Source organism: Oryctolagus cuniculus, chromosome 8, assembly GCF_964237555.1.
Source record: "Oryctolagus cuniculus chromosome 8, mOryCun1.1, whole genome shotgun sequence".
In the NCBI taxonomy this organism is placed as follows: domain Eukaryota; kingdom Metazoa; phylum Chordata; class Mammalia; order Lagomorpha; family Leporidae; genus Oryctolagus; species Oryctolagus cuniculus.
The window spans coordinates 91428808-91491216 of NC_091439.1; the positions used below are offsets into that span (position 1 = coordinate 91428808).

The following is a 62409-nucleotide window of genomic DNA, read 5'->3' on the forward strand; positions in this document are numbered from 1 at the left end:
ACAAATTAGCCAATCCATGTCAACAGGGCCAAGGTTGAAAACCCCTGCATAATGGAATTCAGTTCTAGCTCAGGTTCTTAATTTTACCTCTGCAACTGAATTTCCTTGTCTCTGAAAACTGTCACCAGGAAGCAGGAATGGGGTTGAGGTGGTAACGGAGTTTGGTAGATTGTTCTGAAGCTCCCTTCATTTCTGAAACAATACTTCTCTTTCTCCTACTGGCTATCCATCAGTCACTCAGATCACTGCTAGAAACTCATCTCTCTCTGTCTCTCTCACACACATCTACATAGTACAGATGTATTTGAATTTTGTGTAGGCATACCATCAGTGAATACAGACTGTAATAAGAGGTGTTTGGAGAAGTGGGAAGAAAAATTATTAGATTTTATCAGAAACAACAAAATCTAGTTTTCAAAAACTATCACTTAATCTCGAAATACCATTCTTGAGCAGATTTTTAACAGGAGTCAAAACCTGATGGTAAGCATGTTGGATCAATCTAATCACCTGCCTAGCAGACATTCACTGAGTGTTGAGTCTAAGTCATAGTACAAATGGTAGAAAATCGGTACAGCAGCAGTAAGGACAGAGGCTTGGACATACACTATGGGATGTGACAAGGGTAGGACTGAAGAAAACGGAAAGGCATAATGGAGTGGAGGGGAACTGGGCTTATCAAACTTACCTAAGAAAGTGACACTTTTCTTCAGTCCTAATGGTAAGAAGAGCTTTCACCCACAGTGCAGAGTGATTTGGGGCATACACAGCAGAGGGTACAGTAGATTCAAACATGAAGCCTTATAGACTATTTAACTCCTAAATCTGCTTGCTCCTTTGTAAAATGGAAACAACAGTATGTTTTCTCACTAAAAATGTATTATTGTAAGAATCAAATGATACTTTTTTGTGAGAAAGCACTTTGATGATGATGACAATGATGATGACAGCCATGGTTTTGAAAGAGCATTTGTTACCACTTGTCAATCATTAAATCCCTTAACCTGACCTGATCAATGATTTGCATTTTACAAATGAGAAAATGAGGCTCAAGGAGGAACAGATCTTTCTGAAAGTATAAAATGAAAAAACTGTGGTGTGAAATCTATATCCTATGAACAATGTCTATAATTCAAAATTATAAAAGGTGACATAGGTAAAAATGCATTCATGTGTGTTATCAGTTACTTTCCCGCTTCAAATTTAAAGTCGGGGGTTTTGACGTAAGAAATTGAGGGTTCACTTTTTTCTGGACAAGTATAAATCATGCTGCATGTCATAAATAGTATCATGGTTATTTAAATCATGACTTCAACTTGGAATGCCATTGAACCTTTCTTTATCTGCTCTGTAACCCAACACCCAGTCTTACATAAACTGCATGGCCAGAGGACACTGAGTCTGCCTCACCACTTCCTTTTACCAAAGGTTTCTGAATTGCTATAGCAAGGCCAAGGCTACCAGGCTACTCCTCCCTGAGCACCTCTCATGTTACAGCTTTGGGCTGCCATCCCATTGTCTTCTAATGGAATGTCCCCAACAGTAGTTACAACTGTATTAATTAGACAGTTTGCGTAAACCTATATTCAGAGTGAAAATTGAGGGATGAGGAAACCACGTCTTAACTTACAATCTCTTCAAAGAGGATTTCTTACTTGACATTTGCATCTCATGGGTGACACTTGAGCAGGAAATAGAAGTTTCTTGTGCAAAAATGAACAGAAAATATTGAAATTCAGTTTTCACAAAGTGATTGTGTGAGTGTAATAGGCTTTATTTGCAACAAAAAAACCTATATCTACTGCTATAAGGAATGGGTGGCAGGCTCTGACTTGGTTTTTTATTGAAGCTATATTCAATTCATAATAATATAAAAAGGACACAAAGAATAAAAATTACATAAAGTGGGGGTCGGCGTTGTGGCATAGTAGGTAAAGCCACTGCCTGAGATTCTAGCACACCATATGGACACTGGTTGGAGCCCCAGCCTCACTTCTGATCCAGCTCACTGCTAATACTCCTAGGAAAGCAGTGGAAGATGGTCCAAGTGCTTGGGCCCCTGCACCTACTTGTCAGATGTGGATGAAGTTCTTGCTCCTGGTTTTGACCCAGCCCATCCCTGGCCATTGTGGCCATTGGGGAGTGAACCTGCAGATGGAAGAACCTTCTTTTTCTGTCTCTTCCTTTCAAATAAATAAATCAATCTTTTTTAAAAAAAATGACATAACGTATCCTGCTCCTTGGTTGCTTTACTTAACATACATCTTGGAAGATATGGAAATAAAGCTTTCAGTGAACTGACTTCAATGACTGCTTTGCAATAAAAGTTCTAGCCATTGATTGTGTCAATTAAAAATTATGAGTGGGCAGTAAAATTCAATATGTTTTAGCACAAGTTAAAAAGTAACATGTTGGGGCTGGCACTTTGGCATAGTGGGTAAACTGTTTGCCTGTGATGCCAACATCCCATATTGATGCCAGTTCAAGACCTGGCTACTCTACTTCTAATCCAGTTCCCTGCTAATAGCTTAGGAAAGCAGCAGAAGATGGCTCAAGTGCTTGGGCCCCTGTGCCCACATGGGAGCTCATGGATCCTGGCTTAAGTCTGGCCCAATCCTAGCTGTTGTGGCCATTTAGGGAGTGAACTAGCAGATGGAAGATTCTCTCCCTCTCCCTTTCTCTCTCTGTAACTCTTTCAAGTAAATAAATAAATAAATAAATCTAAAAAACATCACATGTTTTCTGTCTCTTATTTTGAAATGAATCAGAAAGCCCAATTCTGTACATATATGTACTGTCTTCATAATAAGTTCTAAGCCCTGGGAAAGTTTCAGAACATGCTGGAACTTCTGTAAGAACCTGTTGTCTTGTGCTCCTGCCAGCTCTGAGGTCCATTGGCACATTCTGTGTAGTGATAGGGTAGCCTTGCCGTTGACTATACTTAATTCCTTATGAGAGGGTGCTGGCAGGTGCTGTGGCTTAGCGGCTAAAGCCGCTGTCTGTAGTGCTGGCATCCCAAATGGGCGCAGGTTTGATTTCTAGCTGCTCCACTTCCAATCCAGCTCTCTGCTGTAGCCTGAAAAAGCAGTATAAAATGCCCCAAGTCCTCGAGCCCCTGCACCTGCATGGGAGACCTAGAAGATGCTCCTGGCTCCTGGCTTCAGATCAGCGCAGCTCCATCAGTTGCAGCCATCTGGGGAGTGAACCAATGGAAGGAAGACCTCTCTCTCTCTCTCTCTCTCTCTCTCTCTCTCTCTCTGCCGCTGCCTCTCTGTAACTCTGCCTTTCAAATAAAATAAATCTTAAAAAAAAATTCCTTATGAGAAATCTGACTCCCTTGAGCCTTCCTTTCTTCAAAACTGGGTTAATCCCACCTACTTCATGTTGTTAGGAGAAAATGAGGTAATGTGTGTAAGGCACTTAACAGACAATGTGGTTGGCATACAGTAGGCATCTGGTAATTGTTAATTCCCTACCAATTTCAGGATTTGGGTCCCAGAATAAAACCAGACACCTCAATTACCCAGGCTGCTCATGTGGCAAGACAATGCAAAGTGCAATTAGGGTTCTGGGGTCAAAATGCAGACAGGAGAGGCCAGTCATCATATTTTCTGCCAAGATGTGTCATCTCAGGTATACTAAGACTCAGGTAGCTCACAAACTCTCAGGTCAACAGCGATGATCGAGGGCAAGCCAATGGTCTCATTGAAATCTATACCTCTGCATTGTCAAGAAAGAATGTTTACTTTGTAGGGCTCTCTGTCCTTGTATGATGAACACGGATTATACTGTCTTGGAGATGGCATTCAAAAATATGTTCAAAACTCCATTTGGGTGTGAATGAAAAGGTTTCATTTCATTAGAGAGTTCCAAGCATAACTGCAGAGGTAGAGAGAAAAAAGTTCTCCTCTGAGAGAAACCATAAGATTAAAAAAGATAATTCAGCTCCAATATATATTATAGGTTACTGAGAAAAATGTTATCCAGTGTTGGTTGTCTCAATCTTTTTATTTAGGGTTCTTTAGGCTATAAGTATGAACTAACCCAGGTGTGAATTTGTAGCTTACAGCTTCAGGTCTACATGAACTGGGGCCAGTTCTCCAATCCATTAAACAAGAACATCAATATCCAATGTGTCTAAAATTTTGAAATAACTAAATGATTATGTGAGTGTATAACAATTTAAATCTGCATAAAGGTAGAGAGTTGAATCTTTATTTTATGAATTCTACAGAATAGCAATATTAAAATGAAAGCTGAATCTTAGATAAGTGTCTTTTTTTGAAAGGACAGAGTTTGGGGAAAGTATTTCTGAGTAATCTTCTATTAGGAGAAAATAAAGGTAACTTCAGAAGTAAGAAAGGACCTTGCCTTTCCCACCAGTGTTTTAGAGTCAAACTATAAGACCTGCATATCTAGGTAAAGCATAAAGATACAGAACTTCAAACAGGAACTTTCCTAGTGGCAGAGAAATATCTAAACAAACTGGGAAAACAGAAACTGGCCTAGCTCATTTGGAAATGGGCTTGGCGGCTGATGAAATAGGTGAACTATAATTAAGTAATGCAATAAAGGAGGTAAGCACTTTCATGACAACAAAAACACACAACACACATACTTAGTGGGTAGTAAGCAGGCTATTCATAGGTCCTTGCTGTCTCAAATTAGAATATTCAATGAGATGCCAAGAACAGAAAGTTGCATTGTTCAGACACAACCTTACAGGTGGAACAACAACAACAAAAAGTGCTAAGCCATTCTCTGACCTCTGGGTTAATTTCTAACTCTAGGAAGACTATCGCCTTTCTGATTCTTTCTTGTCACAGAAATCTGAAAACAAAGACAGCCAAGCTGCATTATTTACTGAGAATTTTCTAGCAGATCATTCTTAGATCAATTTTGGCAAAAACCACAGGTCCAGTTTCCATTTATAATCCTGAACTTGGACTTCTAAGTTGCAACTATGCATAGTATGCGTCTTATTATATCTCCCAACCCCTGAAATAAGGTGTGTCAAAGTCATAATTTAGCTGTCGTATTCTACAAAGGAAGAGTTAGTTATGGGAATCCACCTCCTTGCAACTCCAGGAAGAATGTGAGACTGGTAACTTTTATTTCCTTATTACAGTATTCATATATGAGTACAACTGCAAACTCCTCTGGAAGTTTAAGGAATTAGGGAAAAGTGATTTTTTTTTCAATCCTGAAAACATGTATCGGGATTTTTTTTTCTGCCTAAAAAAACCAAAATTCTCTCAAATAGGGAAACCCACAATAATACCTTCTTGCGAGTAGATGCAATTAGCAGCAAGTGCAAAGACCAGCCCGGCCTCTGGAAGCGCCTGCTGCTGGAAAAGCCGGAAGCGGTAGGTGTCCGGGCCGCGGGCGGTGGCAAGTGCCAGGACCTGTTCACATTCCCTCCACTCCAGCTACCCGAGAACAGCAGGACCTCCAGCCAACAAGACCCAGACTCACACCAGCGCCCCTAGGAAACTTAACCAGGCTAGCTTTTAGCAAACTGCGTGCAAGAGAGAGGGGGGCAGAGTATTTTTTTGTAAAACTATTCTTTATGCGGAGGTCCACCCCCTACTCCTTTCACCCTCCAACCAGAAGGAATAAAGGATGGTATATTAACAACAGTGCGTTCCAGGCCTTTACATTTCTAGAAACGGCAAGTTTTCAAAAGAAAAACCGAAAGCTTCTCACTTTTTAATCTTGTTTAATAAAGATTTCATGCATAAGATATACACAGCAGTAATAAATATTTCAATGAAAGGCATTTTTAGCCCCCATTTCCCCACACACCCCTGGGGAAAGGCACGATGGTGCCTTTACATGGAGTGCACTTGAACCCGCAGACACCTCCGTCCTTGTCGGATGACAAGTGCACAGGAACCGGGTGGGACGAGGGCTTACCCAGGCAGAGCAGCAGCTGCGGCACGAGGCCCGCGCGGCGCGTCTCCATCCTCGTCCCCGCGGCGAGCGCAGGCGGAGCGTACGGGCGCAGGGGCTGCACTGCGGGCGGCGGGACCGGGAGTGCTCGACGCGCTGCCGGGCTGTGGCTGGAGAGCCGCTGAGAGCTTGCAGGGGCCGCGCGTCAGCAGTGACCCTCGGACTGCGGGCCTCGCAGGCAAGTGTGCGCCACTGCCCGGCGCTTCGACCTTTATAAGACTAGGGAGGAGCCTGCGGAGGCCTGACTAGCGGGGTGAGGTGCAAAGTGCCCGGAGTTTCCTAATCTCGGCCCCCGGCGAGGACTCTCCATGTCATCCTCCCTCGGAGGAGCGCACCTGAGAGCAGTGGCTGGAGGATGAAAAAATGTCCTGCTGGCTGGCCGAGGACTCCTCCCCAAACTTTTCCACCTGGCTCTGGGACTCGCGCGGGAGGAGGTGGCGGGCGCCGACCAGATGAGTTGGTTTGCTTCTTGGGGTCACCTGCTGGGACAGAGTGGGCGGTCTTAGTTCCCTTTGCCGTGGGTGACAGGCAAAACTTGAATGAATGGAAGTCGGCCTTCCGGCCAGGGCTGGCGTTCCAGGAGCTGCTTTTGGAGAGTGGGGTGTGTGTGTGTGTGTGTGTGTGTCCTACTCGGTTCACTCCCTGTTTGGGAACATACTTAGTCTGCCCCTGGCCCTTGGGCTCCCCTCCTCCCATACAAAGGCGCCGCTGCCCAGGAATGCCTTTCACAGCCGTGCGTCCTTGCCAGCCCCTCTGCTTCCAACAGCGCTGCGACACATCTCACTGCAGAGGGGAGTCCGTAGGAAGAACGGCCCCAAGTCGCTGTTTTCTGCTTTATGCCGTCAACGCGCTGCTTATCCGTTAACTCACCCAAACCTTCTCATCCGCTCAAAATCTTTCCAGGACTTACCCTTGCCTTCCCGACGAGGCCTACGATGAATGTGAAGCCACTCAGTCTTTACTGTCACTGGGTTCCCGACAACCTGGTTCGCCCCTACCCGACTGGAGCACTCGCGGTGCCTTGGCTTATCCGCCGGCTCCAGCTCTTGCTGATGGAGTCACCCTTGGTGCGGATGGCCGCCTTTGACCATCAAATCTAGTGCAACGTTCATGGCTCTCCACAGAGGCTGCGATTTCTGAAATCTACAAAGATCCCTTTTTAGCGGATCTCTTACAGCTCTGACGGTTTCACTCCCTGGTAGCCTGATTCCAGATCTGGAACTTGGGGTCTGTTAAAAACAAAAACAAAAACAAAAACAAAAACAAACAAACAAAAAAAAACACTTTTGTATCTTTTTTTTTCCTATGTGTACGTCATCCTGTTCCAATCTGTAGGTACCCATACATTCTCTTTATTTTAAGTCAGTTTAGCAGTACACATATTTGAATAGAAAATGGAATTTGAGGGAGGCTTAACAGCCTCCTTACTTTTCTATTTCTACTTGTAATTGCTTTTTAAAATTACAATTTCCTTTTTCCTTGTTTGTTTTGGCTCCTTTCTCCCTCACTCCAAGGCCTCTTACTGTCTACTCCTTACTCTTACTCCTGCTGCGAACAAATACTTCGTGCTTCTTTGAGTGGTGAACATTTAGACTGCATGTGAATCCTTAGGTAAGGGATTTAATCTGCCTCAGTTTCCTCCTGTGTAAACTAGGGGTGATAGTTGTATCTAACTCACAGGAAGACAATGAAGGTGCTTTGCTGAGAGCCTTGCAGGGAGTTCCTGCTCACTACAAGTACCTCCTGGTGTATGGAAACACTGATGCTTGGGATGGCTTACTTGGTAGGTGGTCGGCATTCATGAGTTAAATGAATCACTGAACTGCAAACAGAGGTAGGCTGGTTCTTAAGTTAAGCTTCTGAATCTGACCAGAGAACCAGCACTATGGCTTCTCACTAACTTGCTGTTTTGTAAAAGAATAAATGGAACCGAGAAATACAATAATGGCAATGGATTATGGTATTGATAGTGATCACAGGTTAGGTCAATTAAAATTAGGAAAAAGGGCTGCTGGTTACAAAATGGCTTTTTCCTGCAGATTGGATGGGGGGGTGGGTAGCTCAAGTCTCTGAGGAATGAAAGCAGAATTAAGAAGAATGAGGTGTCAGCTGGGAGCATTTCCTGATTCACAGGTGACACCCTGAGATCCTTGTAAGAAGTGACCGGAAGGAGAAGGAATTGGCCTTGGTTACCATCTTCCTTTCATCAACTAGAGTGCTGTGCTTTATCAGCAAAAGAAGGAGCAAGATTGGGTGGGAGCAGGATGGGGAGAATGTGGCCATGCTGACACAAGTGGCAACAGTCAGCTCTATGGTATTGATGTATGGGGAGGAATTTTTCACTTTATAGCTGGTGCTTGCAAGCGAGATATCATCATCAAAATTTTCCACAGCAGCAAACTCTTCCATGGGCTGATTTTACCTGGTGTGAAGAAATCTCTTCTTTATTGGTTCTATGTTTACTCAATTTTTTACCCATTAGTTTTCAGGAATGACTCCACTGTGACACATCAGGGAAGATTCACCACTGCCTCCGCAAAATAGTTTTCGTCTTCTTTTTTTTTTTTTAATTGGGAACAATTTTCATTAATCGTTCATTTAAATATATAAACATAGTATAAAGTGCAATCATGACTCCTCTTAAAGGCACAAAGCACATTTGAAGATAGAACAGTTCTGGAAGAGACTAAGCAAGTCATAGCATTTTCCACTGGGCATTGACTTGAAGACATTAGATTAGCAATTCCTAATTTGAGAGATATTGAGATAATTTCTAAGGGGTTAGAAATCTGAGAAAATCTGTGGTCTAACTATACCGATTTATAAAGACATATATTTTTGGGAAGACATTGAGTATTGTGACTGGTAAAATGTACTCATTTTAAACTGATACAGAATTCATGGTTGCTTTGTGACATGTAGTTTTAAAATAATTAAAGCTTAAAGCTGATGCCTAACAAACAATAAGCAATATTGAGTGGGAAAGGCTATAAAAATAGCCTTTTACATGAAAAGAGGGTCCTTTTAGGTGGTGAGTTAGGAAATTCTGGATAGAGCAGGCCTTAAACTAGTAACAGCTGGAAACCCATTGTAGCCCACAGCCAGAATAAGTCCTGGACCCTAGCCAAAGAGCCATCATTTAGCATCAGACAAGGGCTTATAAAACCTTAAATTCTTCTCCTGTCTCTTGCTTCTTCCCTCAAGTTGGGGTTCCGATTGACTGCTAGTGCACTTGTTTATTACATAATGACTGCTTTTCAAATTGAAAAACTGAGCATAGGTCTTTCAGTGAATTCATTTTTACATAACACAAAATGTTTTAAATTGTTTTATGAGTCTACAGAAAGAACTACTGAAATAAATAGTATTGCTTGATTTATTGCAGTTAAGGCATTGAAAAACACAAGAAACAGTCCAAAATGAAATTGTGATGTTTAATATTCAAAATATGAGAACATGAACATACATTTTGTTCAATCAAAAGCTAATATTTGAAAAAAATTAACTAATTTCAAAGCAGATGTTAATTATATGAGACCTCTTTCGCAAGATCTATTTGAATGAAGCATACCTTTTATGGTAATTTTTAAATATGCATGTTAAATGTTTTATGAAGTGAAAATAAAGCAAAAATTCCATGCAAAAATCTGAGTTCCATATTTTGCTATAATCTTTTTTTTTATTTGACAGACAGTAAGAGAGAGAGACAAAGAGAAAGGTCTTCCTTCCATTGGTTCACCCCCCAATGGCTGCTTTGGCCAGAGCTATGCCAGAGCTATGCCGATCCGAAGCCAGGAGCCAGGCGCTTCTTCCTGGTCTCCCATGTGGGTGCAGAGGCCCAAGCACTTGAGCCATCCTCCACTGCCTTCCCGGGCCACAGCAGAGTGCTGGATTGGAAGAGGAGCAACTGGGACTAGAACCCGGTGCCCATATGGGATGCTGGTGCCGCAGGCAGAGGATTAACCAAGTGAGCCTCGGCACCGGCCCCTCGCTATAATCTTCATGGCATAGTGACTGTATTTCTTCTTGACTCAACCCAACAGACTACCTGCTCCTTAGGCAATTTTCTCATTTTTATACTAATTCAGTAACTATTGAATGTCTTGGTAATGACATTATTGTTTAGACTTAGGTAGATACAGTTATACAAGTATAACTGACACAAAGAATTTTTTAATGCATTTAGAGACAAAGTAGGGGAAAGAAAGGAGCACATGTTTCACTTAGTGATACTCTTATTAAGGAGACTTTATCCTACCTTTTTTAAAAAAGTGTTTTTTCTATAAACTGATCCATTTTTTAATTGGTTTAAGAATTCATAAAGAAAAATTCTCTTGTTCTCCTTTCAATATGTAATTTAAGAGAGAAGAAAATAAAAACTGAGAAAGTTTTAAAATTCACAGAAAAATATATTAGGGTTTCTCATGGAATAACTTGATAGTATGTGGTGCAGCAAATTAAGCTGCTACTTGGGATACCTGCATCTTACATCAAGTCCAGTTACTCCACACTTCCAATCCAGCTTTCTGCTAATGCACTTGGCAGGCAGCAGGTAATGGCCCAATTCTTGAGGTTACTGTCACCCACATGGGAGACTCAGATGGAGTTCCTGGCTTCTGGCTTCAGCTTGGCCTAGCCCTGGCTGTTGCAAGCATTTGGGGAGTGGACCAATGAATGGAAGATTGATCTCCCTCTCTCTCTTCCTCCTTCTCCTCCCTCCCTTTCAAATAAATATTTTTTTTAAAGTGGTTTCAACACATTTAAAACTTTGCATGCCATTTGAATGTTCAGTGGATGCAATGGATGGTTGATTAGCTGATTACATGCGTGGATTTATTAAAATATAGATTCTTCTACTTTTTATTTCATTTAGATTCAGAACTATAGTTGGAAAGGAACATGAAAGCAGTTGATATTGATTCTAAATCTAAAATACGACAAATGATCATAATAGAAAAAGAAACTAGTCTTCATACTTAATATTTTGACTTGGTAAGTCAATTAAACTATATGTGCTTCTTTTATTCCTCAAAATAATGCTATGAAATAAGCACTTGTGTATTTCTATTTTATAGATGATACAAAAGCAAAACAGATCAAGAACTGTGCCCATGCCTGTTAAGCTTATAAAAAACCAGGCAGTCTGATTGCAGTGTCTACATGCTATATTGCTTTGTACACGTTAAGCTGTAACATTTACAGTTCACTTTAAGTTCAGAGTGCGTAATATATTTGAGGGCAATATAAAAAGCTCATGGAATAAAATATAAACTTCTATTGGTGCAAAAAAATGGAAACCCATGAATAAGTTTGTATAATGTGAATTTTTCATGAACTTTTTCAAGACCCCTTGTACAATGTTCTCTTACACTTCTGTAAATATCAATGTCTCTCGAGATTTTTGGTATCAAATTATTTGCAAAGGGCAATAACATCCCTTTGCAGATAGTTTTAATGACCTTTCCTTAAGAAGAACTTTCTATGCTATTGTCTTCCTATAAAGGAGAAAATCAGTGAGCCAATCTTTCAACTTCCATCTTCAAAATGTTTGCAGATTATTGCTCCTTGTGCTTTTTGTGTTTTATTCTAAAAATGTCACATCAAAAATGCCATCCACGAATCTCATCAACAGAATTCTCTGGAAATTCACTCCAAAGTCACAAAATCAAAAGGAGCCAGATAGTGTTTGCTATTAGGAACCTAATTCTGAAGACACTGCTTAGGATTGCTGTGAGTTGTGCCCTAATAATAGAAGACTTGGTCACTTACACAAACCCACACAGCATGAATTACACATGCAGTGATGATGAATTAGGAATGCAGTTATACCTATTTAAAGCACTACTGTTTAATGTTTAGTTAATACCTACTTGCATTGCCTGCATTGACATTGCTACTCTTTAAGCACAATTTTACACTTAAAATGCTATCTTTTCATACAGCCATTTATTTTATGGCCATTTTACGTTTGTTCTTTAAGCAAACATTTCATCTCATTTAAACACAAAGCAGCCATTTAAATGAGCACATTTAATCAAAGAACTTTGCATTTTACTATTTAGACCATTTGCATGATTATTTCATGATTACATATGAATTTTTATGTATTATTTGAATTTTAAGTATTATTTGAAAGGCAAAGATGGAGAGAGATTTTCCATCTACTGGTCACTTTCCAAATGCTTGCAACAGCTGGGGCTGGGCCAGGCTGAAGCCAGGAGCTGGGAACTCAACCTACTTCTCCCTAGTGGGTGGCAAGAACCCAAGCACTTGAGCCATTTTCTGTTGCCTCCGGGGTCTGCACTAGCAAGAAGCTGGAGGAGCAAGGACTTAAAACCCAAATACTCCGATATAGGATGTGAGTGTCCCAAGCAGTGTCTTAACCACTGTGCCAATGGTTACCCCTGGATTTATATAACCTTACAAATATTTAATGTTACTATTCTTCTCAGATGTGGAAAAGTACAAAATATACAATCTACATATTTAAGCTTTAAACTTGCTTGTCTTTTAATCTTTTCAAAGCATCTCAGTTACTTTCTATTTCTAAGTATCAATAAACAGTATTTAGGATTGACTCATTTATATAGACCCTAGGGATAAAACTCCTGGAAGATCCAGTGGAGTGACACAAAAATTCCAGAATTTTTTTTGTTTTTTTTCACTATTTTGCAGTGTCACTAAGAGTCAAGTAAAACTGTTAATGCAGGGCAATAAACCCATACCTATTGAAGTCTTCATTACTGGTATTATGTATTTAATTTAAAATTTTCTCCTATTAAAATTACACACCAATAAAATTATATTCTGTCATATAATGCATCTTAGTCTGAGAGAAATTATTTGCATATATTGTCAATATTTTCTTGTATCCTGGTGGGACACTGGTTCTCACCTGGGCTGCATTTTAAAATCATTAGATAAGCTTCAGAAAAAATATTGATATCTGGTCCTTACTGATGCAGATTCATCTGATCTAAAAAGGGTCCCAAATACATTTATTATCATAAGTTGACAGCTTAATGTTTTAGCTAAAACAGAGAAACAGTATTGACCTACACATGTCATGTCCAAGTTTTAGTTCTGACTGCTGCATATCACGCAGGGCATTTAACCTTTATAGGTCAGACTCTCCTCAACCTTAAAATGCAGGTTTGAACTATGTGATCGTTAATAGCACAGCTTGTTCAATACCATATCAAGAAGATGGAAGCACGACTTTATTGTCTCTTGACCCATATGTGTCTTTAAGCATTGAGCAACATTGGACCAGTGTGTGAAGGTATTGGGTAAAATATACTTTAATGATAGTGCAGATAATGTCCTCAGGTTATGAAAAAGTAGTTCCTCACCTAAGTAGGCTGCCCCAGTTTTCTAAAATCTTGACTCCATCTGTCCCAGGATCTTCAGTGAGACTTTTTTTTCTTTTTCCTTTTTCATTCTTCCTTTTGCTTCAACTCATGAGTCATGAACTCTGTAAAAAACAATATAGGGATTTAGAAACTAGAAAATCCAGATTCTGTTGCAGATTAAGAGGACTGTCCTGTGTGACCAAAACCATATTTATGAAGAAAGTTTCACTTTTTCTGATGGGAAAATAAGTATATAAGTTAAATACTTAAAAATCAAAACAAAATAATCAAGTAAAAAAAATACTAAATTAGTTGCCCGAAGGCCTAGGTTTTCATCCTAGCTCCCCTCACTCATGAGTTTTTTGACTTTATGACCTTGTTTAAAATGCACTAGCCACATGTGTAAAACTTGGATATAATTGCTCCTGCCTTTTATGAGACTCAAATGAGATAATCTTTAATAAAATAGTGAGACAGAACTGGAAGATATGATTGTGGACATTAGTATATCTCAAGTGGTTATTTAGTGCTTAAGATATAAGAGTCAAAAAAGCTAAGACAAGTTTTCATGAAAGTGCTGGATTCCCAAACAAGAGGAGGTGTGTATTCCCAAGGAGAGCCATAAGCACCAGTAACAGGTGGAACAACGAGGTCAAGACAGCAGGAATGGAAGACGAGGTGGCACGATACCGAGATCTCTCTCAAGAATGGAGAGGACAGAGGTCAAACTTATAAGTCATTTTTGTCTTCTGGGCTCTATTTCAAGCCATTATGGCTCCTTAGACTGTAAATCCAGCCTCAGTATCTTTGAAATCCATTATCTCACCAATAGATCCAGGAATTCCCTGGAGCACCAATACTTTTCTTGCCCCCAAAGACTTCTCCCAAGACATAACAAGGTGTGAGAGGAAGTTAATTTCTACCTCATACCAGAGGAAATAGTACTTCACATAGATTCCTCTCAGTTCAGTGCAAATTGTAGCTTAAAAGTTGAGTGAGATACAGAATCTCACCAAAAGAAACCCTGAAGTTTATATGAAGTTCAAGTCAATTTCTTCTTCTTCTTTTTTTAAAGGTTTATTTTATAAGAGTCATAGAGTGAGGTAGAGACAGAGAGAGAGGTCTTCCATTTGCTGGTTCACTCTTCAGAGGGCCGCAACAGCCAGAGCTGCACTGATCCGAAACCAGGAGCCAGGAGCTTCTTCTGGGTCTCCCACGTGGGTGCAGGGGCCCAAGCACTTGGGCCATCTTCCACTGCTTTCCTAGGCCACAAAAGAGAGCTGGACCGAAAGAGGAGCAGCTGGGACTAGAACTGGCACCCATATGGGATGCCGACGTTTCAAGCCAGGGCTTTAACCTGCTGCGCCACAGCACCAGCTCAAGTCAATTTCCTAGAGGCCTCTGAGCTCTACTCACAGGGTATGTCTTTCAACCTGGAAAACCTATTGACCATATAGCTGTAAGATTCTAAAGAAGTGATTGGAAACTTCCTTCTCTCCATAGTTCCCTGTAGAGCCTGTCTCATTCTGGACATCGTGGATCCCAAGGATGAAGCCTTCTGCTCTGTGTCAGATACCATAGGTCCTCTTCCCTGTCTTTCAAGATGGCAATGAAAAGGCTTAGAAGCCAACACCAAGTAGAGGGAACCTGAAGCCAGGAAGGCTGATGCCAGTGGTAGGGTTGAAAGGGATGACCTTGAGGTCAAAATGCCTAAGAAGGGAAGCTTTACTGCAGCCAAAATCCTTTGTCAAGGGAACTGGCAGATATTCTCTATCTGCTATGTATTTCTGAAAGATCACATCCAAGAGGAGATAATCAGCCTCTGATTATCAGAGGTGTCACCACCAGTTGGTGGTGACAAAAAGGCTAATATAAGTGTCACAAAATGCCTATACATTCTCCCGTGAAGATATGCCTCAAAAGTTGTAGAGCCAGAGCAAGAAACACTTCAGTCAACGTGTGAGAAAAACGTAGGTCATCATCACTCCCAGCCCATTGTCATCATTTTTACTGGCTGCCGCCAAGGCAAGAGCATGACTTTCCTGCACTGGCTGAGCAGTGGCTTTCAACTACACAGAACACGCCACAGATTTGTCATTGCCACTTCTGTGAAAACTAATACCAACAATGTGAAGATGCCCGGACGTTTCACTGATGCTTCCTTCAAAAAGATGCACTGCAGAAGTTCACACACCAGGAAAGTGAGTTCTGTGACACAGAGAGAAATATGAGATTGCAGAGCAGTACAAGGTTGACCAGAAAGCTATAGACTTGCAAATTTCACCCAAAACAAAGCTTTTTCCACAGCTCCTGCACCATCATACTAAAAAAAAAAAAAAAAAAAAAGGTTTTTCCACGGTCCCAGGACCATACATGATCTGATTTTGCTCTAACAAATGGAATTTATCCTCACAAATTTATGTTCTAAATTTCTTACCAAGAACATGATTAAATAACAGAAAAATTAAAAAGATATGAAATATTCCAAAAGTTCATGGAAATAGCGTGCTATGAAAAAAACTATACATGGATTTCAAAAAGAAATTTTGTACTAGAATCAACTTATCTTTAAATTCAGTTTTTCCATAAACTTTTTGGCATACCCTTGTGTCTGTCGAACTAAGGTCTCTAGAACCTTAGAAATTCTTGACCTTCCAAAATCACTGTTCAATGAAAGCTATTCAAATGGGAACACTGAATCAAATCCAACAGTGGGAACAAATAGGAATGGCTTTTGACATTAGCAGATAAATTTGGGTTGAAACGTATTTCTATCCTTGTGATTTTTGAGTTTAATTTAGTTTTATGATAGTTTAGTTCCAGTTGATTGGCACTGTTGTATATTTCTAGCCCTGGTCGACTCTTAAATGAGTTTCAACTTAAATATCACTTCCTCCAGAAGTCTTCCCTGATCTTCCAGCCTGGTGAAGGTTCCTGAGTTATATATTTACATTACAAACTGAGCTTTTTCAGAAAGCTTACCACTTCTTCATACATTTGCTCCTTTGCTTCTCCTACTGAAAAGTAAACTCTAGGAAGAAGAAATCATTTCTCTCCTTATGAATCATATTTAACATGTTATCTGGCACATGAGAGGTACTCTATAAATGTTTGATCAATAAATTAATTGATTAGTATCTATTGGCCTGGAAAATTCCCAAACTCTCTAATTAATTATGTGTCATATAGTAAACATGTAAATAAAAATAATTTTGGAGACATTATTAAAGTACCATGTAGATAGTAAACTGCAAAACTTCTACTGCTTTTTGTTCTTAATTCAGAACATTTTAAGAAGAGGCTCTTAAATCATAGTGGCTTCTTTTAAAGATTTATTTATTTATTTGACAGGCAGAATTATAGACAGAGAGAGGGAGAGACAGAGAGAAAGGTCTTCCATCCACTGGTTCACTCCCCAAATGGCCCCAATGACTGGAATGAGGCCTGATCCAAAGCCAGGAGCCAGGAGCTTCTTCTGGGTATTTCATGCGAGTGCAGGGGCCCAAGGACTTGAGGCATCTTCTACTGCTTTCCCAGGCCACAGCAGAGAGCTGGATAGAAAGAGGAGCAGCTTGGACTAGACTTGGCACCCATATGGGATGCTGATGCCACAGGTGGAGGCTTAGCCCACAGTGAGTGGCTTCTTTTATACCCTCCATTTTTTTCGCTTGTTAGCTCATCTACTATGTTGTTTTTCATTACCATTTCTTAGAGAGATGACTTCCTTCTTTATTGAGTTGCTTCTTTCCTCTGCCCAAGTCTTGCCCAGTTATTTGCCCTTGAATCATTTCTGAGTCTCTTATTCCACTATTTTCTTCTTGTCTTCCTCCTACCCCATTTATAACTCCTCCAACCCCTCCCCAGCCAACAAAATTCTCCATTTTATAATCACCATTAACTAACAACCTCATCTTTGGTTCATTGTTAAATATCTCCAAATTGTTAACTGACATCCTCATTTCTATCATACATGTCTTTCATTGTGACTGTTATCCAAACACTGTCTTCAGAGATACTCTTCTGCAGTTTGTGTTTGGGTTTCTAATAACTATGGGGAAAGTACTTTGTCCATTCTCTTCTTATTGATTTCCTGATTTTTCTCCTTCTTTTTACTCTATCTTGGTGATATATCATTTCTACATGAGGAGTTTTCAAAAAGTTTATAGGAAATGTATAGTATGAAAAAACTATGCAATCCCATCAAGGTGGCATATACCAATGCCACCTCACTAGTCCCAGTGATCAATTTCTGTTCACAATTGATCATAATGATAGGACTAAGAACCAAAGGGATCACATAAACAAGAATAGTGTCTGCAAATACTAGCTGATAGAATAAAAAAGGGAGAGAACGATCCAACATGGGAAGTGAGATACACAGCAGACCCATAGAATGTCCTAAACAGCACTCTGGCCTCAGAATCAGCCCTTAAGGCATGCGGATCCAGCCGAAATGCCCATGAGACTATTTCAGGCATGGAAAGCTAAGACACTCTGGAAAAAAAAAAAAAAAAAAAAAAAACTAAATGAAAGATCTCCACGAGTGAGATCCCAGTGGAAAGAATGGGTCATCAAAGAAGGAGGTACCTTTCTCTGAAGGGAGGAGAGAACTTCCACTTTGACCATGGCCTTGTCTAAATATGATCAGAGTTGGTGAACTCAGGGGGCTTCCATAGCCTTGGCAGCTCATGACAAGAGCCTAGGGTGATTACTGAGGCCATAAACAAGAGTGTCCATTTGTTAAGTCAACAACAGGAGTCAATGTGCACTTACTCCTCATGTAGGATCTTTGTCCTTAGTGTGCTGTACATTGAGATTTAATGCTAGAACTAGTACTCAAACAGTATTTTACACTTTATGTTTCTGTGTGGGAGCAAACTGTTGAAATCTTTACTTGATGTATGCTAAACTGATCTTCTGTATATAAAGAGAATCGAAAATGAATCTTGATGTGAATGGAAGGGGAGAGGGAGTGGGAAAGGGGAGGGTTGCGGGTGGCAGGGATGTTATGGGGTGGGGGGAAGCCATTGTAATCCATAAGCTGTACTTTGGAAATTTATATTCATTAAATAAAAGTTAAAAAAAAAAACTATGCCTGGATTCCAAAAAAAATTTGCACCAAAATAAAGATCTTTTAATTCCCTTTTCCCATTTTTTGAAGTACCTTTTATTTTCACGTGCATATCCTAATTATATTTCAAATTTTATTTCCAAACCAATCTCCTTCAAGGTGTACTGGTGTCACAGTTGAGTGTGGTTTTTTCCATCTTCAAAATGTTCATTCCTTTTTAACATATTCATTTGTTTTGTGTTGAAAAAATTGAAAATAGTTATTTTTTGTATTGACACCTGTAAATAAGTAGTTTTTTGAGCTTCCTATATTTGAATATAGATCCTATTACTAAGTAATTATGTAAATTCAAGAAAACTTTCTCATATATAACATTAGATGATAAGAGAGGTGTTGTAAGGATTAAATAAAGTAATAAAGTTAAAAAAAATTTAGAACATGGCCTGGAACATATAAGTAGTGCAGTACTATCTGTTGTCCTTGTTAATGGCAATTTAAACATTGTATTCTTTTCAATGCCAGATTCTAATTTTTTTGAAACCAAACTATACCTTACTTGTGTTTGGATATCCAACTGTCTCTAATTTAGTTGTATCATAGGCACTATATACATAGTTGTTGAATGAATTTATTGATTACCAAAGCTGAATTTCATATTATAAATTATAGAAAGAGAAATAAATTACACTGGGTTGTCCTATATCTGGTAGTGATCAGACATTACAATGTTATTCATTATTGCAACTCTGATTCCTATTACATTAACAATGTGCATATTATCTCAACTAGCTCCTGGACCAGTTTTGTTAGAAGCCTATGATTCAAGTTTAGGGTCCATGGTAAGGAAGAATTGCCCATTAACCTGTCCACTGCACATTACTTCTCAGTAGTGGCTGGTTCTGCTCTCAAGTCACTATGTTGTATGATGCGTTTGGTGGAGACAACCGAAAGCCTGCTGGGCAGAAAAAAAGGACTTTACACAACCTCAAGAACATGCTGTTTGTTGAAGACTATATAACACCTTGAATCATGCTTAGAAAAAGTGGTCAAAGATGAGATGATTCATTTTGGGAAAACACCTTACAATTTAAGAAGCCAAGGGACTCCTCCTAGGAGCAACCCAGCAATTAGGAGCTCAACCAACACAACACCCTGCTGTCCCACATAAAAAAACACCTGATCGCATTTGGATGTTCATTTCTGAAAACTAATGCTAGAGTCATACTGAAACCTGAAAGATAAACACATCTGCAATGTTATTAAGATGAGAGACATCACCCAGTTCTATGGATTAACTAAGTTACTTACTAGTTCTACTTTTCACTGTTGAAATTCTTGCGCATGTACATCTTTGATTCAGGAGGGACTGGTGACAATGCTAGAAGTCATGAGACAGTCAAGTTATTCAATGATCTTAAGTTTGAAATTGAAACACTTTTTTGATAGATACAGAACAATGGCATTAAATTTAAAATTAATAAGATATAAATATAAGTTAAACAGCCCAAGATACCCAGGTATCTAGCTTCCAGCTACTACATTAGTTGACCTTTACATGTGTTCAATCATAACTTTTGTTACGAATTGGATTCCATTTGTTACTGTATTAGTTTTTTTTGTTAATATAATGAAATACTGGAGCTAAGCTACTTATGAAGGAAAGAGAAGCATATTGAGTTTACAGTTTGGAAGGCTGAAAGTTCAAAAGGAATAATGCAGGCTCCAGAGAAGGCCCAATGGCTGATAATGGAGCACACAGGCAAGGAGGACCACATAGCAAGCTGGGAACAGAGACAGTAAATGAGCCCAAACTCCCAGCCTTTTATAACAACCTTCTGGTGAGAGTTCAAGTGGACACATAAGAATGACCTTCTCAGAGCACATTCCTAGTACCTTCTACCAGGCCCCTCCTCTTAAAGATACCACCATCTCTCCAGTGCCACCTGGGAACCAAGCCCTTAGTGCATGGGTCTTTTGGAGGACATTCAACATTCAAACATACATTATTCATTATTCAACATTCAACATTCATTGAAGTTTGTTATTTCAAAATTATTTTAGCAAAAATGCTACAATTTCCATGAAATGTTTCTCAGCTTTATGAAGTAGTATAAGATCTTCCAGACTTTTCTTGATGGAGATCTAAAATCATTTTACATTATGACACAACATATTCAAGAATAGATAATCATAAATATGTGGACTAAATACCTTAAAAGAAATTATTAAGATGTACAATGATCTCTTTTATTTCATGTGAAAGGTAAAATGTCACCAAGATTCACTAAAATTAATTTATTAAAACACTAGTTGGTTAGGCTTTGGAGCTGTGATTTTCTTTGGGATCCTGGAGTCCCAGGAGCTATGTGAGGTCGGGTGGGTCCTCAGGGTCTCTAGTGGTCAGAGATAGGAGAGCAAATGTGTTCCTGAACAGATGGATGCCAGTCTCTCTCTTACACTTTGCTATTTTTTGTTGTGTAGCTAAGTCTTCCACATAACATTTTATTTAAAGAAGCATAGCATTGATTTTGACAGTTTCAAAATCACCTCTGTGTGTTATTTATTTTTGTGGCTAAATTCTATTATGACAGAAAATGTTATTTCTGAAATCACTAGCTAAATGATGCAGCAAATGATCTTTTTATTTCAAGCAATACTCTAGGCATAATGTTGAAACAAAATTAAAATATTTGGGCCCTTAGAATTTCTTATAGTGTAATTTTCCTTAAATCTTTTAACTGTGATGTCACCTTTTTGAAATTAATATTACAGGTTTATTTAAATTTGATTAGATGGTTTACATGGATTTCAACCACGAGTTCAATACCAAATTTCACTCAGAATTTGTTCAAACCTCAGTGCTATTTTTTGTGGTCATTATTTTTGTTTATAAATAAATCTATTCTTTAAAGATCAAGATGATTTATTTATTGCTTTACTCTTCATGAATTTTCAAATAAAGAATTAAAAATAATTTCACTTTAGTCAAAAGAAACATTAGTGTTTCTTTAGACTGTAAGGAACAGATTGTTCCTAAAATTATTGTGATTTTTCAAGGGCAAAGGTAGCATCCCACAGTTTCAAATTAATCAGAAAGAATTGAAAAAGGTTATTAGAAATTTCTAGCTTACATCAGTTTAGCACAGGTACACAGCTCCTGTTTTTAAAATGAGTCAAGATTGTGGTGAGGTGGGGAGGGGAGAAGAATAGGAAACAGGGGAAGGAAGAAAACGTGTATGTATCGAATGCCAATACTTTGTGAAACATTAAGCTAGGTGCGTTACACACACTCTTTATAATCCTCAAACAACCCATTCAGTTGGTCAAATAATCTCGAATTTACTGATGAGAATCTGAGTGTTAAATAACAAACAAGGTTAGGCAGAGATGGAGTTGATATTTGAAACTAGGGTTATTAGATTTCCAATTCTTAGCCTCTCTTGTTTTTCCTTGCTTCTCAAGACCGGTCTACTTCTGCCTGGTTCCCTGAAGTTACCCTTCTCATTCCTGCCCAACCACCAGGTTTTCTCACTGTTTATGGCCTGAAAATTCCATCGTGCCCTCCATCAATTCAGTCCTCCTATGCCCAATCCCCTGGAGGCTCTTCCTGTCATTTTGGGGCCCCTCTAACTCTTTATTCTCTTAGTAGGGTGCACCTGACATTTTCCTTAGCATCTTCTTGATCCCAGTTTGGCTTTAAATTTTGACGGCACAGACCCAGGCTATCTTAAGTTAATAAGACTCAGTTCAAAGCAGGACCAGAGCCCATCTTTGATAACTGATCCCAGAAGAGAATCCTCTCTTACCTTATGTTTAACCTCAGAATAAAGATTAATACACACAGATAATTCATCTCTCAGTAACCCATGCTTTGGTGAGAAGGCATATGGATTCAGGATTTGAGAATGCATCTGCATGATAAATAGAGGAGTTGGCTGAGAAGCCCATGGAAATGGACTACTTAAAGTAAGCAACTGTCCTCCCAAATGAATGTATCAGAGGCATGAAAAGCCAAGAGTCACCCTTTCCCTTCCCCAACAGTCTATTAAATAGAGAAGAGGGTCATCCAGAGGGGAGAATGAACAGTATTAGTGGAAATGAAAAAGAAAAAAGTGGTTGGAGTGAGAGGCTGTTGGTTCAGGGTCAACAGAACACTCAGAATTTTCCTAGATTATTGTTCAGAAGGATTCACCCTGCTATGTGTGAAAGGTAGGGATATCTCCATACATTTTTTTAAAGATTTATTTATTTATTTTAAAAGCAGAGTTACAGAGAGAGAGAGAGAAAGAGAGAGGTTTTCTATCTGCTGGTTCACCCCCCAAATGGGCACAATGGCTGGAATTGTGCCTCCTCTCCGAGGCCGGGAGCCCCGAGATTCTTCTAGGTCTCCCATATGGGTTCAGGGACCCAAGGATTTGGGCCATCTTCCACTGCTTTCCGAGGCCACAGCAGAGAGCTGGATCTGAAGTGGAGCAGCAGGAACTTGAACTGGTGCTCATATGGGATGCCAGCACTGCAGGCAGTGGCCTTACCCACAATGCCACTGTGCTGGTCCCTGTCCATACATCTTGATTCTTGTTTTGGCCATGGGATTTGGTTGGGGCCATGGGATGTAAGTAGATACCTTGTGAGCAGAGCACTGAGAAACATTCACCTTGGTAGGCTTGATTTATTGCTCTTCTGGCATCCCATGAAAACCAATGCCCAGGTGAAGGATGAGAGACATATTGAGTAGAGCTAAACCCCACCCAAAACCACTCTAGATCAGCCCCTGCCAGCCGAACTCCAGACTCTTGAGCAGGGCCATCGGAAAGCAGTAGAGCTTCCAAGCTTCCTCGGACACTGCGTTGTCTATATCTTACAAATTTTATTTTCATGTAGTTCAAAATATTTAATTTCACTTGAGACTTTATTGACTCAGGTATGCTTTAGAGGTAGTTCTTTAATTACCAAACATTTGGACATTTTCCAGCTGTCTTTGTTATTAATTTCAAGTTTAATCCTAATATTGAGTTCAAGTGCCCTGAAAGCATACTTTGTGTGATTTCTATTCTTTGACACTTGTTGATGTTTGTTAAATTGCTCAGAATGTGGTCTATCTTGATGTATGTTCTGTGAGAGCTCCAATACGTACATTGGATGTATTCTGTAGGTGCCAATTAAATAATGTTGACTGGTATGCTCTTCCGAAGATTTAGATTTTTAATGATTTTCTGTCTGCTTGATTTATTAACTACTTAGAGGTCCTGAAGTCTCCGGCTATGAGAGTGGCTTGTAAGTTTTTCCTTCCAATTCCATCAGTTTTGCCTCCTGTGCTTTACCTCTGTGCCTCTTGGTACACACACACACAGCATTGTTTTGTTTTCCTGAAGAACTGACTCCTTTATCCTCATCTAATGCCGTCTTTACCTCAGCAAGTTTCTTTGTTGTGGAATCTGCTCTGTCTGAAATCAATACAGTTTCTCTAGATTTCTTTACATTAATGTTAGTGTGCTCTATCTTTATCCCTTTACTTATTTTTTCCTGAATCTTTATGTTTTTTACTTATTTTTTTCCTGAATCTTTATGTTTAAAGTGCATTTCTTTCTTGTAGACAACATGGTTGGCTATTATTTTCTATCTACTCCAATAATCTCTTTAATTGCTGTAGTTAGACGGTTCTCATTTAAAGTGATTTTATGCAGTTAGATTAATATGTGATTACTTCAAAAAGGTCATAAAATCATACTACAAAATAACTCTGCTAACATTTCCAAAAATTTATCACAAAAGCAAATTTATCCTTTAATTCCATATCCCCATGAGCTGTTTGAAGTCCCCTCATGTTTACCATGCTTGTGACAATTTTCTATTCCTTACATTGATTCCCTGCTTCCTTTTGTTGTCTTCTACTCCTTTTCTTCCTTGCTTGGTATTCATTGAGCATTTTATGTAATTTCATCTCCCCTATAACTGTATCAATTAATGTACTTTTAAAAATTTTTCAATGGGGGCCGGCGCCATGGCTCACTGGCTAATCCTCTTCCTGTGGTGCCGGCACCTCGGGTTCTAGCTCCAGTTGGGGCACCGGATTCTGTCCCGGTTGCTCCTCTTCCAGTCCAACTCTCTGCTGTGGCCCAGGAAGGCAGTGTAGGATGCTCAAGTGTTTGGGCCCTACACCCGCATGGGAGACCAGGAAGAAGCACCTGGCTCCTGGCTTCAGATCGGCCCAGTGCACTGGTCGTAGCTGCCATTTGGGGGGTGAACCAACGGAAGGAAGACCTTTCTCTCTGTCTCTCTCTCTCACTGTCTAACTCTGCCTGTCAAAAAAATTAAAAAAAATTTTTTTTCAGTGGATGCTCTAGAGTTTTACATATACATTTTTGACTAATTCCAATCCATCTGCAAATAACATAATTGTACTTCACATATATGACAGGTATCTTGTCACAGAGTATTTCTAATTTCTCCCTCCCTTCCCAATGATGTTGTTGTCATTTTTCCTTTTATCCACATTATAATCACTCAACACATTATTATTACTGTTATTTTTTTAAAATCAATTGTGATTTTGATCAATTAGTAAGAAAAAGTAAATATCCTCTTTTATTTTCATTGATTTTTTTCCTCATGGCTCTTCATTTTCTCATGTAGAGCAGTGTTCCTGACCATCACTGTCCTTCTCCCTGAAGGTCCAACTTCAACATTTCTCACACTGGCAATGGCTTTCATTAGCTTTTGCTTGTCTGAGAAAGGCTTTATTTCTCCTTCATTTTGGAAGGGTAATATCAGTGGGTACAGGATTCTAAGTGTTTGGGTTTTTTTTCTTTCATCACTTTAATTATGTCACTCCACTCTACTGCTATTTGCATGATTTAGGAAATGAAGTTTTCTGTAATTCTTATCCATATTCTTCTACAAGTTTCTTTCTCTGTTTCTCACCTGGTTTCTTCCAAGATTTTCACTTTGCCATTGGTTTTCTGCAGTTTGAATATGATATGCCTAATTATAGTTTGTTTTATTACACTGTTACTTCAAATAGACCTCTGTTCTATGTATTCCTTTTGGTATTCTAGTTATGTGTGTTTACCCATTTTGAAAAATTTCTACTTCCATAGATGTTCTTTTCTGCTTTTTGGTGTACTTTTTGCTCATTGCAATTCAGTCTTGAGAAGTTTCTGTTGATTTATCTTCAAATCCATTGATTGATTCCTCAGCAGCATCCTATCTACTGTTTAGCTCATCAAAAGCATGCTAAGCATCTGCTACAGTGTTATGAATTCTGTTGATCCTTTTCAGCTTCTTCTTAGAATTATTATCTCTATGTTTAAAGTAAACATCTGGACGCTGGCATGGTGGCACAGTGGGTTAAGTCAGCTTTTGGGATGCTGGCATCCTCTATCAGAACACTTGTTCGAGTCTTGGCTACTCTGCTTCCAATTCAGCTTCTTGCTGATGTTCTTGGGAAGACTGCTGAAGATCACCCGAGTGCTTACCACCCAAGCCACCCACCTGAGAGACCAGGATAAATTTCCTGGCTCCTGACTCCAGGCTGGCTCAGTCCTGGCTCTTGGTACTATTTGGGGCGTGAAACAGAGGATGGAAGATCTATCTATCTATCTATCTATCTATCTATCTATCTATCTCTGTTTCTCCCTCTCTCATTGTCACTCTACCATTCAAATAAATAAATCTTTAAAAAATTAAAAATCTGTTATTGTGTGTTGTCTACTTTTTTCATTAGAGTCCTTAGCATATTAATAACAATTACATTTTTAAAGATGTATTTATATATTTGAAAGACAGAATTAGAGAGAGAGAGGGAGAGAAATATTGAGAGATATTGAGAGATATCTTCCATATACTGGTTCACTCCCTAGACACAATGGCCATGGTTGGGCCAGGTGGAAACTATGAACCAGGAGCTTCATCCGGGTCTCCCACATAGGTAGGAGGGGGCCAAACACTTTAGCCATCTTCTGTGGCACATCCCAGGCCATTAGCAGGGAGCTAGATCAGAAGTGGAGAAGCTGAGAAATGAAATGGTACCCATGTGGGATGACAGTATCACAAGAAGCAGCTTTACCCGCCGGCTCCAATCACAGTTAATTTTAATTGCGGGTCTGATAATTTCAATATCTCAGTTCTGAAGCTCATCTTGTCTTTTCATACAATGTTTTTTTTTTTTCTTTCCATTAAGTATACCTTGTAATTTTGTGTTGAAATCAGAGTGTGATGTATCAGGTAACAGAATTTGAGATAATTAGACTTTTAGTATAAAGTTTTATGTTAATCTATGACTTATAATATACAGGGGTCAGAAAAAGGCTCATGGAAAATGTATTATAAAAAAAACTATACATGGATTTCCAAAATTTTTTGCACAAAAATAAACTTACACTAACTTGTGTGAATAGGGTTTAGTTTAAAACACTAAGAAGGGTAAGACATCATTTTGAAAAGATCCCTTAGTAGAGTAACATAATTCAGCTGAAATTGAAGCAATAACAAACGTCAAATTGATGGTGAAGTTTATGTGGAAAAATGGTGAAATCATTGATCTATTATGAAAAATTTATGGAGACAATGCCCCAACGAGTTTCACAAGTACTGTTTACAAGAGTATAACTCATTTTAAGAGGTATTGAGTTTGGAGCCAGCACTGTGGTACAACGAATTAAACCACTGCCTGTAGTACCAGCATCCTATATGGGCACTGGCTCAAGTCCTGGCTACTCCACTTGCAATTCAGCTCCCTGCTAACATGCCTGGGAAAGCAGCACAAGATGGCCCAAGTCCCTGAGCCTCTGCACCCATGTGGGAGACCAGGATGAAGCTCCTGGCTCCTGGATCAGCCCTGGCCCTTGTGGCTATATGGGAAGTGAACTGATGGATGAAAGATCTCTCTCTCTCTCAATCTGTCTCTCCCTCTCTCTGTATCTCTGCCTTTCAAATAAAATAAATAAATCTTTATTTTAAAGATTTATGTTAAATAAATATTTTAAAGATTTATGTTAAATAAAACTTTAATAAAGAGATTTATTTATTTGTTATTTGAAAGGCAGAGTGACAAAGAGGAAGAGGCAGAAAGAGAGAAAGATAGAGGTCTTCCATCATCTGGTTCTCTCTGCAAATGGCTGCAACAGCCAGAGCTGTGCCAATCCAAAGCCAGGAAGCCAGGAGCTTCCTCCAGGTCTCCTACATGGGTGCAGGCCATCTTCTACTGCTTTCCTAGGCCATAGCAGAGAGCTGGATCAGAAGTGGAGCAGCCGAGACTCGAACCGGTGCTTATATGAGATGCTGGCACTGGAGGCAGCGGCTTTACCTACTACGCCACAGTGCCAGCACCATAAATAAATCTTTAAAAATAAGAAGTAATGAGGGGCCAGCGCCGCAGCTCACTAGGCTAATCCTCTGCCTTGCGGCGCCGGCACACCGAGTTCTAGTCCCGGTCGGGGCGCCAGATTCTGTCCCGGTTGCCCCTCTTCCAGGCCAGCTCTCTGCTGTGGCCAGGGAGTGCAGTGGAGGATGGCCCAAGTCCTTGGGCCCTGCACCCCATGGGAGACCAGGATAAGCACCTGGCTCCTGCCATCGGATCAGTGCAGTGCGCTGGCCGCAGCGCGCCGGCCGCGGCGGCCATTGGAGGGTGAACCAATGGCAAAAGGAAGACCTTTCTCTTTGTCTCTCTCTCTCACTGTCCACTCTACCTGTCAAAAAATAAAAATAAATAAATAAATAAATAAATAAGAAGTAATGAGATAGGGCATTGTGGCACAGAGGGTCAAACTGCCACTTGAGACTCCCACATCTCTGGGAGTGTCTGGGATTGAGTCCTGCCTATGACTCTGATCCAGCTCCCTGCCAATGCTCCTGAGAGACAGCAGGTGATGGCATAGGTGCTTGGTCCTCTGCCACTCGGATGGCAGTCCCTGGATCCTGGCTTTGACTTGGCCCCATCCCTGCTGTTGCAGGCATTTAAGAAGTGAACCAGTAGATGGAAGACCTATGCCTCTCTATAAAACTCTGCCTTCGAATAAATAAATAAATTTTTTTAATAAAATGATGATAAAGATTTAGGAATTGGCTGCTGGAATTGTACAGTAATATCAGAGAGCTGAGGGAAAAAATGTGCAGAGAAGTGCCTATAGGTTTACTGTTCATAACTGGAAACAAAGACAACACTGGACATATGATACATATGTGATAACTATTATTGTCATCAAGTAAGCATATGAGAGTATACACTACTGATGTCACAGGATCATAGAAATGTATTGGTAAAACAACTCATTGAGTTTTTTTTTTTTTTTTGTCTTGGGAAATTTTGAGGTGTTAATATTATCCCATTATTCCTGGTTTTGTCCTTGTTTATTTTTCAGTCATACAGTTCTGTCAGATAGTCAGAGCAAGCCATAGAGGCCTAGTCTAATCCTGAGTCATTCCCATTTGAAGTAAAGACCTAGAGGTATTGGATTAATGTTGGCAGTTGGTCTATTCCATGTGAGTCCCCAGTAGGCCTGGAAAGTTTACTGGAATTTCTGATTTATTGGCACTCACAGGAACTCATGGGAAAACCTGAGAACAGATTTAGATCAGTGTCTATACAGGATTTTTGGGCAGAGCAGAGAATCAGAAACAACCACAGGAAAAGGTATTGTGGCACAGTGGGTTAAGCTGCTAATTGGGAGCCCTGCATTCCATATCAGAGTGTCGGTTCAAGTCTTAGACACACTGAGCTTCCAATTCAGCGTCCTGCTACCGAGCCCAGGGAAAGAAATGGATGATGGCCTAGGCACTTGGGTTTCTGACACCAACTTGGGAGACCAAGCCTCACTCTTAGCTTTAGCCTTGACCAGCAGTGGTTGTTGTAGGTATTTGGGTAGTGAATCCAAGAATAGAAGATTTCTTGCTGACTCTCTGTCACTCTGCCTTTCAAATGAATGAATGGATAAATAAATAAATTAAATAAATACATCTTTTAAAAACAAGTGACCATAAATATGGGATGTGTTATATCAAAAGAAAATCTTCAGCTACCAGAGTGGTGAGCAGACTTTCTCTCTTGGCTGTGATAGGACAAAACATGATAATCTTAAGGGGTGGGGAGCTTCCAGTGCACACTTCAGCAGTTCAGAATGGAGATTCAATGGACACAAAGGATTGGTGTGAAGTATCATTCTCAAAGATTTAGGTGGTGCTGTGGGCTGGGAGAAAGAGAGACCGCTGCCTATGTTTCCAGTGGAATTTTGTCTAAAGAGTTGGGTAACTGCTTGGGATTTTGACTTTGCTATTGATGATTCTCACTATTGCTCAATTTCATTCTTTAATCCTAGCACTCACATTTATTAACTTGAGGTTATTTAAAAGGCTTGAGGCAGTTTTCTCTGTACGGTGGAGCTAACAGAAGATGCACCATTGAATAGTTCTGAGTTTGAAAAGATATTTTGTATTGAAAGTGCTGAAGGTGCTCATGAAACTAGGTATCGTTACCCATGAATACACACACACACACACACACTCACATGTGCATACACTCACTTGTCCATTTAGAAATAATATTTGTTCATGACGAAGATTGCAGATAAACTGTATATGATTCAATGTCAGAAAGGATCCCTTTATTTTATTACAAATTAAATAAAGTTTATTGTACATAAATTTCCTCATTTGTGAAGAGTGTTGCAACATTATAATGGCTTAAACAATATTTTCACATATGCGTGTTCATTGGATTATCAATATGTTACTCAATTATAAACATCAATACTTCAACATTTACAGTGGGCAGGACCTTTGAGTTTTTCATAAAAAAGCAGAGTAATAGGACCTGGTATTTTTTAAATGTCTAAACTTCTTTGAGAGGCTAGGTAATGAAAATAAGAGTATATTAAATTATATAAAATGAAACAGTTGCAATATGGGAATTAGTTTTACTTTAAATTATTTATAATGTGTGGCATATTCAACCACAAAGGACCAAAAAAAATAATCTAATGATTCCTCCTTCTAGTATTTATTTGTACGTAAGCATGCCATCTGTCTTCATTTTGGTTCCTAAATTGACGTCAATTGTATATTATAAAATGCTCCAAGATAAACTTTATAAGCCTGAGCGTAAGTTTTTCTTTAGAATTTTCTCAGAAAGCATAAACATTACAACATTTCTGGAACAGCTGCATATTCAAAGTCTTAGTTTGCTCAAGGACATAGCTAAGCTTTAAACAAAATTAAGTAAAGCCCCACGTAAAAGACTCTTAAAAACTACATGACAGTAGTAACATCTTAAACAATGTGAAATATTCAATAATCTATGCAATCTGTAATTATTTACAAAAGTACAAGTCAACAAATATTTGCTTCAAATACTCAAAATAGTATTCACTCAAGTCTTAGGCACAGTCCACATGAATTTATTGCTAGCATTAGAATATAGCAGATTTTACAAGCAATTGTTTGCACAGTAGCCCTTATATCTATGATGTTGCTTTCTGTGCTTTTGGTTACCTATGACCAACTGAAGTCTAAAAATGTTAAGTGGAAAATTCCAGAAATAAATAAACAATCATTGTTTTAAATTGCCTACCAGTCTGAGTAGCATGATTAAATCTCAAACAGTTCCACTCTCCCACACAGGACGTGAATCATCATTTCATCCGGAATATTCATGTTGTATATGCCACCTACCAATTAGTCTTGGTTATTTGATTGACTGGCTCAGTATCACAGTGCTTAAGTTCCAGTAATCCTTACATAGTGGCTTCACACTATCTCACAAGGCTCACATCACTTGCCTCCTTCATTTCATGACGTAAGCATTGTATCATCTCACATCATCACAAGAAGAGTGAGTAAAGAATGATAAGATATTTTGAAAGAAAGATCATATCTTTGCACATTTATTGTAGTGTCCTATTATAATTGTTCTATTTATTATTAATTATTGTTCATCTCGTAATGTGTCTCGTTTATAAACTAAAACTATATCACAGATATGTACAAGGATGTAAAGAATAAGGGGTACTTACAATGCTTGGATCTTCAGGCATCCACTGGGGATCTTCGAGGTATTCCTCACAGAGAAATGGAGACTGCTTTATAGGCACTGATTTTCATCCCTCTATCATTCTTAGTATTAAATTCATTGTGTTGATTCCATTGGCTTGAATGGGAATAACTGCAATTTCAAGACAAAAGGGATAGCATTTGAAAATGAATGGACAATGATTTATATTATGGAACAAATTGTGTCCCCTTCAAAATTCATATGTTGATGTCCTACCCCAAAGTAATGAAGAATGTGATTAAATTTGGAGATGAATTCTTTGGGTGATCAAGTTAAAAGTGAGGCCTTGGGTTCTTCTTACTGATCTGATTGGTCCATGTAAAAGGAAATTTGGGCACCCTGAGAGATACAAGGAGCATTAGCAGGCACAGAATAAAAGAAATGGGAGCCGGCGCCGCAGCTCACTAGGCTAATCCTCCACCTGCGGTGTCGGCACCCTGGGTTCTAGTCCCAGTCAGGGTGCGGGATTCTGTCCCAGTTGCTCCTCTTCCAGTCCAGCTCTCTGCTGTGGCCCGGGAAGGCAATGGAGGATGGCCCAAGTGCTTGGGCCCTGCACCTGCATGGGAGACCAGGAGGAAGCACCTGGCTCCTGGCTTCGGATCAGCGGGGTGCACCGGCCGTAGCAGCCATTTGGGGGGTGAACCAACGGAAGGAAGACCTTTCTCTCTCTCTCTCTCACTGTCAAACTCTGCCTGTCAAAAAAAAAAACAAAAAAACAAAAAAACAAAAAACAAACAAAAAAAAAAAACATGGGAAGAAGGTGCTGTCTGCCAGTCTGGGAGACAAGCCTCACAAGAAACCAGCCCTACTGTCACCTTGGTTTGGACTTCCAGCCTCCAGGATTGCAAGAAAATAAATTCCTGTTGTTTAAACCCCAGTCTGTGGTATTTTGCTGTGGCAGCTCTCACAAATCACTGTAGATATAATTCTTGCAAACCCCTATGAAGAACATATGACTATTACTCATTTTTTAATATATAACTATTTTATAGAAAAGAAAACAACTAAAGCACAATGAGCCAGGGATTGAACCCAGGAGTTAAGAATCAGAGACTTTGGGCTGGTGTTGTGGCATAGTGGGCTCAGTTCCAGCTGCTCAGTTCCACTGCTCGCACTGCTAGTGCGAATAGGAAGCAGTGGAAGATGGCCCAGGTCCTTGGGCCCCTCCTATCCATGTGTGACACTTGGATGGGGTGCCTGACTCAGCTCTAGCCATTATGGCAATTTGGGGAGTGAACCAACAGGTGGAGGATCTCTCTCTCTCTCTCTCTTTCTTTTTTAACTCTGCCTTTCAAATAAATTTTAAAAAAAAGAATGAGATGACTTTCATTCCAAAATATTTTGCTCTACATGAGGCTTATTACAGATAATGCTACTAAACCATGTATATGTATATATACACTACATGTATATATTTCTTTTATTGTCTAATTAAGTATGTTGTTCTTTGAAACAATCTTCTAAGTTATTACAGGATAAAGGAGGAAAGAAAGCATGGCAGGGTTTGGACTTGCATAAGAAAAGTATTTCCACTGAGCAAATAAAAATCATAATTTCAGCTTGCTCTTAAAGATAACAGAGAAGACCTCAGGGCCATGTGATGAGATAACAGAAAATCTAGAGCTCAAGGAAAACAAAATGTTTTAGAAATGAATACCTTTCAGAAATAACAGAAAAGGCAACAGACATTGCTTGATGCACAATAGAAGACACACAGGACAGCTAGCAAGAGAGATATAAACATAATTCAAATAAGCATTATAAGAGGAAATCTTGGGGCCAGTCACAGTAAATTGTTTCTTCTTACAGTGCCGGCATCCCATATGGACACTGGTTCGAGTCCTGGCTGCTCCACTTCTGATCTAGCTTTCTGCTGTGACCTGGGAAAGCAGTAAAAGACAGCCCAAGTGTTTGGGCCCCTGCACCCATGTGGAAGACCTGGAAGAAGTCCTGGCTCTTGGCTTCGGATTGGCCCAACTCCGGCTGTTGTGGCCATTTGGGGAGTAAACCAGCAGATGGAAAATCTCTGTTTCTCTGTCTCTGTCTCTCTCTCTTTTTCTGTAACTGTATCTCTCAAATAAATAAATAAATCTTTTTTAAAAAAAGAAGAGGAAACCTTACAGTTTATTTAAATGTTCCACTAATGATAAAAAGTGGGGAGAATGTGGTGTTTGAGATCAACCTTCCTATTGATCCAGTGGAGCAGAAAAACCCAAAGCAAAGCATTTGTCTGCAGGCATCAGACCCCTGGCACGACAGGGAGAAGCAGAGGTGTCCACATCTGGGAGGGCAGGTGCTGAGACCCACATTTCAGGTGGCGTTTTCTCTTCAGCGTCCCTTAGCAGACAAAGTAGTAGATTTGAGGTTGAAAAGCTGAGCAGAGCTATTAGCAAACCTACAAGGACTTGAGACAAGAATTAGAATCTAGGTCCTGCTCCAAAAAAGGATCTCTGTTTCCACACTTAGGCCTTTCCTTTAGGATGTGAAGAGATGCATCAGAGTAATTAGGTGAACCTGAAATATTCTGGACCTCACAGTTCACAGAACAGGAAGCTGCAGCACAGAGAAGTTAAATAGTTTGCCCATAATCATGTAGTTACTAGTAGCAGAGCTGGGATCTGAATCTGGACAGTCTGGCCCCAGATTCCTTGCTTTTTATTATTATTGTACAGCATTAAGCCTGCATAATATTGACACCCAAATATAGGAAGATAGCACAATCGAAAAATTGGAACTAGAGTGGGCATTTTGGTGCAGTGGATTAAGCCACTGCTTGGGATGCCTGCCTCCTACATCCCAGTGCTCAGTTCTAATTCCAGATACTCTGCATTTTCAACACTACACCTTCCTACTAATATATACCCTGGGAGAAGCAGCAGATGACACCCCCAAGTACTAGGATTCCTGCCACCCACGTGGGAGATCTGGTTGGAGTTACGGGATCTTGGCTTCCACTTGACCCAGCTCTGCATGTTGTGGGTATCAGGGATGTGAACCAGCTGATGGAAAATTCTGTCTCCCTCATTCTCCACTTGACATTTCCTTTCTTTCTTCTTCCCCTCTACCTCTTCCTCTCTTTTCTTTCCTTCCTTCTACTGGTTTTCTTTTGGATAAATCAAAAGGATAAAACAGTTCAAAGATTTGTGCACTAAACATTAATATATCCACCTTTGCAAGTGGAAATTTTAATAATTGCTTATAGTTTGCCTTAATAAAAGAAATAATACAGATAAAAATATGTAAGCTTACATAGTACTTTTGTGCTAGTCTCTTTTATTGCTTTCTTTATATTAACCAATGATTCTTCAACCGGGCCCAGCCGAAGCTGCTGTGGACATTTGGGCAGTGAACCAACGATGGGAAGATCCCTCCCTCCCCCGTCTCCTTCCCTGTTTCTCCATATATATATAACTTTCCCTTTAAAATAAATAAAATAAGTCTTAAAAAAAAGAAACCCTGGAATCCATGTTCTTTCATGGATGAGGAAACTGTTTTCTACCAAGGGCCACTTGGCTATTTTTTAAAGGTTTATTTATTCATTGGAAAGGCAGAGAGAGAGAGAGAGAGAGAGAGAGAGAGAGATCTGTATGCCCCAACCCCTGGAGCATTATTATTTGTATCTTTAGGTAAGGTTTCTCTCAATTCCAATTAAAGTTTTTGACTTGAACCTTATTCTGACCATTTTGTATCAGCTCTCTTTTTTAATGATGCTCTGACATAGAGCATCTGTCGTTTGGCTATTATGTGTATCTTTTGGAAATAACTGTATGTCTGGATTTCATTTTTTATTCTAGTTTGAAAATAAACAACCTTCAGCCCTTTAAAATTATATGTTTTATTTCACCTTATTTCTACTTATCTCATTTTTTGTTTTCTACTTGACATAATTTTGCTTTCCAACATGTACTCTTCCTTTTCTGCTTTTATTGATTAAAAAGAGTTCTCTCTGGTATATTTTAATTTACTCTTCTATCTCAGAAGTGACCTACAGCATTTCTAATTAATGTATAAATATTTGATATTATTATAATAAATATACATTTTACATTCATTATTTTCATAATTTTGTAAATGGTCTCTTTTTTGGTCAATATCTTTATCCTTTATTTAAATAAGGAAAGAACTTAGCAAACTTTAAATTTCTTCCTAAATTCTCCCTTGAATCTTCCTTGAGTCTAATACCTAAGTTCCACATTTTTATTTTCTAAATCTTGCCCCAGATGAATCTCAATTCCTACTCAATATTTATTTTTATTGATCAATGTATCTCTAATTTCCTTGATAATCACTGCACTGGCTGGAATTATTTCCTTCTGGATTCTTTTTTTTTCTTCTTGTTGAGATATATTAATTACTAGTTCCTTCAGTGATAGTTGAAAGGTAGTAACTCTTGGTCCACTTCCGATCCAGCTCTCTGCTATGGTCTGGGAAAGTAGTAGAAGATGACCCAAGTCCTTGGGCCCCTGAACCTGCTGGGGAGACCCAGAAGAAGCTCCAGGCTCCTGGCTTCAAATCATAGTTCTGGCCATTTCAGTCATTTGGGGAGTGAACCAGTGGATGGAAGACACCCTCCCTCCGCCTGCCTCTGCCTCTGTACAACTCTGCCTTTCAAATAAATAAATAAATCTTTTTTAAAAAAATAGAAAACTTTAAGCTGTTTATTATTTAAGTTAGATTTTTCTGGAAAAGAAAATATTAGATTATAAGCCCAAGTTATGAACTTAATGGGAAATATTGAAAAGAATTAGAAGACAATTACCACAAATTTCTGATTAAATCACTGATCACATACATAAAAGAGGGTTGGCTAACATTAACTGGTGAGCTACTTTAGAATCATTTTTTTTAATACTGTCTTCATAGAGTTTCTCTTTAAGTCTATTTTCTAAGAACCATTGAAAAATTTCCAAATTTTGGTGATGTGTACCCTTGAGACCCAAAATGTTTATTTTAAAAAAATTTATGTTTATGTCAGGCTGGATGGGTGGTGATAATTTTTTAAATTTTTGTTTGTTATGGGAGGTCCTTATTTCACCTTAATTCATGAATGAGAGCTTTGTAGAATATAGTACTCTGGGCTGATAGTTTTTTCTCTTATGACTTAGACTGTGTCTCGCCATTCTCTCCTAGGATTTCTGATGAGAAGTCTGCTGTGAGTCCAATTGGAGATCCTCTGAAAGTAATCTGGCATTTCTCTCATGCACATTTTAGAGTCTTTTCTTTATATTTTACTGTTGAAAGTTTGAGTACAATGTGTTGTGGTGAAGATCTTTTCTGGTTATATCTATTAGGAGTTCTATGTACTTCCTGTACTTGGACATCCCTTTCTTTCTCCAAACTGCAGAAGTTTTCTGTACTTAATTCACTAAATAAGCCTTATAGTCCATTCTCTTTCCTGACCTTCATGGAACTCCTAAGACCCAGATGTTGGGTTATCTGATAGTATCCTATTAATCTCCAACACTGTTTTTAAGCTTTCTTTTTTTATTTTTTTGACTTGACTGAAAGATTTCCACAGATTTGTCTTCTAGCTTGATATTCTTTCTTCTGTTTCACCAAGTCTGTTGTTAAGGCTTTCCACTGCATTTTTTATTTGATCTATTGAATTCTTCATTTCTAATATTTTATTTTGATTTCTCTTTATAATCTCAATTTCATAAAATTTTTCACTCAAGCAATGTATGGTTTTCTTTAGTTTTGTGCATTTGCTTTGGATTGCTTTTGAGTAATCCTATGATTAATCTTTTGAATTCTGTTTCTGGCATTTCATCAATATCTTCAACTTCACATTCTAATATTGAAACGTTGTAGTGTTCCTTTTGGGGGTCATGATGTCTTCCTTATTTTTGTTTCTTGAATTCCTTCATTTATTTTTAGGCATTTTTGGAGTTACTTGTTGGTTTTATCCTCTGATGGCACTTATAGTTGAACTATTCCTCTGTGGCTTAGTGGAATGTCTACACTTTCAGAGAATACCAAGAGGTTTGTGCTGGGCGTGGCGAGGGAGCTCTGGTCAGTGCTTTGGGGTTGAGGGGACGTATCCGGGGTAAACACCCAAGTTGGGCATGGTAGATCTCCTCTTGCCAACAGAATGGGAGAAATGGTCACCTCTGTTTGTGTGATCACACCCTCTCCTCCTCTTCTCTAAGCTGAGCAATGTTCAGGTGTTAGCCCCCAGAGTTCAACACTCATCCATGCCACCATATGAACCAGACAAATAATCTGCACAGTCCTCACTCTGAACAAAATTCCCACTGCAATGACCCGCCCCAGGCAACCAAGGAGCTCCAAGCACGTGGAGCTGTACCCAATGATTGCCCATAGACCCAGCTACACCCTGCAGTCTCTTGTGCAGCCAACAAATCATCAGTCTCAGCACACAAGGCCCCGCAGTCACTGGGTACAGAGGTTCTGCTCTGCCCTTCCAGCCTGTTTCGTCAACATAGAGGGAGATGGTCCCTGAGCCAGCTCTGCCTAGGCGGCTCAAGCCCCAGAGGCTGTGGTATATTTGGAGGCTGGGGGCACTTCACAGTCCTACATGGGTGCTCAGCCACCTGTCAATCCTTCCAGCCAGGCTCAAAGTCAGTGGGGACTGCGGATTTCTCCCTCCACTAGAATATCTAGATCACATGCATATACAAGAGCCATTTGTTGAATGTTGCCCTCTCCCTGCCACTGTTGCCAATACTGCCGAGAAGATGCTGACCTGTCTTAGCCAATTTCTGTACACACACACAAAAGCTTCTGCAGCTACTGCCCAGGCCCAAAATGGTGCCCACTGTTTCTTAGCTGGGCAGCAGGCACTGTTTCGGAGAGGATGGGGTGAGATAAATGTGCCCCCTTTTACTTCCACTGCGTCTGTGGACAGCTGCTAGTAACCAGTAGTCCCTAGGGCTCCAGTCTGGACTCAGACCACACTCTCTCTTTGACTGTAACACCAATTGGCTATATTGCTGCAGTCTGGTCTCACCTCCATCTCCAAGCTGCCACCTGCTCTGGCTCTCGGCTGCTGCAGTTGTGTGTTTTGTCCATGTTTGTGCTGTGCATCCACACCTTCCGCACAGGACCACAGTGTTCTTCTTCCTCTTGCAGAATTTCCAGTGACGTTTGCTTTCTAATTCTCCCCTCCCTGAGAGTGCACTTCCTACTTTTTTTTTTTTTTTTTACTATTCATCCTTAGCCTAGCACCTTACATTGTTCCCTATTCCATCAGATTCAATGTTTATAGCCCATGTCTCTTCTGTTGAGGAACGGGTTTTTTTTTTTAAATTCATACTATTTGTTGAACTATTTTACTTAGTGTAGGATTAACTTTATGACCATTGAGTAAAGAAAGTAGAACTTTGTGGCCAGCGCCGCGGCTCACTAGGCTAATCCTCCACCTAGCGGCGCCTGCACACCGGGTTCTAGTCCCGGTTGGGGCGCCGGATTCTGTCCCGGTTGCCCCTCTTCCAGGCCAGCTCTCTGCTGTGGCCAGGGAGTGCAGTGGAGGATGGCCCAGGTGCTTGGGCCCTGCACCCCATGGGAGACCAGGAAAAGCACCTGGCTCCTGGCTCCTGCCATCGGATCAGCGCGGTGCGCCGGCCGCGGCGGCCATTGGAGGGTGAACCAACAGCAAAGGAAGACCTTTCTCTCTGTCTCTCTCTCTCACTGTCCACTCTGCCTGTCAAAAAAAAAAAAAAGTAGAACTTTGTAAAAATTAAGAGTGGGAATGGAAGAGGGAGCAGGAAGAAGGGTTGGAGCATGGGTAGAAAGGAGGGTAGGTTAGAAAGTATCATTATGTTCCTAAATCTGTATATATGAAATATATGAAACTTGTATAATGTAAGTAAAATTTTAAAAAAGCAGGATCCAAAAAATTATGTTTATGAAAATGTTTACTCCAGAAAGCTGCTCACTTAAAATTGCAAACTCTGTCATCAAAGAAAATGTGAAATTAATTTGTTTTACTGAATTTTTGTAACTTTAATTCTATGTAAATGATTTGAGTTCACTTGTTAAAAAAGATATTTCTGTTAAAGGTGGTAGAATTCTATTTTAACGGTGATTTTCCTCAATATCTTGAATGTTTCATTTCATCATGGCATATAGTTTTGCTGGTGGGACATCTGTTGCCATTCTAATTCACTTTTTTTAGGGCAATATGTCTTCTTTTCTTTTTGGATTGGAAGAATTTTAAATTTCTTGATGTCCTGAAGTTTTGTTGGTATTTGTTTAGGTGTAGGCTTGCTTTATTCATCTTAAGACTAGGTCTAAATCTTTAAGTTAAAGATTCATGTTCTGCTTCTATTCTCAAAGTTCTTAGCCATTGTCTCATGAATAATCCCTCTGACCTCATCTTGCCTTTCTGGAACTGATGTTGGAATAATTCTGGGAGTTCTTAGAATTTACAGCTCTTTACTTCTCTGTGCTGTATTTCAGGTGGTTTCTTTGGATGTTCTCCACATCCCTAACCTTAATCTTCTCTTTAACTGTACCTGATCCAGTATTTAAAATGCTTCTATCATTTTTTTTAAATTTCAAAGACTGTATTTTTCAACTATAGGATTTTTACTTGTCTATTTTTTTTGATTTCCTATACTTTTTTATGAGATGATTCCTTCTTTCATCTATTTGAACATTTTAAACTACATTTTTTAAAATGCCTTTTAGGTCATGCTTCCTCTAAATATTTAGGTGTAAATTTTACATTTCTTTGGTTTAGACTTCCTCCTCTTTGAAATTCTTCATAGGTTCTAATTTTTAAAAAGATTTAGTTATTCATTTAAAGGATGAATGACAGAGAGAGAGGAAGCAAAATATCTTCTGTCTAGTGATTTACTCACCAGTGACCGCAACAACCAGATTTGGGTCAGGCCAAAGTTAGAATCCAGCAGGACAAAGCCAGAATCCAAGAACATTAGCCTCATCTCCCACGTGGGTGCCAGGGGCCCAAGTATTTGGCTATCTTCTGATGCCTTCCCAGGCAAGAAGCTGGATCAGATGTCAAGCATCCAGGACTCAAGCCAGCAATTAGACATGGAATGAGAACATCGCAGGTGGTAGCTTAGCCCACTGTGTCAAAATGCCCGCCCCTCTTCATGTGTTTTTAAATTTCTATTCCTATGGCCAGTGCTGTGGTATGGTGGGTGATGCTACTGCCTGCAGTGCTGGCATCCCATATGGGCAGTGGTTCGAGTCCCAACTACTCCACTTCAGATCCAGTTCTCTGCTATAGCCTGGGAAAGCAGAAGATTGCCCAAGCACCTGGTCCCCTACACCCGAGTGGGAGACCCAGAAGAAGCTCCTGGCTCCTGGCTTCAGATCAGCGCAGCTCCAGCCATTGTGGCCATCTGGGGAGGGAACCAGCGGATGGAATACCTCTCTCTCTCTCTCTCTCTCTGCCTCTGCCTCTGCCTCTCTGTAACTCTGTCTGTCAAATAAATAAATCTTTTTAAAAAATTTATATCTGTGATGTTGTCTTCAGTTCAAAATTATTCTCTGGAAGGCCATCACATACCATTTGTTATTAAAAAAAAAAACTCTATAAGATATTCTATGCTTAACTCATGTAAGTGTCATTAGGGTCAATAGTTCTGAGTCTTTTATTTTACACTTGGAATCCTATACCATATGAGCAGTGTAATTTCAAACCTCTGTGTCCATCTTGAGTGCATCTTCAAGCTCTAATTTCTAGAAGTTGACTTTGTAAATAGCCACAGCCTAGAGTAGGCATTTTTTCTGTTTATAAGACCTTCACTGTCTGATGCTGATTTTTTTTAATTCTTTTAACTTTTATTTAATGAATATGAATTTCCAAAGTACAGCTTATGGATTACAATGGCTTCCCCCCCATAACATCCCTCCCACCCGCAACCCTCCCCTTTCCCACTCCCTCTCCCCTGCCATTCACATCAAGATTCATTTTCGATTCTCTTTATATACAGAAGATCAGTTTAGCATACATCAAGTAAAGATTTCAACAGTTTGCTCCCACACAGAAACATAAAGTGAAAAGTACTGTTTGAGTACTCGTTATAGCATTAAATCTCAATGTACAGCACACTAAGGACAAAGATCCTACATGAGGAGTAAGTGCACAGTGACTCCTGTTGTTGACTTAACAAATTGACACTCTTGTTTATGGCATCAGTAATCACCCTAGGCTCTTGTCATGAGCTGCCAAAGCTATGGAAGCCCCCTGAATTCACTGACTCTGATCATTTTTAGACAAGGCCATGGTCAAAGTGGAAGTTCTCTCCTCCCTTCAGAGAAAGGTACCTCCTTCTTTGATGGCCTGTTCTTTCCACTGGGATCTCACTCGTGGAGATCTTTCATTTAGGTTTTTTTTGTTTTGTTTTGTTTTGTTTTGTTTTGCCAGAGTGTCTTGGCTTTCCATGCCTGAAATACTCTCATGGGCATTTCGGCTGGATCCGCATGCCTTAAGGGCTGATTCTGAGGTCAGAGTGCTGTTTAGGACATTTGCCATTCTATGGGTCTGCTGTGTATCTCACTTCCCATGTTGGATTGTTCTCTCCCTTTTTGATTCTATCAGCTAGTATTTGCAGACACTATTCTTGTTTATGTGATCCCTTTGGTTCTTAGTCCTATCATTATAATCAATTGTGAACAGAAATTGATCACTGGGACTAGTGAGATGGCATTGGTACATGCCACCTTGATGGGATTGAATTGGAATCCCCTGGTATGTTTCTAACTCTACCGTTTGAGGTAAGTCAGCTTGAGCATGTCCCGAATTGCACATCTCTTCCCTCTCTTATTCCCACTCTTATATTTAACAGCGATCACTTTTCAGTTAACTTTCAGCACTTAAGAAGAATTGTGCATTGATTACAGTATTCAACCAAAAGTATAAGTAGAACAAACAAACAAAAAATACTAAGAGGGATAACATATCAAGTTGCTCATCAACAGTCAGGGTGAGGGCTGATCAAGTCACCGTTTCTCATAGTGTTCATTTCACTTTAACAGGTTTCCTTTTTGGTGCTCACTTAGTTGTCACCTATCAAGGAGAACAAGTAGTATTTGTCCCTTTGGGATTGGCTTATTTCACTCAGCTGATTTTCCAGCCCCTTGTCCATTAGTAGAGCAGACTCAGGGCTCCAAACTTCTTCCAAACAGATCTTCAAATTCTATGCCATAAGGCATGTGAATGAAACAGACTCCACTCACCATCACTTTCTCCACATTATGGCATCAGCTTCTCCACGACCCTGAAGTTGTCCTCTCCTCTTGACACATGGAAATTTCCATTTCTTTCATCTGAGTTCAGTCATGCAGTAGCAATCTCTGACACCAAAATAGTTCTTCAGGCTAAAAATGTCTGCGGGAAAATGTTATAACTATGATGATGTCAGAGACCACAGAAAATACCTTTACAAAATCAAGTTTTAACCTCCAACATTGGCACTGGATTCTGTTGGTGTGACAAGTAAGAGGCATAGCAAATCTGTGATGGGTAGATTTATTGTGAAAGAGTTGTAGTCAAATGAGCATAATCACTGAAATGGTATTGTTGAAGTGCTGAAGTTGATACTGTCTCACTTTGTATTTCCAAGTTTTCTATAAAACTAGTACTTAAATAGCCATCTGTACTTTTGAAAAGGTCCTGTTTGAATCACATCATAAGCAATTGAAAGGCAACCAGCCAAAATGGACATGCTGGGAAAAAAGAAAGTATAAAACATTACCAGTGCCAGCACAGCAGGGCTTGGCATCAAGGACATTTTAGAACATTTCCAGAATATCATAATAGGGCACTTTCTGTCCCCCACTTTTGTTGGTGAGAATGACTTTAATCACACTATTATCTGTGCTGGGCAATCTCCTATTAGTAAGAATTAGCATATGAAGAACTCTACATGGATGACATACAGGAAGAGCCATGACACATTTCAGCTGCAATAAATTTGGTGCTTCCTGTTTTATTCATGTTGCTACTCAACAAGCCAGAACAAATGTACTCACATAGAATTGAAACCAAAAAACTTCTCCTGACTAAATTTTATATCAACATTCTATCCACATATTTTGAATAAGATATTTTAAAAGCAATCTGTTAGAAATTCTCTGGTGCAAAATATTTTCAATATTTTTCCCATCCTTTGAAAACATTAAACAGCATGGTTAAAAGCAATATTCCCCTTCAGAGAAAATGCTTATTTTGATTGCCTTTCATTTCTACCATCAAAGTTCTCCAGCACTGTGTTCCTCTGACTAACTGGAGTAGGGAGGATGTACAGTATTATTAGAAATACAGATTCCTAGGCATTATCTCCTGGAAGTCTGATTTCCTTCATTTGTTTTGGGGCTCAGCATGAAGCATTGTGCACTTTAATAAACTCTACCTGCACATGACTCTTGTGCACACTGAACTTTGAGAACCATTGGCACAGAGACTGGCAGAAAGGGCACAGACACTGGTACACCGAGAGGAGTGTTCAGAGCACTCAGATTTATGTAGAAGTTTGTCCTTCCTTTGAGTACTTCAACATGTGCATTTATGAAGAACAACTGAGGGTAACAATTCAGTTTCACCCAAACTATACATAACAAAGGCAGGTAGAAGTAAAATCTATCACCCCACAATTTGAAATTCACAGACTAGATCCACAGAATTTATTTTAGAAAAGACCAAGAATATGGGTAGTTTTTCAAAGAGAAATGGAAATGCAGAGGTAGTTGAAATGCAAATGAACTTAAAGTTCTAGGATCATTAAGGGATTTTTATTATAAAGTAGTCCAAATATATCTGATGAGATTGCCTATGGTTTTTTCATGAATTAGGTAAGAAATACTTAAATTATTAGAATTTGTAAATCAAGTAATCTAACTATTAGAATATCATCATTATGACTTTGATATAACTTGTCCCATCATAAATTTTGTGTGGGGGCAAGCATTTGATCCGATGTCGATTTGCACCCACATCCAGTGCTGGAGTACTTAGGTTGGGGTCCAGATCCTAGCTTCCTGTTAATGCCCATGCTGGAAGGCAGCAGGTGATGGGTCAAGTAGTTGACTCTCTGACATCCATATGGGAGACTCCATTTGAGTTCCCCAGCTTCCGGTTTTAGCCTGGCCCAGCTCAGACTGTCATTGGCATTTCAGGAGTGAATTGGTGGACGGGAGATCTACCTTTCTCTCTCTCTCTCTCTGCCTTGGAAATCAAATTAAGTAAGTAAATAAGTAGCATATTTCACAGTATGGCCAGAGATTATTAACTGCAATGCTACTATCTAGATTGTCTCAGGCTGAAATAGTAAAGGTGGCCTATTTTTCTGTCTCTCATTGCATGTGAAAATATTTTAGCCTTTGAATTTTGGTTTTTAAAAAAATGACTTGAGTCTATATGGAAAAGTCTAAATGAAAAAGGATATATATATATATATATATATATATCCTATGAAGGTTCAGAACTTTGTGCTCCAATCTTTAGTAAATGTGATAGTCTAAGAAGATTGTCAGTGTTTACGTTAGCAATAAAATATGTTGGCTAAGTTTTGAAAGTCCAAGAGCAGAGGTGGGACTCCAAAACATGTCTGGAACCAGAGGGTCCAACAATGTCATCAGGAATCTGATTTTCTCCCATGCTTCACACTGCTTCTCTCTGCGATAGTTCCTTTGCCAGGCAGTCTCTTGTCCTGGGGCAGCTCTGGTGAAAATCTGTGGCTTCTTTCTGCTAATGTAGCAGCATAGTCCAACAGAGAGACTGCCTCTCCCCCAAAGAGGGCCAATAAAGACCCCAAGGTACATTTTCATTCATCTAGTTTCCATGGAATGCCTGCCTCTCTCAATGAATGGCAGGAGCTAGCATTGGGATGGAGGACTCTGAATTCACCTGGGATTACGAGGTAAATGCGCCCAAGACAGGGTCTGGGAAGGTGGAGTAGCATAGGCCATAAGGTACAATCGAGATGCTTTTTGGAATGGGCCTCAATATGGGGGGGAGGGAGGGAAACAAGCTAAAACACTCCCAGTTTTTACACCATGTCATGTAATCCCCAAGCCATGCAAACAAACCCACTGGAGGACATTCCAGTTTGGTAAAGTTTGAGAAGCATCTGCAGATGTGTTCATTTGTAAGTGTCTCTCAGTCCCTAAGCAAAAGGACCACAGTCCATCCAAAGGACAAGTGTGCAGATGCACCTATCAATGCAGCTCACTAACCCAGAGAGATCTGCTGCTGACAGTAACAGGAGGTGACCTCAGGTTAGGGACCCTGATAAATACCAATTTTGACTCCCTCATTTCTCAAGGATTTCTTTTTGTCTAATGGCTCCTTCTTTCTATTAAATGTTTCATTAATTTGTAAGCACATTCTACTACTGGAAGGGCTCCAGCTTGGGTTAATGTATGGGCTCATAGATTATTGAAGAAAGCTAACTTTTATCCTTCTGCATCATTAAAACACTTCTGAGTGAAAGTACCAGTTTGCTCAGAATATTAAAAAAAAAAAAAGAGGGGAGGGAGTGTGTTGTGAAGAAGTAAGTTAAGCCATGGCTTGAGGACCCACATCACATATGGGAGGTTTGCATCCCGACTGTTCCCCTTCTGATTCCAGCTCCCTGATAATGCATCTCTTCAAGATGGCAGATGATGTCCCAAGTGCTTGGGCTCCTGTCACATACATAGGAGACCTGAATGGAATCCCTAGCTTCTGACTTTGGCCTGGCTCAGCCTGGCTTTTGTAGCCATTTGGGGAGTGAGTCAGTTGAGGGAAGAGCTCTCTGACTCTCTCTTTCCAACTCCCTTTTCTGCCTTACATGTAGATAAAAACAAATAAATTAAGATTAAAAAAGAGAGGAGGGGAATAAATCATTAAAGGGAAAAAATTTGGAACTCTTCACATTAGTACAATGAATTGATTATATTAGGATAAAGAGTATCCTGGAGTGTTAGTTTCTTTAAGGAGAAAAATACAAAGGGTCTTGAAAATTTCATGAACAAAGTATATTATGAAAAAATTACGCAAGGATTTGAACATTTTTCTGCAGACAAATAAACACCTTTTAATTCCATTTTCCTTGAACTTTTTTTAGTACTTTATACTTTCATGAGGGTTTCTATTCATGTATAGCTTGGCAAAGCAAAGAACAGATAATATGTTAATAAGAACTTGAATCCACAGGAAGTCTTGTTGAAACTTAGGTGGAGAAATGGACTCAAGTCCCTGAATGCTCAATGTAATCTGAATATTTCATATGCTTAATAATTACAGGTCAGCCTCAGATTGAGACGCAGTGGTTGTAATTACTGGAAGGTCCACTCAGTTCTGTTTTAATATATGCTCTTGAAATCTGAGTTTATTTCAACATAATGGAAAAATTTGTACATAGTGGGATTTTTTTAGTTGAATTGTATGATTGATTTCACCTGAGAAAATCCTAGAATAATGTGGAAAACCACTGGAGCAGGATGGCACTGGAATACACTAAATGCACACACACACACACACACACAACATTCACCTGCTACCTCAGCTCACATTTGTTTTATTAGCCACACTCATCCCCATCTGCAGTTACAACTTCCCATTGAATTTCAATAACCCTTCCTCCATTACTTCACGAAAACTCATATAAACTTACAACCCTGTCAACTCCACTTCCACAAGCAACCAAAGGTCTTCAAGATGAAATGTCATATATGTTGTACTAGTTGGGAACATCCTAGCCACCTAAAATGTGTGAATCAGTATTTCCATTTCTATTATGTTTCATTCTGCTCCTTTGTGAAATGTTATTGATGACTTGTTTTAAAAGATTTTATTTATTTACCTGAGAGGTAGTTATAGACAGAGAGAGGGAGAGGCAAAAAGAAAGGTCTTCCATCTGCTGGTTCACTTCCCAACTAGCCGCAACAGCCAGGGCTGGGCCAATCAGAAGCCAGGAGCTTCTTTCTGGTCTCACATGTGGGTGCAGGACCCAAGCACTTGAGTCATCTTCCACTGCTTTCCCAGGCCTACTATATTAGCAGAGAGCTGAATGGAAAGAGGGGCAGCTGGGATATGGACTGGCACCCATGTGGGATGCCGGTGCCACAGGCAGAGGCGAGGCTTAGCCTACGATGCCACAGCGTCAGCCCCATTGATGAAGTTTTTAGTGTTGCTCTCCTAACTCCAGTTTTCAGCTAAGCCCTGTGAGACTTTTTTGCTTCATTTTGCAGAGGGTGATTTTTAGGAATATATGTGACACTTTATAATAAAATTTGGTTTACTAAGTGTCACTAAGACTTTCAATAAAAGTTTCAACTGTTTAAATATTGTAAGTAATACTCATAGAATGTGTACCATATTCTAGATATTTCACATACATTAAGTATCTTGTTTAACTTGATCCTAAAATGACAATATAGATGTATTTCCCCCATTACACTTATAACAGCAGTAAGTGCCATTTAGAGAAGTTGAATAATTTGTTTTCTCAATCCTAGCTTCTTATAGACAGTTTGAATCCAAAACTTAGCTCTCCAGGAATGCAGATTCCACTTCAAACAACACTGGCCATGTTCAGCAATGGCTGAACTGTGCTGACTATAGCAGCTTGAGTGAGAACAGCACACATGTTTCGCTAATAAGACCATGGGACCTTGGATCCGGACAACCTTTTGGTCAAGTCCAGGTGCCACCACTTATCAGGAGGCTTATCACTAGCAAGTTACTTACCCTTTCTAAATTTCAGAGTCCTGATATAAAATGTGAGAGAGCTATAATAAAAAAAAAAACTGACATTCATTGAGGGAGATAAATATCCCTTTTCTTCAAATGACAGAAATTAGAAAAGTAAAGAAACTTGATTAAGGTAGTGCCAGACATTTGTCTTCTAACCATCCGCTTGCAATCTGAGGATCAGGAGAGAAGCTGCATATAAGTAGCTTAGCACTGTGCCCAGTAGATGGCATGAACCTATTATCATTTTTATCACTGTTGAAATTTAGTCAAGAACATAAACAATTTACTACACAAAGAAGAACTTAAGAACCATTGGAGAAGTCCAAAAATTTATGTGGGATCTTGGCTGACTGACATGGGATCCGGAGCTGGGAAACACCTGTCGAGGAACAGTGAAGACTCTAATTCAGATGGGAACTGTAGGTTCTGTTCCTGGGGCAGAGAACATGAGATGCACAGGGCAGGGAAAGAGAGAGAGGAAAGGCAGACCACCCAAGCTTCCCAGGGGCATGGGTTTCACCCAGCAGGATGAACAATGGGGAGTTGGTGTCAGTCTGTGAGCTGGGAGGTAACATAAGCAGGGTTGTGTGCTGAGAGGACAAATCTGGCAAAGATTGTAGCAGAGTGACCAAGGGCATGGGTGGGGCAGTATCTGATTTATCAGGTGCCACCCTGCCCGCTTCCAGGTGAGTGTGGGTTCTCCTGAAGAGTGCATTCCTGGGCAACTCTTTGATCTGAGAAGAAGCTATGGCTTGTGAGGTTTGCAGTACAACAGGGCCCTCTATGGGCAACTTGCTGAATAGGTGCAGAGAAAGTTGAGGGAAGATCCTCACATTCACACAAAGAACCAAGTTTGCAGGAACCCTGAAATGGTAATGGAAGAAACAAAAGCAGGCTGGATGTTGATATGTAACAAGGCTAGTAATTGGTGTCCTATTTTTCAAACAAAACAAAGTTTTTATAGTAAAGCATCTTGGTTTCTAAAGGTGGACTTGATTTAAAACAAGCATTATGAAAGCCAAAGGATATGATTGTGGGCTGGATTTGCCTTCAAGTCTTCACACTTTCTTTAACTTCTTTTTAAATATTTCTTTCTTTCTTTGATAGAGAGAGAGAGAGAGAGAGAGAGAGAGAGAGATTGATTTTCCATCCACTGGTTCACTCTTCCAAATTCTCACAACACTCCAGGCTGAGCTGGACTGAACCCAGGAGCCAGAAACTCCATACAGGTATCCTACATAAGTAGCAAGAGCCCAAGCATGTGGGCCATCATCTGCTGCTTGCCCAGATGCATTAGCAGGAAGCAGGTTTGGAAGTGAAACAGCTGGGACTTGACCTAGTGCTCAGTTGGGATGCCAGTGGCATAAATGGCAGCTTAAACTTCTGCTTCATAACACTGGTCCCAGGCTTCATGCTTTCAACTTCCATCTTCCAGCCAGGAAGGGAATGTGGCAGTGATCTTTGGAGTCTAACTTTTCCACTTAACAGACAAGAATATTATATCCAGAAGGCTCCAGCAAAGCTAATAATCACATAGCTAGACAAAAACACAGGTCATTTGAGTGCCAATACATTGCGTAGATTTTTTCATGCTGTTTCCATTTTTGAGCTAAGCTGGACCACTGGTCCTATTTTTCTCCAAGTCCATGTGGGGATAGAGGCAGGGTTGAGGGTGATGAGATGGGAGGAGGGTTGATGAAATTTTACTAAAGCTACTTGGATGCCTCGCTCCTTTGCCATCAATGAAGGTAGTGTTGTGCCAGAGAATCTTTGTCCACAGATTGAGAGAGAGTGTTCCCAATTGCCCTCATCTCCTGCATCCCGGGAACAAGCCAAGATTCATTCAGTCTACAGTCTCTCCCCGGTGGTGCATTCCACTGTCAGCAGGCACTCCATGCTGTTTGTGCTCCACCCCAAAGCAGGTATGCATATCGTAATCCTCTGCAGATGACAGCAGGAAATTTTTGTCATTGGGCCATGACAAAGGTTACTTCATATATTATAAGGAAAGGAACTTTTTTCCATTTGTGTAAAAACTACTTGGGTTTATCTTGAAGTTCATCAAGAAATTAATTCCCCACATTAACATTTGCCATAAAATATTGGGAAGCAGCATCATCAAGAATTTAGATGAGGGGCTTTGGCAACAGATTTAGGTTCCAACTCTGTCACTTAAAAGCTATGTGACCTTAAACAAGTGGATTGCCTTCTCTAAGCCTCAATTACACAGGTGTGGATTAATAATGAGATTAATGCTTGAAATATTGTGGGTATGGTAGTCCTATTACATTAGTACTTCTACTTGGTTTGTTAAGAAACTTAATATTGTTTCCTTGGAAGCTGCAAGTATTGCCCACATTCAAGAATCATGTTTTGGGCAGGGGAGTGAAATATATTGACAGGACACATTTATTTACATGGATATTCTCAAGGAATCTTGCCGTGTAATTCTTAGGAAAATAAATGTCTTGGTTCCTGCACTCTGAGCTGGGCAGTCATTGCTTAACTAATTAACAGAAATTTCATGCAGAATTGGGAAGATATGCTTCTGAGTATGCTACTGCATAGATCTGTGCCAAAGGTTTAGACAGAAATGTGGACTCACCCGGATTAGCAGTGCCAGACTGTGACAAGTTAAATTTCAACACTTCCAGGTCATCTTGGCAGATGCTCATATACTGATGTCATGCAGTCATGATGTAAGTCATAAGGAGTGGTGTTTTGCAATAGAGAGATTCTGGTAACCCTCCCCATGAGTGTGGGTTGCGGGATATCAATATTTACATCATCCCACAGGAAGCATGTTACATTTTTTAATGCGGAGAACTTGGGTGGCTTACTCATAGTATTCTGCATAGATGGATTGTCCTGTGTTCAACATCAAAAGCTTAAGTGGCTGATGCTTGTCTTGTTATTTTCTTAAGATGTTTTTTCAATTAAATATAATGAATGGAAATCTTATTGACGTCACCAAAATGACATGTCGGAATTAAAGGATTAGATCTGTATTGTGCGAGAAAACACTAATAGATGAACTATGTTACAATTTCATCCTCTTTAAATCTTATGAAAAGAAGATTATATAAAAACATTAATTTGGGGAAAGAAGAGACAATGACAAGCAATTGTAATTCTATTTTTGTAAATTTACTGTCTGGGGTATGGCTGATACTACAGTGTTTGGCCTCACATCTGTCTCTAAAATGCAAAACAATGAAGAACTCATGAATATTGATAACTTAAGAATAGATTGTGTTCTCAAAGAATTGAAGGCTAGAAAAAGGGAGGAGAGACAATGGAGTATGAAAGAAATTGATGAGCCATGTGGTGGCCAGTTTGATTTACTTAAGATGCCAGAAACATGCATCATTTCTAAAAAATCCACCTGTCTGAACAATCCATTGAGTGATAGATGGAAAGTGTGGCTCTGATGCAGGGTCTTCACTGGTAGGGACTTACAGGGTCTTTTTGCATAGATGAAATGAAAGAGCTGAAACAACAGCCAGATCATCGGGCATTTATTAATTCTCTCACTTACCAGAAATTCCTTCCTGCAAACTCCAGCATGATTTTGTATAGCAGACTATATAAGTGCACTGTATATCATATTCTTAAATTTCTATACAAGTCTCATTGAGTGGATTTTATATTGTGAATAATATTGTTCCACAGGTGAAAAAATCTGAATCTCCATTGATATTCATTTGGGTTAACATTTTGTTGTAGCAACGTGGGAATTTTAATTCTTCATCTGATGTTGTTCTGATTTCAACTATATTGTGTTTACAATTGGACAAGTATTTATAGACAGTAAATATTTTATAAGCTTTAGGTTATTACCTTTCCACAGTCTAGCATTAATTCCTCTTTCATTGGGAGGCAGACCTTAATTAATTAAAGGCAGTCCTATGTTGGTGCTTCCTGGACTCTCCCCAGCTGTTTTACATCTTTTTGAAATCCTCAGAAAGATCATAGCTTTCTAGGTGCGGTCCTTGGAGTCACTGGAAGGAACCTTCCCTCCTGACTCCTGGGTATGATGTAACCTTTGCACACTGTGTGAGGACAGGCAGAAAGTGCTGATTTGCAAGTCATCTGCATGAAATTCCTTCCGTAGGAAAAACAAAGCAGGTGAAGTACCTTCTCCTCAAAGGAAAGCAGACTGTAAAGTTTTGTTTAGGAGTGAATGAATATTTATAACTAAGTAATGAATGGCTTGTTGTTGACTAGACTTCTTCTAAGAATACTCAAATTTGATCCTCTATGAATGAAAAATCGCTTTGGTCATGTATTTATAATAAAAGTCCATAAGTTTTAGATAGCATATAAAAAAGAAACATGGTAGCAATTATTATTCTTTAATTTTATTTCGTACTTACTTTAAAAATAAATTATTTTGTACAAATCCAACACTAAAATACACATCTAAGACAATATTCAGTGGTATATTTGGGGGTTAAAGGTGGGGAGGATAACCTCAGTTGCAGATATGAAATCTTTTTCTTCTCTGACTAAAATTTTAGAGCTACAAAGGCTTTGTAAGAAAATGAAACAAAACCTCAAAGAAATTAAGGGACCTGCAGAAGACTCTTCAAACTACGTAGGAAAAATATAATAAAAGAGAGAAGGACCATGATACTTATTTCTATCATTGATCCATTATTTCTCTCTATGTGCAAATCTGTTACCAAGTATTCAGAAATGATAAGGAAGGTTTCCATATGTTGTTGGCTGTTTAAAAAAATTCCTATGTCCGATTCTTCAGTTTCTACTTCAGGGTTAATTGGAGATTTATATTCCTTAGGAGAATTCTAGGATTTCTATCCAAACAAATGGTCTCCAGGTGGTAATTCTGCTGGTATTGGGAGGAAGTGGTGAATAAAAGCCTTCGGGGACCAATGAGTGGAGCACAGAGTTTGTAATCCATGTAGAAATAGAGATGCTTTGCCTACTTTGCAGTTGACATCCAGATAGTTTTCAGTCCTCAGAAGCTCTTTAGCTTATTCCATGTTTCACAGATAAACATTGCATGGTACAGTCACAAGCTGGGCATGAGTTTGCCTTGGACATGTCATTTTCTTTTCAAGGGTTTAAATAAAAGATATATGTGTGGTTCACTAGAGGTGCCATAATATTGATCTCATCCTCAGAGTTGACATCACATTCTTGTAGATACTGTAAAAGCAGCATATCTGAGATTAGGTCCATTGAGTGAGTAAACTTGAGAAGCTCCATCCAGGTGCTACAGAAAGCTAGGTAGCAAGTACATGAAGAATCCAACCTTGACATTGCTTTAGCTTTGCTATCTTGCTGATAATTATTCCCATGAAAACTTATATATGACATGGTCAGAGGCATGAAATTCAGTCTTTCTACAGTGAGAACAAAATCCACACAATAAGAGCAAACCCTGAGTAGGACTATGAACTTGACTTTCATCACTGTGGCTTGGTCACTGGATTCCATGGCCCCCTAAAGATGGAAAAGTTTAAAGACCAACGTTGAATTTTATCCTCTCATTTCATTGTGATCCCAACTTCCATTATTTTCAAGTCTAGTCAGTTTGGCAAGTTTTGTTATTTCATTTGAAGATTTCAGTTTGGGGTCCACTGATTTTTACAAACGCCTTGATGACAATTCCTTACAGTGGTCTCCCTCCATAACAGATGTAAGGTGATTTCAATTTTAGACACCTAAAACAGAGCATTGGTTTCCATGACTGCTCTTTGTGTAGATCATTGTGGATTATGTAAATGTGCTGGTGTAGCAACTACTCTTGTGCTCCACCCACATCCCCCTTCCCCACTGGTGGCCACAGTGCGGCTGTAGGCACTAACAGATCCATGGAAGTGTCTTCTGCAGAGGATAGCCCATAAGCAACAGCACACCTTGCCAGAAAGTTGCTGGCCGATTACAAGTCTGTACCCCCTACCTGCCATGAGCATCCTGTGTCCCATGATTATAAATGGTGTGAAAAAACAAGACTGCACATGTTCTGATGCCATTCACATTCTAGAGCTCCCTGTGGAACTGGACTGATGCTACATGTCAGCTAAGGCCACCTCTTTGCTTAGCTCCTTACTCTGCTCTGCCAGCTTTCTTTACCTCATCACAGCTCTCATCTTAGAGCCCTCCCTCAACCAACACATGCTCCGTAGTCCCCATCTCTGGCTCTGCTTCTAGTGAGCCTGACCTCAGACAGCTAAATTACGCTCAGAGTCCTTCCTCCTTTATCTCCTCCTCTACCTCTTTAGTATTATTTCTATGTTTTGCCTTTTAAGCAAATCTTCAACTGATGAAATAGAGATTTGATTCCCTCCAGGATGTAGTAGTTAAGCAAAGCAAACTTATCTAATTTTTTCCTAGGCAGTTTCGGTCATTTAAAAATGACAACTTGGAAAAGTATAGCAAGGGAAATATTTTTTTTTTTTTGTATTTCTATTGATGCATCTCACATTACTTCTTGAAATTCCCAAAGTTCCATTTATTTAAGAAAAAATTACAAGGCCAGCATTGTAGTATAGCAGGTCAAGCCTCAGCCTGCAACATCAGCAAGACCCAGCTGCTCCACTTCCTACCCAGCTCCCTGCTAATACATCTGGGAAGGCAGCAGAGATGGCCCAAGTCCTTGGCCCTTGCACCCATATGAGAGACCTGGAAGATGCTCTGGGCTCCTGGTTTCAGCTTGGCCCAACTCCAGCCATTGCAGTCATTTGGGGAGTGAACCAGCAGATGGAATCTCTGAGTGTGCGTGTGTGTGTGTGTGTGTTTGTGTCTCCTCCTGTCTTTGTAACTCTTTCAAATAAATAAAAAAATAAGTATTTAAAAAAAATTACTGTAGAGTGGGAAAACAACAGATTAGGATGAATATGTAAGTAAATTATATTTCTTGGTAGATGAAATTTATTTTCATGGGCTTTTAGCAGTATACAATGCCTTCTGAATACACCCCTAATTAATGTCTGGGAACAAAAATGGCCTATGTTTTTCACACACTTTCATTCATTTACTACTCATTTCTTGATTTTTTTACATAATAATCTTAACTCAGTGTGTATTGCGTGCTAAGCATGGTAGTGGGCTCTGAAAACACAACTGTGAACATATTTAACCCCCAGTACCTGGATACCTACTATCCTCCTCCTTTATAATTATGACAGAAGCAGACAGAGGTAAGGTGAAGGGAAATTGTAGGTGTAAATTAACTTGTTGCAAAATGAATGTGAAATTTTACAACATGTCTGAGACTGAGAAAAGCCATCAAATAAGTTATTTAAGGACTTGCTAGATTTATAGCCCTTTTTTCATTAAAAAAAAGATATATATCAATGTGTGGGACATTGTAGGGGCTCAACAAACATTTGTGACTCTATGACTTCATATTTTGTTTGTTTTGCATACCTTTTTCTTATGTAGCAGTAAAAAATAGCAAGAAAACCACTTAATAGCAATCCAACACCAATCCCAATTGCAATGTATTTTTCATAAGAATCCACAGCATATGAAGTTAAGGTCAAGTGTTCACACCTTTCTCCAGTATAACCAGTGAAACACCTTTTTAAAAAAAGAAAAGAATGCATAATTTTAAATCCCAGAATGTTAGAAATACAAAGAAATGAACCATTTCAAAGAGTGAAAAAAATTTCAATAAAAGTAAATAATTTAAAGAACAAATGCCAAATAAAAGTTTGTTTAAAGCAATGAAGTAGCTATGAAATTTGCAGTAATCATTCCTACCTTCCCCATTGGTAGATATATTCTACCACTCTTTTAAGAGAAGATGCTTAGTAAACCAATGATCATAAAAATGTTTTCTTAGTTGTTCTAGAAATTTACATTCTTGAATGTTTTTTGCTGTAGCATTTCCTTTCATCGTACAAAAAATCCTGTGAAGATAAGGAATTACTTTTGCGCACTGTTAGAAATGCAGATTGGTTCAGAAGTACTAGGTGGAGCATGGAGTTCTGTATTTCTACCAAGCTCCCAGGTTGCACAGATGCTGCCAGTCTGGAACTTTATTTTTGAGTAATGAGGGTTAAGCAGCTTAGAAAAAGATTCCTGAGGTATCAAGTCCAAAGAGGTCTGGCAAGTCATGGTCAGATGATGCCTCTTTCTTGCTAGATAAGGAGTGTGGAAACATACCATAGGAAGTGATAGAGGCATAAATTCACCTGTCTCTAGGACTTAGAAAGTTCTTTGCCATTACCTGCAGATGACTTTCTCTAACTCATGGTGGAATAGGCAAACACCATTGATGCAGTAACTATCATGCTCTTCCAGGCAAGGGTGGGAGAACTTCAAGGCCATGAGTCCTTCTCTAAAGTCAGCTAGGAAAAGGAGACACAATATCAATAGGTGAACTTGTCCTGTGTAGACAAAATTTTAAAATATGTGGAAAGAAGTCTTATATATTTTGGGGGTGATTAGACCTTGGAACTATTGATTCCCTTGGCAGATTGGCGATATTTACAAAAGCTGGGTAAATGTCATCTAGACATCTCATTAATTAATTTGAGGGTGGAGGCAGCTCGGTGGTTGATCCATTCTTTTGAAGCTACATAGCAAGGTCCAGAGACAATTGTGCCATAAGGTGGCAGCACTGGTTTTAGTCTTTGCTTATTTGAGCAATATTTCTGGACTATGTGCTAATAAATACAGCCGATCTCAGCCAAACTCTTCATTTCCTCCCAGGAGAAGTCAGCACATAGAAAGATTTGAACTTACACTTGGGGAAAAGTAAACTACATTTTTCATCCCTCCCCAGAGGACAGAACTGTAAGAATTCCCTTTTACTCTTTTGTGAACTACCAAGAGCAATTTGAGAAGGGAGCATTTTCTCCCACTTCAGAGGACAGATTGTTCTGACCTTCACAAGAATCCAGAGACAATGGTTTAGACATAACACAGATAAGACAGTATCTGTGAATATTAATTAAAAACATACTCAGTTGAGAAGCTCTGTGGGCAAAGTGCTGAACTTGAAATTAGGAAACTTTTTTTTTTATTTTTAACTCTAACACTATGATAGTGATAACAATAAATTAGCAAAATTTTGTAATCAAGTGTCCAGAAACTTCCTAGGGGAAACCTTCATGAAAGATTGTGTTCTGGCGAAATACTGATGTTTCAGGATGATTATTCCTGGTCTCTGATGTACTGAAAACACATTTGTAACATACTTGGTGTTTATGAAGTTACAGGCGATACTTAGAAAGACGTGAGTACTTGATTCCTTTTAGTAAACTTTAATTACTGAGTTTCAAGTTTTTCCTCCAGCAGAATTAGTGGCATTTTGCTTTGTCTTTATTACAAATAAGCATAGATTCTCATTGTGAGTTGTGCTATACCATATCATGCCTTGCTAAGGAGACTGAGAAAAATCTACTTCTCTGCTTGTAGGTAGAAGAAACCTAAAAAGCTTTCTTTCTTATACTGCAAATGTTACATCTTTGGGTACTAAGGTGCCAACAAGATATTACCTTGTGTCATTTCATTTTAGCTGAAAACACATTGTGGTATCTTAAAATTTGCATTCATGTTGTTGAATGAGATGTGGTGAGTATAATTTATCATTTTAATAATTCCAGGGCAGTGAGAATTTCCTATTATAACTGTGCTAGGCTATCCTTTCTTCAAGACTGAACAAGTTCAATTAACCAAGCCTGAACCAAGATTTGTTAGAAAATGTGAGAATAGAAAGAAACCGTTTCCAAAGAGATCCATACTAGACAGACATATATTTCCTCTAGGGAGAAGAATATTAATAAACTTTATGAACATTTTTAAAAATACTGGATATGGATACATAAGTTAAATAAAAAGAAGAAGGAAAAACTAAAGTCTTTCATCAAGAAAGCAAAGGAAAACTATAGAAATGAGGTGCTCAATCCTTTTTATTTTCTATTAGCTGTAACATGGAGAAGTTACCTCTGATTCACCATCAGGGAAGAGAAGTGAGTGTGCTAGTGCTAGGCATATTGCACAGTCAGCCTCTGAGAGTAAATGTACTTATTTGCTACAATATCATTGTATTCTACTAAAGAAGTTTCCTCTTGGATTCAGAAGACAGAAAGAAGTTGACACATTGCTTTTGTCTTACAAATTGATATTCAAAAAAAAAATCAAATGTTAAAATATTTTGTTAACTATTGAAAATTTAGGGGCCTTAGTTGTGACATAGCATGTTAAGCCACTGTCTGCAGTGAGTGCCAGCACCCCATATGGATGCCAGTTCAAATCTCGGCTGCTCCACTTCCAATCCAGCTCCCTGCTAATGTGCTTGGGAAAGCAGCAGAAGATGGTCCAAGTGCTTGGGCCCCTGCATCCATGTGGGAGACCTGGAAGAAGCTCCTGGCTTCTGGCTTTGGACCAGCCCTGCTCCAGCTGTTGTGGTCATTTGGGGAGTGAACAGGCAGATGGAAGATCTCTCACTCCTGATCTCCCTCTTTCTCTCTGCAACTTTGACTTTCAAATAATAAAATAAATTAAAAAAAAGAAACAAATAAAAAAGAAAATTTAAAATTGATGGTGAAATTAGAACTATCTAAATATTACTATCTTTCATATTCAGAAATAAAATAGTTGACTGAATCCTTCACTTGCCTGACTCTTAGATTTTTGCCTGGAAATCTTACCCACTCAGTCACACATCTTCATAGATAATAAGCTTTCCAAGTTCCCCTCTAGCAGTTCAAACTCATTTGAAAAAAGTACTGACTTTCAACCACAGTCAGAAGCCTTTGTCATGAGAATAGTAAAATGAAAGAGAAAATATATTCTCACTGTCCACAGTGAAAAGGGGTACACACGGATAGGAAATAGAGCATATACCAAACAAAAAACAGATGCCTCCCAAAACAGAAGTTTAACAGTATTTTGCTGAAAGAGCCAATTCATAATGAAATGTGTAGTTTAAAATGCCTGATGTTACTTTTATCATAAACTGAATTTCTCTCAAAAGTTAAAGAAAAGTTACTTGAAATACAAAAAGGGGGAGCAAATACCTGCTGTTTTGTTAACTGTCCAGTTACTTTGCTGGGCTGTGATTGGAGGCGTTACAGTCACGACTGCCTCTTTAGCCAAGGCTGCCATTGCTGTATTAAGAGGGAAAAGCATCTTTAACAGGTGAGTCTTCTGTGTGCAAGCAATGGAGCTTAAGTTATTCTCTTTAGTCCTGCTTCTCATTTGTTTTTATTTTATTACATTTAAAATCCATGACCTGAGTAGAGTCATTTCCTGTTTCTCTTTTATTCTCTTGAATGTATTATAATTAAGGAATACAGAAAAACCTTCATTTTATTAAGATAAATTTAATATAGTCATATAATACTTCAATCAGTGTAGTAATTAAATGTATCAAGTGTTTTTTGGTTATATAAAGCAAGTACTTTGGATACCTCATCAAAAAGTATAAAACTTTATTTGAAGAAGGAAGATATATTCTGTAAGAAAATAAATAAATCCAGATTCCTCACTCTGATCTTTGTCATGAACAACTGTTAAACATCACCTCTCTAATTCACAGAAAATAAATGCTACTTACATTTTACACTGAAACAAAGTTAACAAAACAAAAGGCAATTACCTACCATTGAATAAAAGGTAGACTGCTGTCGGGACTCCCCAAGCCATTTTCTGTAGTTGCTTACGTGGCTCTTCTCCTCCTAGGCTGATGGGTGGAAGGTTTTTATTGAGCTCCCTGAGTCTTTCTTGCATTTATATTTCATGAAGCGTCATCTCCCAGTTCTTACCAATCAAAAAAATATGTACTCCTGGCAGCGGCAGAGAGCCTTCAGGCACTCACACTTGTTTGGGATAGCTGTGTTATCTTGCCATGTGATCAGGTTTTCTTCTGAAACACTGGTTTCCTGTTACCTGTGGGCATAATCGTGCATACAAAAGTACTTAAAACAACAAAAAACAAATGTGAATTCACAAAGCCTCCCCTGGTATGAACAGAAGGACATCAGCTATGCTAGGAACCTACAAAGGATTCCAAAGAAGATATTTGCAAATGAGGAAGCAGCCCAACCTATTAACATCAGACATAGTTGAAACTATAGTTACATCAGCTTTCAATGTAGACCATGAGTTCCATTGCAAATTGAGATATTCTGTAATTTGATTGCTGTAAATTTGTGAAAAACAGGTTTAACATCCCATTTTAGTTTCTACTAGTTTTACTACAAGTTCTGTAAATAAACGTCCTTTTAATAGTGTGACATTAATGCTTGCGTCATTCTGCCATTTAATTTTTTTTTTTTTTTTTTTTGAGTAAGTGGAATGGGCCACTCATTTCCAAGAACAATGATTAGGTTAGAGAGGACCAATACAAAGTACCAAAAATTGTATTTGTATTAATAATATATTAATAATGGTAATATTAAAATTCTCCATTAACATAAAATTATGATGACACTGAGTTTGGGTCCATCTAATGAAAAAAAGTTTTAAACTTAATCCAATATTCAAATTTTTCTAAATGTGAATCTAGTAAGGATTACTAAATTGCATTTTAAAAGCCAAATTATGTAACTACTGCTGTTACATTTTCTGAATATAGGGGCTTCCTATAAACTTTCACTTGTTCCAAATCAGTATAAATAATTGATAAATACATTTTGCCAAGGTGTTGTGTCGTTCTATCTGGGATTTCAACTGCTCATATTTTCTGTACCTTGAAAACCTGCTCACGTCAAGATAGGTTATCATTTTCATCATGTCCACCCAGCAAATTAGATTTATCAGAAAGGATCCCTTTCAGTATTCAAATAGGAATTTGGCTTTAAAGATACTACACAAGAATGAGCTTGCTGAACTCATTATAACTTGGGCAATCACTTACCATGGAGTCATCATTTTCAAGTTAAGCAAATAGATAGTACTTTGCTCACGTTAAATGTCCCTACATTTTTTTATTTCTACTTCCATAGGTATTTTTTAACTTTACTATTAAACGAATTTTTACATAATATTTTTTCAAGGAAATGGAATTTTAATTACAAGTCAAATAATTTACTTTGCACCAATTTTGAGAGTTTAAGAACTCATTTACAAAAGATTAAATAAACTGTCACAACTCCTTCTACTCTTTCTGAAAGGAGATGTTAGGACTCACATCAAATATTTCTATATTTCTTTTAAAAATATTTATTTATTTATTTGAAAGGCAGAGAGAGAGAGAGAGGTCAGTCTTCCACCTGCTGGTTCACTACCCAAATGGCCACAATAACTGGAGCTGAGACGATCCGAATCCAGGAGCCTGGAGCTTCTTCCAGGTCTCACATGCAGGTGCAGGGGCCCAGAGACTTGGGCCATCTTCTACTGCTTTCCCAGGCCACAGCAGAGAGCTGGATGAGAAGTGGAGCAATTAGGACTTGAACCAGCACCCATGTGGGATGCTGGCACTGAAGATGGCAGCTTCACCATTATGCCACAACACTGGCCCCAACACATCAAATATTTCTAAGACTGAGACACAGAAGTACAATGATCGCCTTTGTAATAACTGTTAACTGTAGTTAGTATCTACTTTTGATTCTACAGTTTTTCACACACATCTTGACTTTTTCTTCAGTAATCTTCAAGTAAATCCATTGCTTAATATACAGTAAATAATCAATGAAATCTGTCTCCCTTCCCTCCACTTCCTTCTCTCCCTCTCCACCCTTCATTCCTTCTTTCCTTGATCCTTCCTTCTTTCCTTCTTCTTCTGTAAGAAATGGGCAAATCATACATGGATGCTGACCTCAAAGAACTAAAGGGGGCGAGGGAAATGTACATACATAACTACAATACTGGGTAGATAGTGATAACTGCTATCAATTTGTATATACAGAAAATTTGAGGCTTTGTCAAACTCTCATGCCATTTTTATGGACAGATTCATTTGAACTTAATCAAAAAGATAATAAACATGTAGTGATAAGAGAAGGAATGCTAGATGATGCTGAGCACTGAAACAGTGAGGAGAGTGGGCTCTGACTCATGTCATGCCAGCAGGTCTTGTTTTGAATGTAGATTCTACCTTTACTATCCATTTGGTCATAGCTTAGACTTTTTCATAACCAAGGGGGTCAATTTCCTCATTTATCAAATGGAGACAGTCAATAGAAGTAAAGATGAGAAGGACAGAGAGAGATACAAACAGAGAGAACATTTATCACATAATAAGTGCTCAATTAAGATCACTGTTACTATTGAATGAGTGTAAACAGCGAGTATATGGTGATCATCAAGAAAGTTAGGTGGTTGGGGCTGGAGTTGAGCAACAGGTTAGGCTGCCACTTGGGACAGCAGCATCCCATATCAGAGTGCTGGTTTT

General features: G+C 39.1%; 2 protein-coding genes across 8 annotated transcripts in view; both read right to left on the reverse strand.

Moving 5' to 3' along the window:
• Nucleotides 1-6046, reverse strand: part of EREG (epiregulin) — a 25377-nt gene extending 19331 nt beyond the window's left edge. The window contains exon 1 of the mRNA XM_008267746.4: nucleotides 5917-6046. Within this exon, the coding sequence (XP_008265968.1) occupies nucleotides 5917-5965 (49 nt within the window). The 5' untranslated portion in view covers nucleotides 5966-6046. The remainder of the gene's footprint in view (nucleotides 1-5916) is intronic.
• A 36561-nt stretch (nucleotides 6047-42607) lies between these two features.
• On the reverse strand, nucleotides 42608-60086 carry EPGN (epithelial mitogen). Of its 7 annotated transcripts, none has more exons than XM_051819704.2 (5): nucleotides 59675-60041; nucleotides 59090-59179; nucleotides 56293-56413; nucleotides 55488-55640; nucleotides 42608-42740 (listed from the first exon to the last, which is right to left on the reverse strand). In XM_051819704.2, the coding sequence occupies exons 1-5, from the start codon at nucleotides 59799-59801 to the stop codon at nucleotides 42731-42733; spliced, it is 501 nt and encodes a 166-aa protein (XP_051675664.1). In that variant the 5' UTR covers nucleotides 59802-60041; the 3' UTR covers nucleotides 42608-42730. The 7 variants fall into 7 exon arrangements, with proteins under 7 accessions (XP_051675664.1, XP_008265971.1, XP_008265970.1 ...); XM_008267749.4 differs by lacking the exon at nucleotides 42608-42740 and adding an exon at nucleotides 52429-53558 and having other exon boundaries at nucleotides 59675-60034; XM_008267748.4 differs by lacking the exon at nucleotides 42608-42740 and adding an exon at nucleotides 52429-53779 and having other exon boundaries at nucleotides 59675-60033.
• Nucleotides 60087-62409: the final 2323 nt, after the last annotated feature.

Bases quoted from the DNA above. Each gene is read 5' to 3' on its own strand.
- EPGN (XM_008267748.4), bottom strand. From the start codon at position 59,801: ATGCAAGAAAGACTCAGGGAGCTCAATAAAAACCTTCCACCCATCAGC. The intron at 59,180-59,674 runs GTAGGTAATTGC...CTCTTAATACAG, and splicing joins AGTCTACCTTTTATTCAATG to CAATGGCAGCCTTGGCTAAA. The intron at 55,641-56,292 runs GTAATGGCAAAG...TTTTTTAAAAAG, and splicing joins TTAGAGAAAGTCATCTGCAG to GTGTTTCACTGGTTATACTG.